This window comes from Drosophila grimshawi, unplaced genomic scaffold, assembly GCF_018153295.1.
Source record: "Drosophila grimshawi isolate 15287-2541.00 unplaced genomic scaffold, ASM1815329v1 contig_1367, whole genome shotgun sequence".
In the NCBI taxonomy this organism is placed as follows: domain Eukaryota; kingdom Metazoa; phylum Arthropoda; class Insecta; order Diptera; family Drosophilidae; genus Drosophila; species Drosophila grimshawi.
This window is the reverse complement of record NW_025062889.1, coordinates 11255419-11327507: the sequence shown is the minus strand read 5'-3', so window position 1 is coordinate 11327507 and position 72089 is coordinate 11255419. Positions and strand designations below refer to the sequence as shown.

The 72089-nt window shown below is 39.0% G+C and overlaps 1 protein-coding gene across 1 annotated transcript; it reads right to left on the bottom strand.

Annotated features, from left to right (window-relative positions):
• Positions 1 to 16994: 16994 nt before the first annotated feature.
• LOC6559546 (homeobox protein invected) lies at positions 16995 to 62249 on the bottom strand. The gene is made up of 5 exons (XM_032735366.2): positions 61088 to 62249; positions 60369 to 60949; positions 19335 to 19340; positions 17613 to 17785; positions 16995 to 17273 (listed from the first exon to the last, which is right to left on the bottom strand). The coding sequence occupies exons 1-5, from the start codon at positions 61951 to 61953 to the stop codon at positions 16995 to 16997; spliced, it is 1905 nt and encodes a 634-aa protein (XP_032591257.2). The 5' UTR covers positions 61954 to 62249.
• Between the last annotated feature and the right edge of the window lie 9840 nt (positions 62250 to 72089).

The following is a 72089-nucleotide window of genomic DNA, read 5'->3' as shown; positions in this document are numbered from 1 at the left end:
CCAGCTGTCCATCTGTCTGTCTGACTGTGTGGCTGTGTGGCTGCCCCCCCAGGAGTAGATGGCAACTCCAATTGCAAGACAAATGATGTCAAACCAATGCCAAGGCAGCAGAAAGAGTCGCAACTTGATAATGACAATATTTTTGTTGTCATTTGAATATGACAAACAATGAGTTTCTTCTACTCCTTGTCGAGTGTCGCCCGGCAAAGTGAAGCGGAAATTTGTCATTTATCATGCGATGAAATTTCGCATAATGCAAAAGTCACCGAAAATAACACACACAAATTGGTTTGTTGCATCGCTAACGATCTATCCCACTTCCTCTGCCCAACTCTCTCTCTCCCTCCCTCTATGTCTGTCTCTCTTCTCTCTTTTTTTCTTTTTACATATATCTCGATCATATATCAAAATCGCACGTTTGCATTGTGTCTTGGTGGGTGGGCAACAGCCAAATTTAGTTTAATTAATGGTATTCCATTCGCAAACGGAGACGGAGAAGCACAAAGCGGGCCAGAAAGTCAGTCAGTCAGCCTGAACAACTGAGCAAACTGCCCAAACTGACCAAAGACCAAAGACAAACATTTCGCGCACTCAAATTAAATGAAAATATTTGCGCAATGAAACAAATTAGTTTTGTATTGTTTCCCATTTGCGGCTCACTGGGCATAACAGCTACAATCTGCAACTCGACAAGAGACGAAAAATAAAGTAAGCCTGTCCCTAAAAAGGATTCGTTAAATTTGAACCTAAACAAGATTCCCATAATGAAGAGCATTGAAAGCTTATTCCAATAAAAAGTGCAAAGTTTCTATTACAAATCCAGGTTAACGAAAGTCAGGGATTTGAATAAGAAGTCTGGGTGCCAATTCAAAAATACAGAAGTGGATTTTGGGTAACAACAATATAAGTAAGGGTATTATTTTATGAATATAATCAATTTTAAATTTTTTTAAAATTCGGTTTACTGCATTTCTTTAAAAGCTTTTACTGCTCTTATTTTCTGCAAGATAAAGAATTATCTTACACAATTTCTAGAAATTAAGAAAATTTTGAGGAATTATATATTAGCGTATTAATTAGAATTTCTTTACTTAAAAGTATATTTAGTATTCGGTGTACTGCAAGTCTTGAAAATGATTTACTGCTCTTTTTTTTCTTATTCCAAAAGTTTTTTGCCAAATATTTAATGAATACTTTTTGTTTTTCTGTGCAGACGTGTGCAAAAAATGCGCGAGTGTCAAAACAAATTGTTTATATGCAAAGCAAGCACACACACACACACACCCCCACACACACCCCCACACACACACACACTCACACACACACTCACACACACACATAAGGGTTAATTGTTAAATGTGCGGGCCACAAACAAATGTGGCGCTGATTCCGAAAGCGTTGCGCACTAACCCTGCAACACCAGCCCAAAGCACATGGCATCGGCATCGCAATTGGAATCTGTTTGCCACCCAGTTGGCAACAGTCGCCGCAAATCTCCCCCCACATCGCCTCCCCCTTTTCCACCCCCTCCAGTTACCCGTTCTGTCGGCTCTTCCTCTGACTTTTGGAAAAATAAACATTGTGCGCGCAAGTTGCAAAATTTCAAATTAAAAACGTGATCTCAGCGCGAATTGGAAAGTAAATTATTTGATTCTGCACTTTTCACTCGACCCCTTACCTGTCCCTTGGCCCAAAGTTCCTTGCTGCCTGCTGCCTGCTCCTTGTTGCCAGCAGACAACAGCAGCGAAAGTGCTGAAAGCTCAATAAAGCAAACAACCAAAAGGAAGGCGAGAGAGAAAAAAAAGGAGAAACAAGAAAAAAAATGCAGCCTGAACATTGGCGCAATAAAAAGGACATGGATGGACATGGGAAGGAGGAGCAGAAGGTGCAGAGCTTGTGCGAACGCGGCGAAAAAAGGATATTGTTCGTATCCTGGCGAAATGTGTTGAAAATTGTGCGCCACTGTTTCGGTTATCTCTCCATTCAGGAGCACAGCACAGCACAAGCCTAAAAAGCGGGAGGCGGCACGCAGCGAGGCAAACAGTTTTTATCTGGGTTCGTGCAGCTGCTCCGAGCACGAACCGGAGCCATAACTCAATGATGGGTGGGCTTTTGGGCTGCTTCTTCTGCGTCTGCTTCTGCTTGTGCTTCTTGCTGTTCGTTTGGCGGAAACGGAAATGCGCCACAAGCAGCATTTTCAGCATGTGGCAGGCAGCTTTTGCGCCACTGTGCCATGGCAGCGGCGACGACGCCTTAATTGAGGTACAAATTGAGCTTTTGCATTGCGTCCTCTTTTATCCCTTTTATTATCGTGCGAGAAAAATTACCCTACTACATAGTGCTAGCAAAAATAGAAGAAGCACCAGCAACATTGAGGCGAGGAGTAGGGGGCGTGGCATACAATTTTCAAGTGAGATTTCGCCAGCGAGATTTAATGCGCTTTTTGCTCTTTCCTTTTTTCTTTTCTTTTTTCTTTTTTGTGTTTTAGGGACTACAGAACTGAAACTACAATAAATTGAAGAGGTCTGCAGGATGGTCGGGGTGAATGTTTTATGTATATGTGTATATATGTGTATATGTATGCGGGTAATTGCAGTTTTATAGCAACTAGTTTCTGAAACGGATGCGATTGATGTGATTTTTATGGCACGCAATTCGTAAAGTGGAACCCTGACTGTAATTAATCCTAGTACGATAAAAATTCCCCTACGAAAATCAAGCTCAATTAAACAAAGGCAGCAAAGAATGCTGAGCATTGATTACAGGTTTTAATAGGTGAAGTTGCCGAAACCTCCTTTAGACCTTGAGCTGACAGCACTTCGTCAAAACTGAACTGATTCTTAAAAGCAATAAGCTTTTGGTGATGGTTTGGCATCCAGAATAATGTTTTTCTTCTTCTTAAAAATCATGTTGAAATTCTATACTATTTTTAATGTTCTTCATAAGCGATTTTCTTCTTATTTTTGAAGTTCGGGAACTTTACAAGCTTTAACTTTCTTATCTTTTCTGCTCAATTTCTCAATTTTTGATTCCAGTAAGAAACCGACGATGTTGTTTTTTGATTAGTTTTCAATCATCTTAACCAGTCTGTCTCTCAATTAAGTGCACTTAATAATTAGTTAGCATTTTAGCAGTAAACCGTAAAATATCCCACTGAGACTTTATCGCACAAGACCACAGCTCGATTCGACTTGCTACCAGCTAAGTTGCATGTGCTGATTCTCTTAGATTCTCTTGATTTCGCTCAGTTTCGCCCAGTTTCTCTTGGCATGGCCTGACCAAAGAACATAATAACAGCTACAAATGCTAAACGCTGTTTTACTTACTTTTCTGCAATTTGGCGCCGCGCCAACGACGACCACAAAGATGAAGATCAATCGAGGACAGGAACCCGCATCGGGACTGGAATGGGGGCTGGAACGTGGACGGTGACTGGGACGGTAACTGTGACTGTGACTGGCACGTAACGAGCCGCAAAACTACTGTGGCTACAGTTCTTGTTGTTGTTGTTGTTGCTGTTGCTGTTGCTGTGGTTGTTGCTGTTGTGGTTGCCTGTGGCGCAGCTCTGAACGGTGAACGATGGAGCATGGAGGATGGAGGATGGAAGATGGCTTCGTGTGTGGTCTTCAATGTGGCAATGTCTTCTTTTAGCACGGCTCTTAGCTAAGAGCGAACCAAAGAGCGAATCTGTGAAATGCACTCTGAAAAATACATGCAATAAAACTTGAAAGGAACCTCAAACGTTTTGTGTCAAAACAAGCCTTCAAAAACTGGGTTATCAACTCCAAAGTACAATTTAGAAGTTTTTTAAAATTTTGGTGTATTTTATGTACTAAGGGAAAATTTCTCTAAGAATCAAATAAAACCCCAAAAATTAAAAGCAAAATTGATATTTGCTTCTAAAAATTTGCAAGATTTTAAAGAAAGATTTTAAAAGATAAAAAAGTGTACATTAAAAGATACTTTTTGTGGGACTGTGGACTGTGTTAAAAGCACACCTTTTCCACTTAACAGAAACTTATTGCACAAAGTTGGTTACTAATTACTAAATTCTAGAGAATATAATACGAATTTCTGTTAATCTTATTTAGAGCATAGTTTGGCCAGTGTGGAAGCTGAGAACAGTGGGCACAGTAGGTGGGATCACGTAGACAGAGCAATGGGTTCGAATTGGATTCGCTGCTTGATGGCCAAAGTGTCAATAATTTTGAGTGCAGCATATTTTTGGCTTTGGGCTGTGAGTTGCTCTTTTGGAGACGACTCCGATCTGTGGCGCTCTTCGCATTCGCATTCGCAATCGCGAATCTTGCAATGCCGCTCTGCGCTTTCGAATCGCATACATATTAATCACTCCTAATGGACTGCAATTGAATTTCAAGTAATCATCGAGTGCCTCAACTTGGGGCAAGCTTAATAGCCGCTACGGCTGCTGTTGCTGCTGCAATCGTTGTTGTTGTTGTTGCTGTTGCTGTTGCTGTTGCCGACTGCCACTCGCCAATGGTTTTAAGCCAAACGCAACTTGGGTGGTCCAGATGCCGTGTCTGTGGACTCTGTGAGCTCTTTGTGCCTCCAACTGTGGCATGTACGAGTTGGAGGCTGCAACTGAGACTCTTTATGATCGCTGATGTTTGTTGGCTGTTTGTTGCTGTTGCTGTAGTTGTTGTAGTTGTTGTCGTTGGCGCTGTTGGGCCAAAGGTTTCGTTCGGGCCGTTTTGCAAGATGCGGAAAAACCTTTTACACGCTACCTTGATGAGCAGCGGCCAATGTCCAGTTGGGAATTGGAAAACTCAATTTGATGGCAGCAACAACTAACTAACAACAGCAACAAAAACAACAACAACAACACCAGCAGCAACATCGAAGAAGAAGAATAACAACATACTATAATGACTGCAATTTTTCATAAAACTCGCAGCTAATTAAGTTTTGGAATGTTTTGCTTACGAAAATTAATTTAATGTTCCACGAAAATTCAAAAGTGATCAGCCACAGATACTGGGCAGCAGATGCAGATACAGATACAGATACGGATACAGATACAGATATACAGTAGCTGTATGCAGTTAGTTGCTGTTGGTCGCTCATTGAGCGCCTGATGAGCATCATTAGTTAAGCGTCGAAATTCCACGTAAATCGAGAATTCCATGCAACAAGGCGGCAGACGCACAAGACGCACACGACTCAGAGAGACACAGAGGACAACACAGAGACACACCGAGCGACTCAGAGAATCGAGAATCGCTTCACCTGCGCATCGAACTTCTCTGGGGACACCTTCGACAATCGATCGCTGACCGGACAACATGTGCAATGGCTTCAACTGGACACGGGACACACATCGCTGTGGTGTTGCTCAAATTGAAAAATTTGAATCGACTGCAAAACGGTAGGCAGCTCAATTTTCGCTCAAGCCGTGTTTTCGCATCGATCACTTGGCTTATGTGTTATTCACATCAGAACAAACAAAACGAGTAAGCCAGAAAAAACATAGAGTGCCTTAGTGAAGTGTGCTCGACTAGAAAATACTCTGTACTTGATTCTAGCATTCATTAGTTATAAGTTATTACTTACAATGGCTTTTCTGGGAATCTTTTCAAAGTTGGCATCAAAATATTTGAATAGTTCAAGGCCATATCTCAATTAATAAAGGTCCTTAGAACCTTTAAGATGTGGCTAAAAGACTCCAATCGATATTTATTTAATTGACAAAACAAATTAAACTATTTTTGCTTATGGTATATGAGTTATTTCTACAATTTCTGCTCTATATTTGTCTCTAAGGTTTTGATGATTGATGCTGATTGGGACTATATCTATACCTTGAAGGAGATCAATAAATCTGCTGCTGTACATTGCAACTGCCTGATGCCCCATTTAGCCCAACTCATTGCTTAAGAAGTATTTAAAATTGAAATGGGATCGATAAACATGTTGTGTTATCCAGTTCCCCAGTGCACTAACTGGTGGCTGCTTGTTACCATCGGACTAATTGGCAAGATGATTTCTAATTAGACCACCGAGCCAGAGCCAGAGCCAACAACAGAGCCAACGACAGAGCCAAAACCAGCAAGACGAGACCAGCAATCGTGGGCTGCCTGTAAAATAGTCAATAGGCAAAATTTGCTTGGCTCTGCGCATTACTTTATATATATATATATATATATATATATAGGGCTCAAAGTGTCGCGCGTAGAGCAACAGAGAGAAGGCAGGCCAAGGCAACTTGGCTAATTTACACGCGCAGGTGTCAGTCTGTCGACAGGGCCAGGAAACTAAATTGATGCCGCTAGCCCGAACGGGGCCAAGACCAAGAACGGACCAGGCCCAGACCTATGTCCACACCGGACCAGAACGCGTCGAGTGTGGCCCTTTTATTATATATGTTTTTTTTTTTTGCTGGGCTGCGTGTCCGCGTGCTGATGGCGATAAATTATGGCTTAATTAAACTAAAAATAAAAGAATTATGTGCTTTATACATAATACAACACATAATTATATATATATATATATATATATATATATATATATATATATATATACTACTTATATGCTCTCTTTTTGTCTCCGTCTCCCTCTGCGCATAATTAAAAGTCGAGTTTGAGTCTAACACAATTATGAAAACAAGTCACCATATTAAACTAGTTACAATGCTGTAGTCGAGAGGGCTCGACTAGCAGATACCCTGAATAAAGCTGTAAGCTTGCTGATAGTAGTTATGTTCAATATGAAGATACATTTTAGCTAAAAAAGATCTGACTTTCTTCTCCGATCTAACGACAACTCGCACAATCGGTTAATGTCTAGGTATATTGTATCGATTTATATCGATAATCGTTAGACGTGAAAGAGAAATAAATTTGATCTGTCTGGCGAATACGAAATTTGATGTGCCAATGCTCATATAGTCTTTGAGATCGACAGATTTGGCTGTCTAAGCAGATCAATCACATATACATATATGCCTCCATGGGGTCGGTCAACTTATTTATACCCTTTCTCGCATTGTTAATGGGTTCGGGTCGTACAGAAAAGGTTCCACACGATTTATGCATTCACGCAACATATTAATCAGCGCTCTCTGATCGGCAATTAAATTCCGTGTAGCCCCTCGACGACAAACGAATGCACTTAGACAATTGACACAGCACCAGAAAACAGAAAGCAGAAAACATTTCGATTCAACTGTCAGCGATGCCAATCGTCAAACGTCGATCGTAGATTGAGTCAATGAGTCAATGAGTCAATGAGTGAATGCAGTGGACAGCAATGCATCAATGCGATACCCGTTCGTAATTAATCGAAGTGTGCAGGCAAAAGTGTTGATGGACTCAACTTTGACTTTGATGGAGTTGCAGTTGTGGCTGATCTTGAAGTTGCAGTTGCAGTTGCAGTTGAAGTTGAAGTTGAAGTGAGTCACAATTTTGTTTTGGATACTTATCAATAGACGATCTGTGTGCTGCTGGCCCTGCCCAAAAATCAAATTTGATGAGTGTTTTGTACAGTGACAAATGTGTGACAACAAATCACTTTCATTGATTAAGATCACTTGAGTTATGCTGCATCAGTTTTGGAGAAGCAACAAACATATAATTAAAACGCATTCTTGAAAGGTAAAGATATAAATTTTAATGTGTATAAGTATCTAAATAGATGTATAAGGATTCAACTAGTATGTACTGTTGTATATTATATATATTAAATTATATGGATTAGTTGAAGTAGAAAGAATTCTAATAAATAATGTCTTGTAAATAAAAAGACTTGACAAAAGTGAGAGAATCAAATCACCTTTATCCATCAACAAATAAAAAATGCATGCCACATGCTGCAGCATCACGTTCTGATGCGAAATTTGTGAAAGTGTATCAGGTGCCTGTATCAAGGTTCAAGGTGGTCCAGCGAACTGTGATCTGTGATCTGTGTCATCTGCAAACCCTTAAGCCCTAAAAAAAAACTGAGACAGGCTGAGCCACCGAGCAGTGGTTTGCCCCACATTTCATCTTTTTTTTTCGGGGCAACTTGTGGTGTGGTCCACACAATTGAGCCATCACAGCATCAATGACCAAAGCGAAATCAACACTAAAAACGAGCCGAGACGAGACGAGATGAGACGAGAGAAAGAGGGAGAAAAGTGCCAGCTTTGATTAACCCAAGCACAAAAGGAGTGGCCCACGCTATGTGGCACTCAAGTGCCAAAACATGACAAGGCACAAGGTGGACCCGATCCACAGATCCTGCAATGCACTCCCTATGCATATGTGAATCTGTGAGTGTGTGTGTGTGGCCCTCGATGAAGCGCCTCCAAAGTACCAGGAATCAAGCACTCAACGGCTTAAGTGTGCGCCACAAAATAAGAAAAGGGAAAGACACACGTAAAAAGTATATAAAAGTATAAAATATAAAATATGCCAGGTTGTTGGTGTCTCCAAAATACAGAAAGAAAGAAAAGTCGCACGATCATCGACACCGACTCGACGGCGGCTGGAGGATCGAAGATCGAGCGACGAGAATCTGCGCCATCTGCAGCCTCTTAATTTGACACAAAACAAGATCAAATGTCACTCATCATAACTGGCAGGCTGAGACAGACTGAGGGAAATTGCTCTACACTGCGCAAAACAACTGACTCGAAATAGGGAAAATTACAAAAGACAGCTGCTTCATTTTTCAAATAGTAGATTTTTTTCGATTTTTGCTTAAAATTAGAGCAATCATTCTTAGTTAACATTTCAGATTATCTAACAATTTGAAATACATTCTTTGAACTTTAGTTTATTTTCTTGCCCAAAGGTGAAAATTCCATTATAAAAACCAAGAAATTGTATGTCTTTTATCAATTTTGTCTGAAAATATATCAATACAATTTATTTCTTTGATGACTTGTTCCTTAATTAATTCATATATATTTGAAATAAACTCCACAGCTGATTTCACGGACTATGTGAAGATCTCTCTGAAGACGAATCCCGACGGCATTCCAAATGAATTGGAGTAAAAAATATAAAAATAAACTTGACCTGGAAACCAGTAAAAAACATATTTTAAATTTATCTTTTATCATTTTGAATTTTTGAAAGAAAATGACTAAAAACTTAAAAAAAAGAAGAGTTTTCATATATTTAAATATGTTCAAATCTGTTACTGATCTTTGTTTCTTTTAAAAGGAAAGTTATTCGAAAACAAGGATTTGACAATCCACTTATCAGAGTTTAAAAAATGCATGAAGCAGATTTTAAGATTTAGATTTTAAGCAAAAGTTCTGAAAGATGATAACTTTTGTTATGTATAAAGAATATGTCAATAAAATCCAAGTTATATTTTCTTCTCTATATAACTTAGTAACAAATATTCTCCTTACTTAATATATATTCTTTTTTTTTTTGAGTGTATTACGCTGTTTACAGGACACGCATGCGTATAAGCATGATGTTGAGCTCTGGCCTCAATGATCGCCTCTTAATATGCAGGCGCGCATGCGCCGACCGACTTAAGATTGCCCACAACAACAACAATAACAGTAACAGCAGCAACAACAGCAGCAGCAGCAGCAGCAACAACAGCAGCAGCAACAGCAACAGCAGCAACAATGAACCTTTGTCCGAGCTGCAACTGCAACTGTCACTCGTTGGTGGGTCTTTGCACTTGCACCCGAGATGCGAACGAACCCTGAGGATCGTGCCTTGTCCGTTTCCCCTTCTTCCGCCTCTTCCCCTTCTACTACTGCTTCTCACTCTTTGTCTTTGTCTTTTCCCGTAGCTCTAATGCGCACGCCCTTAGCATAATTAATGTGGATTCGGTTGCTGCTGCTGCTGCTGCTGCTGCTGCAAATGCAAACTGAAACTGAACCTTCATAATTTTTGGTGACATTTCCTCCTTTCAACAGCAACAACAACAAGAACAACAACCACACTATTCACATGGCCGATTTATGAGTCTCAATTTGTATGTCCGACTGGCAACGCGACTCGGCCTCGATTAATTGGACCTCCACGAAAGCGGTCGGCTTCTGTGCATATTCATTTGAGCGGGGGTTAAGGATGCGGTTAGGGTTAAGGTTTCGGGGCAACCCTCTCTGGGCTCATTTAGAGCTCATTTTCATTATTTAATTATATTCAAAGCGATCGATTCAACGGAATAACTAAGCACCTAACTGGCTGTCTGACTGAGTGACTGACTGACTGAGTGACTGACTGAGTGATTGAGTGATTGTCTGCTTGTTGGTGCATTTCTGGGAATCGTCTACGTGCGACTGCCTGTGGCGACCTTGCCACTGCTTGTGGCACTTGCATTGTGCGACTTTTTGCGACACTCTTGCATTTCGCATTGTTTATAATTTATGCAAGTAATGTTTTGATTGGTGTGTGCACACACCCACCCACACACACACACACACCCACACACGCACACCCTTTGTCGAGTCCAATTCCCATTCCCATTCCCAGACGCAATCAATTTCTGTTTTGACAGTGCCACAGTTGTCACCAGGGACGACTGAAGTGTGTGTCCAATTGATGTTTTGAACTGGCTGCCACTTGGGCTTGTCTTGCCACAGATGTTTGCAGTTTGATCAAAAAGCCAATATCAAACAGTCGCATAGGCCATCTGGTCCTGGTCGTCCTGGTCGTCCTGGTTGTCCTGGTGACACTTTTATAACACTTTAAATGTTGTTTGGGTTTTGCGTTACGTGTTTATTGCCACCGAGTCCAGGCAGTCCTGCAACCAGCACTTGGACATGCGTGTCCAATCGCGTTAAGCGAAGAGGCACGCATAACAAAAGGGTTGCTCAGCATTTGATGCAAGGAGGCGGGGAGGCGGGGAAGGGGGTGGCGGTGTTGGTTGGGCGCATTGATACAATTAAAATTGCTGCAAATGTGCCATGAAAATGCAATTCAAGGGTTGGGCCCACATCGTTAGATTTTACGATGCGGCTTTGGCTGCCATTACTTGCTCACCCCCACCTACCCCAGAGACTAACCCTTCCCTTGCCTTCCACCTCTTAAAAGCTATGTACACGCAGCATTCCTTTTTGGTCTAATTGAATTGAAAAACCAATAGACAGTGAAACATTCAAAGAGTCGTTAACCAAGTTTCCACATAATCATAACTATTTTCGTAACGAACTTGGCCAAGTTAGTATTCCCGTTTTGGCAAGTACATAAACACAGTGTCACCCAGCTACTCCAGCGCCCCCCCTCCCCTCCCCCTTCCCCTTGCCCCACTCTGTGTCGCTGAGTGTAGTCCACAACGGCAGGTAAATGGCTTGTTTTGCATGTTAACAAGATACTTCCGGGCCAATGGCAAACGGCAGTGTTAACCACGTCGTGTAGTCATTTACTCGTTGACTCCGTAGCTCGTTAGTTGTGGTATTTTATTTTTATTTTTATTTATTTTTGTGTGGAGTACCCATTATAATGTTAATGAAATTCTAATTTCACATTTTTATATGTCACTAATAACAATAAAGTATTTTTATTGCATAATTAGCCCCACCCAAAGTGCAGCAGCAGCAGCAGCAGCAGAAGAAGAAATCGTTAACTGAATTCTTTCTCATAAGCATAAGTATAATTAATGAATGTTGCAGACAGATGGGAAAAGAAGGTTTTTTTTTATATTTATTTTAGTATAGATTTGGATTATAATAATAAAGAAAAATTAAAATAAAAACTGCATTTATTATATACTTTACTTAAACGCTTTCATTTCAAATTTTAATTTAATTATTCATTTCTTATTTGATCTTATTTAATTTGTTACTTTAACTTAAAGTTTGGATATTTTTCTAAAAACTTTTTAAAATTTGTAGACTGTTTTTAGTCCGGCTAAGTCCATTCTAATGCTTCAAAACTGTGGGACACTGTGAGAAAGAGACAGACAGTCAGTGATGACTATATCGACTCGGCTAGTTTCAACTGACCGGACTTTATTTACTTTACAGAGTCGGAGATGTCTACTTGAATACATAATACCCGCTGCCAGAGTGTACCCTTAAACGTATATTTGTATTGATTAGATTTGCACTGTAAAGTTTCTTATTATTATTAGTTTCATTAAACTTAAAGAATTAAGCCCCTTTTAAATATATATACATAAAATATCAGAGCTTAAAATCAGTGGAAATGAACTGCTCTATAAATTGTTGAAAGCTGAAAGCTGAAACTGAAACCAAATGACAAAACTAGCCATGTCAGTCAACTTGTTGCAAGTTGCACAAATTATGGATGTGGATATTTGCAAGACCTTTTCAAAAGTGGATATTCCAGATTCCACAGTGAATGAAACAAAGGAACAACTCAGAGTTGATGACTGCTTGAATATATATATATATATATATATATATGCATGCATGCATATGGCTCAATAATGTGGCTAAAATGAGACTCATTTAGTCTATCAAGTTATCGCTTGAGTCTCATTTGGCTCCCACGCCTGGCTGCTCACACTTTCATGTTGTTGCTGTTGCAGTTGTTGTTTTGGTGTTGTTGTTGTCTGCGCAGGCGTAATGAGGCGCAGGCAATGTCAATGTACGCAGATCCCACAGTGCGATTGGCGCAACGCTATTCAACGTGGGTGGTCGCCAATGAGCGAAGGGGTGGGGTGGGGCAGAGGGGGACGAGGGCATAGGACCACACCCACACCTACACCCACATGCGTATATCGCTATTGAGATCAATTGGGGTAAGCGGCAGAGACAGTGAGAGAGAGAGAGAGAGAGAAAGAGAAAAATTTGGATTTGCATGGAGGAACCAACAATGTTGAGTAAAGCTCATTAAAAGTGCCCCCCACAAATTAGAATGTGAAAATGGTGTATAAATCTTTTCTCAAAGTGTAAAGACCCAACACACAGATACAGATACGGATACAGATACAAATGCAGATACAGATACGGATATGGGAGAAGCACATCGTTTGTAATGCCGGCACTTGAGCGCATTTCGTTGTAACTTTGTGTTTCATTAATAATCCAGGCAGCGGAAACTGCCACAGAGAGTGAGAGAGAGAGAGAGATGCAGAGAGTGAGAGAGATAGAGAGAGGATACTTTGGTACAGCTACATAAATCTTGTGTCGCATAATTACAGTTAAAATTTATAAGCTTATCTCTTTAGCCGCAAATTTATTAGCGTGTTACAGCTGGCCAAAAGGGAACGCTGCAGTTCGTCAAAGTCCAACGTTGTTGCAACAACAACCACAACAACCGCAACAACAACAACAACAGCAGCAGCAGCAACAAGGAGTCTGAGATGCCGCGCTCATTATGGCCAAGTATCGAAAATGCGTATTTAAAACGGCGTGAAAAACAATTTGTTGCCAATTTTATGACACCTCGCGCCTTGCCACAACTCATCCAACAGACGAGCATCGTGCGGCAAGTGAAGCTACAGCGTAGTCCAAGTAGAAGAAGAAGAAGATGCTCAGATGCTTTGCGTTGCTAACAAATTCATTTAAAATCCGCGACTGCACTGAGCCAAAAACTGTTGCTTGAAGTTCAACAAGTTTGAAGTTTTTCAATTTTAGTTTGTAAAACATTCTTCAACTTCTTCTATCCAAATCGTTCATTATAGTTATTGAAAAAGGTCGAAAGATATATTGACTCAACTAAGAAATATTCATTATCTTAAAACAAGTGCAGAACTTTTATTTGAAAATGTCTTTATTTGGAATTTCGGGAATTGTTGAAAGAAAGAAATCTTGAAATAGGATTTTTCCGTTGTTGACCATTTGCTGACAAAGTTGGTACTTTTAATCATTTTCTCTAAGTGTACGCTGGCTTTTGTAGCTGAGACTATAGCTGTAGAGCTGTGAGTGTGACTGTGGTCGGGCCGAAAGCGGTACTAAGTGTCAACCCCATAGATTTATGCGTATTGTCTTTTTTCGGGTTACTTGGGCTCACATTCCGGGAAGGCGGCAAACGGATACCCGGGACTGAGACTGAGACTGAGACTGGCACTGAGACTGGAGACTGGAACTGGGAATGGGACTGGGACTGGGACTGGAGCCAAGGCTGATGCTGATGCTGCGGCTGCCAACCGACTGCCGAACATTAATCATTGGGGGCCAGCAGCATTTGCGGCAGCTCTCGAGGCGTTGTAATGTGGCTCAGTCTCAGTCTCAGTGTCAGCATCAGCATCAGCTTCAGCTTTTGACTCGCAGCAACTGGGATGTGGGCACTTCTCGGACTGTGGCCCTTTTTTTGGCGGGATTAATGTACGTGAGCGCAAGGTATTTTGAATGGGCTTTTTATGGTCACATTTATTGAATTTATAACGTAATATACTCGCGCCATGACTCATTCTTAGAGTTGCACATCCACAAAGCCCCTATGCCCCATATGCATGCCCCCCTCCCCTCCCCCTGCCCATCTACAGTTGCAGGTTCCGATTCGAGGTTTTTGTGCTCGAGGCGAGAGCAATAAAAAATTATGCTTTAACAAAATACTCAACTATAAATTCAACAAAATATTACTAAACTTAAATTGACTTTTTATGAAGTCATCTCAGTCAGCCGAACGCGTGCCATAAAAATGCACTTAGCCAAACAACACCCACACACTCCAAAAAAAAACTGTATCCCGATTCTCTCATTCTCATTCTCGTTCCTTACCACCTCCCCTTGCCACCATGCACCTTGCCGTGCAAATAATCCGCACTTTGTTATACGTCGTGAGTCAAGCTTCGAATTTGCCTTCAGGTTTTGTTTTTGGTTTGTCACCCAAAAACAGCAAAAATGTCACCAATAATGAAACCCAATACCAAACTGTAAATCATCCACAAAATTAAGATGTTTTTGTGGCAATCGAAGCTGTTGCTTTTATTGTTATTGTTACTGTTATTGCGGTTCTTCAACTGCCAAATATTTGTAAAATTCACAGCCAGCTAAAAAAAAAATAAAAAATAAATAAATAAATAAAAATGACGCCTCAAGTTCAATATCCAAATATAAGAGAGAATTCGCTGATCTTGATTAAGATTTGACGTACACTAACAAATACTCTATTTATTTACTCTCCCATTCTGTCTAAAATATTTTAAAAAAATAATAATAATTTATAAGAAAACTTTGGCATAACCAGGATAATTTTCTTATCAGAAACTGGAGCGAGGCTGTGATGCACAACGCTGGACACATACTGATTTTGATTGAATTCCTTGTCGACGATGTCTCCAACTCGACTTAGCTGCTGCCAGCAGTTGTCTTGGGGCACCTCAATCTGAGATCTGCCGCAAGCAGAAGCAGCAACCAAATAGCAAAACATTTATTTCAAACTGACAAAACAAATTACTTTGAATTACCGACACAACATGTAACAATAACTTCTCATTCCACCGATCAGCCAGCAATAAATAAAACGCCTACACTAAAAAATCAAACGATGATTGAGCCACGCGTAAAAATCTCTTTCACAATAATTGCTCAATTATGAATTGCACTCGGTAGCCATTACTCTTTGGAACTGACTTAAGCAGAAGCATTCAAAGCAATAGCAACACCTGAATCGAAATCTATATACACATTTATATGTGTACTTGTGTGTATATGTATGTATGTATATACTTATAAAAATGCACCTGAAGATGCTGTATTCTCTATATTCATATTTATTTTTCTATTATTTTCAAAATTAAAAATTAATCTTTTTTGTGGCTTGCCATCTGGATTATTACTGCCTTTAAAACAATATTTTTGATTCAAATGCTGTCTTTAAATGGGTCCATCTTATTAAGTACCTTTCCACAAGACAGTTTTGAACACATTCTGAATTATACAAAGATTATACGAAATTCGCAGGGGCTAAGTAAGTAATCATGTTTGAATTTGTATATTCGTGGGACCCGTCACATCATAATGCTGCAGAGTGGTCGGATTTAAAGGCACTGCCTTCATCATCATCATCTCAATAAATTCGAGTATCGCATATATAAATATATATGTATTTTTTTGGCATTTCTTGCACTGTCTCCGCTCCTCATCGTCATGCTCATCCTCATCCATGACAGACACTTTTAACACCTACGCGTCGCTTTTTCTGTCGCTGCACTTCAAGCAACAAATCGGGAAAAAAAAACAACGTTTTTAAAGCGTCCGCCGTCGCCAAGGTGTCAATTTGTGCCGTTGGCATTGCCAGTACACACACCTGCACACACACACACACACACACACACACACACACACACACACACACACACACTTAAATACAGCCAGAGATTTACCGACTTTGTTTGCCGGTTTGGTTTTGCTGTTTATTTTGTTTTTGTTTTTGTTTTTTTTGTATTATTTTCTTTGACGACGCCGTATGCAAATTTAATGGCTAAATTAGACAGAAAAACGTTAACGTTTTCTGGCCGTTTTCAGGCATGGGCAGCAACTATTAGGCGTGATTATGGGCCAAGATTGCTTTCAAGCCATAATTTGCATAATGAATTTAATGCGATTGTAATACCAGCAATTGTCGATCCCCACCTAAATCGCCCAACGCCAACTCAATCTCAATCTCGATCATCATTAATTGAGTAATTAATGCCAACGCCCACGGCCCATTAAAGCATTAACCGATAACGAGCTATATATATAATGATCATTTGATCATCATCATAACGATAAGTTGCAGATCTGCTCAGGCTGGGGACCACCTAACTCGATAATATGCAAAACTAGAATTAAGCAAATCAAAACAGCGCCATGTGTATAATTTAAATGTTTATTAATTTATTTATTTTACTTGTGAACGTTTCTTTTATTTTTTGTTTATATTTTTTCTCTCTTCTTCTTCTCCTTTTTTTTTGTTAATTTATTGTACAAAAACACGCAGAGCAGCTGATAAAACTTGGCAAATTCGCGTCGCGTGCTCCGAGAGGGGGACTAGAATATTTTACAACTTAATTGTTAGGCAACTTTAAGCACTAAACTTACACGATACGCTATAAATATTAAAATTAATATTATTATTTATATTATTGTTAATAATATTATATATATATATATAGTATATACTATTGCCCTATGTTGGCTCCGCCGACGAAGCCGCCGCCGCCGCCGCTGCGGCCTCCTGCAGCTCCTGCATCTCCTCCTCCTCGCGGGTCAGCGGCACCGTCGAGTGGTTGTAGAGTCCCTGCGCCATCAGCTGGAGGGCGAGCGGATTCTTGGTGCCACTCGACTTTTTCAGCTTGGCCCGCTTGTTCTGGAACCAGATCTTGATCTGTGCCTCATTTAGACCCAACTCGCCGCTCAGCTGCTGGCGGCGCTTCTCCGTCAAATACCGATTCTCATTAAACTCATGCTGTGAAAATAGAGAGAGAGAGAGAAAGAAAGAGAGAGAGAGAGAGAGAGAGAGAGAGAGCAGAATGAGAGTTAGTCTGTGGCTCTTTGAATAAATATGACTTAAAATATAAAGCTTTTCCTGTCACGATTCAAAATTATTTCTATTTCTACATTTTTTTAAAGTTTAAAGTTTATATGCAATTTATAACAATATAAAAACACTTTTCCTTCTCATATAAAAATTGAATATAATTTTAATTTAGAAAACTCAGATATCCGAAAGACTGCCAAGACTGCTCTAAAACTTGAAATTGATTTGTTTTGTTGGCGAGTGTAGTTGTTGCTGTGATGGACTCACCTTCAGTCTGGCCAGCTGTGCGCCGCTGAAGGCGGTGCGTGGTCGCTTGTCCTCGGACACACTGTTGCCACTGCCGCCACAGCCGGAGTTGCCATCCGGATCGGACTTGTCGCCGCTGCCGCCGCCCGCCGCGCTCGTTGCCGCTGACTTCTTGGGTTTGCGCGTTCGCGGACCTGCCGGAGAGTGTGAGAGAGAGAGAAGGAGGGCAACAAAACGGTCATAAAAATTCCACACGGCGCCGTTAATGGCATCAACATGACTGGACCCTGCCTGGACTAACAACTGGAGTCCTGTACTCCATACGAACTGAACTCAACTGGCTGCCAACTCATCGCGCACACATAAATCCTGGTGCTCATATATGCAATGCTTATGGCCAGCAATTAATTCACATTTAAATGCGCCACAGACACAACCCCTGGCTGGCAATGACCCCGCACCCCACACCCCACAACCCTCATTCCAAACCGGCTTGGCCAAAACAATTAAAGTTTTTGGAAAATTTGTGCGCGTCATTTTCGAAAAGTAATCAACGCAATGACTTTTGACTGTGGCTAATTTTCCGTACAGCAGCAAAGCAAACACCCCCAAAAAATAAAAGAAAAGCTGCCTTCACTTTTCTCTCGACTTGAGTTGTCTTCCATTTAATTAACAGCTGCGCAGCAGACAGGCGCAGAGAATCAACGTCTCGGAGTTGGAATCCTCCTCCACCACGCCCACAATTTGCCCCACTCAATGCGGGTGGCACAAAAGTTTTCTTGTGGGTGGATTCTACCATATATTGAATTGCTATGCAAATAGCCACAGTAGTCGTAAAAAGGGGTTAGTTGGCAGAAGTTGAGCTCGTTTTCAAGAAATAGTTGCCACTGAAACGGAAATGAAGCAATTATGAGGTCTACTAATGGGCATATCTTGCAACCCATAACAACGGGCCACCATTGACCGCAAGTTGTTTCGCTTGCGGTTATCTGAATGTCTTTTGGCTCCACAAATATTTTGTAATTTCAACACTCATTCATCATAAGGCCGTTTTAAGATAACTCGCACACATCTACCTCAAATGACATACAATAGCGACCTGAAAGGAATTTATATTTGAATATAGGATGCATATGTATTCCAGATGACCTCACCAGCTGAGCTTACGACTAATGTAAGCAGAATATCCTCTAAGCAAATTCCAATTCTCTAGCTTCTCTAATCATACAGACAAACAGAGAGACATGATTATATCGACTGTCAATGCAGTTCAGGAATATATATATTGACTCAGAGATGATTACTCCTGCCTGTATCTGATGTTTTTAACCTTAAAACAAGTCTGATCTATTACAATATTCTTAAATTAAGTGTGCTCAATCTTTAGCTTAACTACGTAAATCCCAACTGTATTAAAGATTCCAATGGTAAAAGATATGCATTTAGAAAGAAGTCATAATCAGACTCCTTTCACATCAAATACTGGTTCTCTAACAGAATACTTGTCATATTTGCCTCCATAATCTCACCAATCGTATCTCATCCACTCATCTGCCGCTCACATCAAATACATATTCTGTTGCAGTATTGCCATATACCATATATAATCCTAAATAATCTCATCACATATCTCAGTCACTCATCTGCCCCTCACATCGAATACTTAATCTGCAGTGCATGTTTTAAAGTATTTGGTTGATCATTGAAGCCATTTGGCAGTCAATCTGGCCATCTTGTACTCACTTCGTCCTGCAATGGGAAAGAAAAGAGAAGAAGAAAAACATTAAACTTGTTGTTTAAGCTAGACAATTGAAAATTAAATTTGCTTTTAACGCGAATCAATAAAATATATCGAAAATTGATTAAATTCCAAGCACAAGAAAAGTTTTCGTTCGCTGCGAGAAACGTGTAAAAATTCCAAGCAATGAAAACCCAATTTTCAATCCTGCGATACACACAGAGTCTGTCTCTTTCGCACTCTATCTGTCTCACTCGCTCTCTCTCTCGCGCTCTCTCTGTGGATTTTGAACAACCTTCAAAACAAATGTACCGGAACTAATGGCAACCAAGTCATGCCCTAAGTTAAATCGTTGGAAAAATTGAACAAATCAATTTTGTCAACAAAATGCCGAAGCTGCCAACGGGCGCAAAATTAAACCAGCAAGCAAAAAAGCAACAACAACAACAACAACAACAAAAATAAAAAGAAAACATTAACAGTACATTGGCAACGTGCCTGCACGTGCTTGTCCACAAATTGTGGCAGGAGTGGGTGGGTGTTGGGCGTGACGGCTGAGGTGTTATCACGGTTTTAAATTTCACACGCAGCCCAACAACAGCAACAACAACAACAACAGCAACAACAACAATAGTAACACAAACAACAACAGACCTTGAACATGTCAGACAGCCAGGAGACGACGCGACGGCGACTTTTGCCTCGTCATCGGCCACCAGGCACCCCATAGACTCTGACCCACCTCCCAATAGCCCCCCTTCCGCTACTGAGTAACGCATGTTGCCAAGCAGATAAGCCAAGGGGCACAAGTTGCATACCAAGGCATCGCAAGGACATTGCCAAGGGGTTGCCACAAGCGCACTTGGCAACCTGCCAGTTGCTGTTTCCGTTGCCACCCCTTCAACCGAGCTGTAAGCTGCAACAATTGCTGCTTGCCTCAAATCTGTTGCCCGTTTTCCCACTTTTCTTTTTTCCATTTTTTTGAGATTTGTGATTTATAGCGTGTTAAATTTTTCATTGCTTGCTGCGCGAAATTTGACACAACAAAAAGTTTTTAATGTTTTTTTTTCTTTTTGTTGTCCTTGCCACTGGTGCTGCTGAAAAGGATGAGCTCTAAATGGTCTCTTGTCAAATTGGCTTTAATAGAAATTATATGAACTCAATCAACGGCTGAGCCGAGGAGCAGGGCTGCTTGGTATAATGTTGTCATGGCACTGTAATACTGCACTTATAAAATAATCTATCTTCTATCCACATATTTAAATAGGGAGTGGAGGGTGCATATCTCATGTGTGAACTTTGTTGTTTGAATAGTTATCTTAGCCAAGCTCAACAGTTATAGGTTTATATACGGATTGTTGTCAAGGGCGTATCCAGCTACTCTTGAAGCATTGCCGAGTTTTGTCAAGGAGGGTTGAATAATAAGTTGAGATGTAGGATGTGGATCAACCGAGCTGCCTACTTCCTTGATTATGCAACTAACAAAATGCCAATTAGACATAGACATCATATACAGTCATGGCCATACAAATAGCACGAAAGCATATAAAATGTGCTTGTAAATTTTCCAAACATTTTCCATCAATGCTTTTTGCAGCTTTGCTACTTTTGCTAAAGTTAAGTTTTAACTGAACCCATTTTAGATTTTCAGTGGTCAAAGAATTAATCAATATAATTTATGTATAGCATAAATACATGTTTTCTGTTAACATAAACACTTTAAAACTGGTTTTGAATGGATAATAATAAATAAATTCTTTATACTATTTGAGCTCAAACATTAACATTAACGGTTCGGTTTAACATGCACAGGCAAAAAAGGCATGAATTGCTATTCATTTGCCGAGAGGACATCATAAAAACAAGAGATGCAACAAAAAGCTGCACAAAAACTGGAAGATGTCTTCATCATTGGTTGTTAAACGCAATGCGCAACCCAACTTGGTAAGACACGCTGCCAACAGCCAACAGCCAACAGCCAGCAGCCAGCAGCCAACTGGCAAGCAAACTGGCAAAAAAAAAAAACGAAAACGAAAACAAAAACAAGGGAAACCAACTCAGAGTCAGATTCAGATTCAGAGTCCATTTGGACATATGTTTAAAATAAGCGCATTTGTTTTATTTATGCTTAACATGAGTTGCAAATGCCAAAAACAGAATTTGAGGCGAGACGGAGGCAGGAGTGGAAACTTGGCAGATGAGTTACCAAATGAATGAACCTGAATGAGTGCGCAATTAAATGTCAAAAAAGGAATGGAGATCAAGTGAGCAGCAACCCATGAGATACACACTGGGTTTTGCAGCCTGCATATAGGTTAGTGAGATGAGCGACTTGTGCACTCAAAAAAAAACCAGTCCTAATATTTTACAGAATCATTACGAAATGAGGCCACATTTTAACGCATTTTTATGCCCTTGTCGAGAGTGTGACAATTTTTGCAACACATCGAAGGAGACGTCTCCAATTGTGCAATATTTCCACAGAATCAAAATAAAGCTAACCATTTTTAAATTATTTTTAAATACAACAAAGCATTTTATATTCGAACCAATGCTGAGACATATTCCAAATTGAAAGAGGCATAAAATTGATCATTTGTGGAAGAGAAGTAGATAAAAACAGTAGTAAATTGAATATTCATATTTAAAATACAATTCTCTTCTGTAAAGTCTTGGGTAGAGGGTATTCTGAAATAGTTTTCCCTCGAACTAATAAATTATATATTTTTGAAGATGTTAGCTAGTCACTTGAGGTTATTTAATATTAATGAATTTCGGAAATAATCTCTAATCTAAATTCGAAATTCTGAGTATTAAATTCTTTTGCGAAGTGTAGAAATCGGCCGGTAAATGCCTGTTTTGGGCTTAGGTGATGCACGCAAACAACTTGGCCAAGAAGAAAACGGCCACAACTGAAATTGACTTATAAAGATCTCAAAATAACGGGCCACACACAGCTTCAGAGCCGAGGTTGGAGTCAGAGTTGGAGTCGGAGTCGGAGACTCGTCACAGGGGAACCGGCCGGCCAACTGGCCAGCTGGTTAACTTGGCCCAGACGGCGACTGAGCCATGTAAGCGATATGTTTGACAGTGTCGAAGTGTGGGGCTTTGCTTTAATTTTCCTTCTTCAGCTCGTTCTCTTTGGGGGGGTCGGGGGGTATTGGAGGATTGTTGTTATCGGATCTTGTTGCCCAAATCTAATGATCAGTCAGCTCATTAATAAGCCATAAAAACAACACGTTTGCTATTGGAAATTTAAGCGTGGTGAAAGTGAAAGTCAATTAATCATGACAGGCCATGAAGATGATGAACAGATTAACCAAATTATCGAATGGAGTCGAGGGTAATAACTGAGACAGGTTCTATATAACGGTATATGCCTTTCCCTCAAATATTTGCTTAGCTTAAATAAGATTAAGATATTTTTATATTTTTACAAATATATAAGCAATATCTATTAATAACAGAAATGCCTCTAAAATTCTAAACATTTTGTCAAAACATCCCAACCACAATTCTATATTTTAGATATTGGTTCTACACATTGATTGAACCTATCTACTTTGCATTCCCTGTGTCCATATACCCTTTCCTTTCCCTATCAGCGCCCACAATCAAGTCGCCACCGTTCTTACACCCTACCCAGCCCCCTCGCTTGGAGGCATGACAGGCAAATTAACGCTGCGGTTGCGAATGCTTCATAGGCATTTGCCACCGTTCATTATGATGATGATTGACACGACGATTGATTCGATCGCACGTTAATTGAAATGATTGACACGCCGCAATCACAGTCAAAGTCAAAGCTGCAAGTTGCATTCCCTAGGAATATATATATATATATATTTATGACAAACGATGCCGCTGAAGGAGAAAAAAGAGAAACAGCCAGAAACTGTCAGAGGTTTGTCTATCGCTCAATCGTTTCTTGGCTCAAATCAAAAATAGATATTGCACGCTAAATGGCTAAATGGCTAAATGGCTAAGATGGCATGCGGAGAGGCCACAACTTGTCGCCGTCTCGTCATCATCATCGTCATCGATGTTGTTGTTGTCTTTTGACGGCTTTTCCGAGCTTGCAACATTCCAGCGCATAATCTGCGCTGTCAAATGAAAATATTTAAATATGTTTTTAATTGCTTTATCAATATTGTTGTTGTTGCTGCTGTTGTTACTGGTTGCTGTTACTGGCTGCAGTTGGCTATTTGCATGTTTTGGCCATGTTATGCATAGCAATAGGCCAACCTGTTCGATGCGCTGTGTGCGCCTTTCATCCTCCGCACTTTATTTAATATGCCTCGTTATGTGAAAAGCGTCAAAACATGTTGCACAAAAAAAAATTACAATAATAAAAACTGAAGTCGGCTAAAAGAGAAATGTGAGGAGCAGCTGCACAGACTTAAAGGCCTATTAAATTTGCTGGACTGTAGGCGATTTTTATCACGTACTTACATTTATAACAAATGGAAAAATCCACAGAAACCACAGAATTAAAACAACTATTTTAAGCCTTAATTTATTAAAATGTTTAAAGTCATAAAGGAAAAAGATTTAAAAAAAAGGATACGTATCAAGATAGATATTAAGATACGTATTAAGATATCAGCCTAGACAATATTATCAACCGGAATTTATTGACTGACTTTATGTATTAACTGTAGATTGAGCTTGTTAAGAACACATAAAATTTAAGTACAAATAAAAATATTTTTTTGTGTTTAACTTTTAGGTGTACAATTACCAAATATTTATAAATTAGAAATTGATTTTTTAAAACTTTACCAGCTATAAGAAGAGTCTATAAGAACACTACAAAATATTTGCACAATTTCTCAGTAAAGTGTCAGTGTGAATGCCTAGATTCATTAAGACTGTATTCCCCTGTATCTCCCCATCACCCCTTCACCGTCCAACTGAATAAAACAACTTCATTTAACCTTTGGCAATTTTTCCACACTTACGCCTTAACGCTCCAGCTGGTTGGAGCTCGAAACTCATAAGTAAATTGTGGCGATCGGATCAGATCTGTCTTTTTTTTTTCTCTGTTGGTATCGGTTTTCAGTTTCACACACAGACTACTTGCGAATAACATTGACTTGGGTCCCTGAGCGGGCACTGAGCAGGGCGTTGGGGGAACGGGGGGAACGGGGGGAACGGGGGGAACGGTGAGACCGCACATCGACATCGAAACATAATTGTAAACCACATTTTCCGCTGATATTAGCAAACAATTTCATTAAGCAAAATGCAATCAATACTTTGCCCGTAAGACATCATCAGGTGGCTGTGTTAGGCTCGATATCGATACCAAACTGAAAGTATCTGTATCTGCATATGTGTATCTCTATCTGTATCTGTAACTGTAACTGTAGATGTGCTGATGTGCTGCTGGGCTAATAGACTCGTTGCACGGCTTTTGCAGCTCTTGCAACTTTGAGGTGTGAACATTTTACGCTTCTATGAATATTTCGACTAAATTAGCGCCACTTCTATGGCCTCTCAATTAACGCAATAGCAATCGATAGTACCCCATCCCGTTCCCCTAGTTCGGATTACTCAACACAACTCAAATTGAACTTTCACTCTAATGAACTCATCAACTATAGCTCCAGATCTTTATGTTTTGAGACCACCCCAAAGCCTGTCGGTTTTTGATTGTTTTTTTATTCGTTGCGGTAGTCAACAAAACAACAACGAAAAAAAAGGGGCAATCGTCATAAACATAGAAATTAAGGTAAAGAGCGAAGAACTTCCCGAAAACAAAAAGATCGAGAGACTATTTTGCCTAATGAATATTAAGATTACGAACGCGCTCAAACCATTGTCCAAGGCGAGAGAAGAGAGATCAACGATCAGCGATCAACTTTTGACCCATCCGAAAGAAGTTCGACTTTTGACGTTGTTGTTGTTCTTGTTTGGCGTCTTGGCGTCTTGGCGTCAGCCACCAATAATTTGTAGATCAATAAATGTTCGCTTTATGGCTCTATTAGTGGCTCATGCTGATAGCACTGGACCAAAGTCTCGGCTCTTTTTAATTACGATCAACGTGTGTGGCAGCGCCAAAAGGAATTCAGCGAGCATCCGTGCCGAGCCAAAGGCAGCATAAAAAACAAATATGCGAAATAAGTATGTTCACACTATGGCCACCCAAAAACATTAACATCAATCTTCCACGGATCAAAGATGCAAAACACTTGAGGACCACACCGATGACGATGACCATGATCATGATCACGATGATGATGATGACGGCGTTCTGTCAGCTCAGGGGAAAAATAAAGCAACAAAAAAACATAAAACCCAAACAGACGCCGACACATGAGCATAATAATGATGATCAGCATGATGATGATGATGATGATGATCGCACATGCGCATCGATGCAGAAGATGATCAAGAAGACGACGGCTGAGACCAAGTCAAAAACGCAGACAAAGTCTCGACTGGGGCAGCAATATCAGTGTCTGAACTTGGGTTTGCCTCTCTCTCTGGGTCATTCTCAATGGGAAGCTTCAGATCTGCAGCCAAATGAACGCTACACCCCAAACTGTACGGCATATTGGCAATTATTCACATGACTTTTTGTATTTTCAATCTAATCCAATCTAAGACTTTTCACTGCAATTACGAATGGTTGCCTCAACTGATATCTTTGATAGCTTTGCATTCAATTTTCTGTTTGGGTTGCCTAGTCGCTGCAGCTCTGCCATTAAAGTGTAGGGTATGAAGCATGTTAAATCTGAAAATGTCTTAATAAAACAATTAATAGCACAGCTGAGCTCATAAGTTTTTGTGCAGAGCGCATGATCACAAGAGCTCAAGCACAGGAGCGCATTCAGGCGCTTTGGGGGTAAGGCAACATTGATAGGATTCTTAGAAGACCATGTATGCAAATGATATATCCATGATGATTTGAATAAATCCAACATTTGTTGATATCAACTATTGATGAAAGTGGAAGGTTCTTCTGATTTCAACTTCGTATTTATGAGCTTCAGTTAATGTGAAATAAAACCATTATTTGCCGTATAATTACTTTACTTGCCTAAATAATCATATTTATATCGACTACTTAAGAACTCCTTTTCTATTATTATTATTTTAATAAGCATCTGAAGAGATAATATGATACTAATTATTTATTACCGAGGCAGTCATCCATAACTCAAAATTCATATCTCCATAACTGTAGCATGTCTATGGTTCATAGAACACACAACAAAAGTTACTTAAATATATTTGAGAAACAAAACTAATTAATGTATACAATTAATCAAGTTGCACACTTATCTCAAACTTTTCGTCAATTGAATGCTGCGCTCCTGAACTTTTATGTCTGTTTTTCCAGGCAACGGCGAGCGTATATATCGTATATCGTATATCGTGTACGTGTACTATAAAGTAATTGAAAAGCACAACACAGATTGTTTTAAATATATATCCACCGAGAGCCGCCCAAGTTGACCACCTGTGCGGTGGCTCACCGGTGCTGTTGGCTTTGCCCGTGCGGATTTATGACCCGTTGCCAAGCTGCCCTCGCCCCGTACCGCTCCCCACTGGTCCACTACAGATTTAAGCCAGGTTTCGTCGCTGTCTTTGTGTATGTGTCTGTGTGTGTGTGTCTCTGCTGATCCAACAGTTGGCGCTCTTCGCTCAAAAAGAGACGTCTTCGGCTCTTTGCGCGTTGCTGTCTGTCTCTTATGCTAATTTTGAAAGGCCCAGTCGAGGCTGAGCCGTAGCCTCAGTCCGAGATACCCATGTGGACCACACACGTTGACCGATTCGCATGCCTCGCATCGTTGTGGCGCAGCAGGGCAAGGGACAGAGCGATGGGTAGGCGGGGAAGGGGGGAATATGAATGGGCAACCGCTGCTTTTATGGGGACCGAAAGTATTCGCCACTGGGTTTTTGGTTTGATAAATTATCGATAAAATGATGCGATCACTTTTAATTTGGTTTAGTTTACCTACCGCATTCTTGGCCAAATTAAAAGCATAAAATACACACACACACACACACAAAACACACACAACATACAAACAACAACAACAACAACATCGGGTCTTTGAATTTAGATCTGTGACTGAAAAACTGAGCTTGATTGAAGTTGTTGCCGCCGTTTGCCGCTGCGGATCTCTGCAGACCCTCAGAGAGAGAGAGAGAGAGAGAGAGAGTGAGAGAAAGAGAGAGAGATATATCTTTACAGTCTGTTGTTCTTAATTAAGTTATCAAAGTTTTTATGACGTCAGCAGCTTGCAGGCAAACTGTGTGTATGTGGATGTGTGGGAACTGGCATCTGCAACTGGCGCCAGGGCCGCATAGAAGTTGGTATAATGAATGATTCTGTATATATATATATATATATATATATATATATATGTGTGTGTGTGCTGTGCAGTGTTTGGGAATGTGAATCGTTTACTGAGCTACTTCTTGACAATTTCTACTCAATTTCCTGCCTGCCTGCTGCCTGTCCGTCATGTTTACAAAAGGCAGGCAAGGACGAACTTTTGCATACCCTGCACAAGCTTCAATTCACTACTAAATAACATATATATATATATAGTCAACAGCAATAAAAAGAACTAGAAGTTTTTCGTTTAACTTCCAGACTTATTTAAAATTAAGCAGATTTTAATGATTTACAAGATATGTGTTCTATGGATTATTTTATGGAATCTTTTATATATAATTACTTAATTGACTAAAAATATTAAGAAGCTTAATAATAAGCTTGTCCAAGTAGAAAAGTAATACTTAAGTAGTAAATGAATAAATGATAATTTATGAATGCATAACTATAAAACTCTAATTGGAAAAAGTTGATACGGCAATAATCGTTTTTATTCATAGCTCATAAAATGCTCACTGTACTTATGAAAGCAATTCTATAAAGCTGAGATCAGAGCAATGCTTCACTTTGTGCAGTAAATAATAATAATAATCTTAAGAAATTGCACTTAAAACTGATAACATATTCTGAGCACACTTCTCATCTATTTCTTAGACAATTGAAGGGTTTCAAATCCGATGTGCTTTCAGCTGCATAGCAAAAAAAGTATATAAAAAACAAACCCTATATATATTAAATAAACAAGGTGCTGCTGCCTGATTTTGCACAGTCAGTGCAACCCTATCGATTGCATCTGAAGGCTTATCCAATTGTTAAAATTCTCACGCTCCTCGCTGGCGACTTTTAATTACAATCGAACCGCTGAATATCGATCGATTTGTGGTTGTTTGTCTCCCCGATTCTCCAGTTAAGAGTCTCGAATCTCCGTCCCTTAAATGGCCACCGAATGCGCCTTTAATTAAGTAATTAGTGACGAGGCGAGGCGAGCGCACAAAAAATAAATAAAATACCAAAAAACAAACAAGAGGACAAAAAAAACACAAACAACAAAAACAATACAAAAGCAAACTCAGAAAGATAAAAAATGCAATTCAATTTTCGCTGGTAATCTCGGCTTCAATTTCAACTGTCATCGAAGCTGAAGTTTATCTGCCTCCCTTCCATCCTCCACCCACCTCACTCCCTCCCAGCCTCTGTTTTGTGTTATCCTTTCTGTAATTCCGCCCCGTAACAGATAGGGGGGAAAAAAAACGAAAAACTGTCATTTGTCTATTTTTAACAGACACGCCGACATGAAGGATTTAATTAAATTCAACTCGAGCTGACAGCTTCCATGCAGCTTTGATAGCTCACAGAGGCGGGTGGATACAGAATCCGGATCCGTATCTAAACAGTCTATGTGCGTGTGTGTGTTAGTGTGTGTGTGTGTGTGTGTGTGTGTTAGTGTGTGTGTGTGTTGCTGTGAGTGTGGCACAAGTATCTGCGTCTGCTGACGCTCAACTTTCGATTTGTTGATTTTTGATGCATCCACTTTGTTGACTTTTCGCTCTGTTGCAAAACTCGCATTCATTGTGAATTCGAGTTTTGTGAAGTGTATTTGCAAAGTGTTTAATATGCCATTTGATTTTCTAATTGAACACAAGTCGAGTGGGTTCGACTAGGAAATATCTTGAACCCAAGTCTATACCTATCATGAGTCGTATGCGTCTAAGATATTCAAGCCAACCTATATTGTATATTGAATGATTTTCTTCCTGATCTCTCTGCAATTTGTACATAGTATCAACATTATTATCTATGGCTACACAGATTTATATATTATGAATTTATTAATATTTATTTATTATAAAATATACATAAATAAATTAAATTTTGATTTCCAGTAATTAGTTGAAGTATTAGTTGAATTGAATGTTAATTTATAAAGAAGTATCCCAATTTCCTTAGTAACTCTAAGTGCAGAAATTGTCTATTTAAAGTGTACATTTTAAGTGCTGATTAAGTTTAAATAATGTTGAGTAGCACACAGTTCAATTAAACTACTTTCGAGTTACAGAATGTCAACTTGTTATTATTTATAACATGTAATCGTAATCAGATATTATGCAGCTCGACAATTGCAATTATCTGCGTGTGTCTGCTTCAATTTTCACATTATTCATGCACGACATTAAATCAAATTCTAATGACTCACTTTACAGATAATTACATTCGTGGTTGGCAAGTCTAAAACAATCCTGCCTAAGCCAACCCCTTACCCCTTACCCCTTACCCTTTACGCCCACATCATATGCACAGCACAAACTCAATTAGCCAAAATGAAAATGTCACCGTCATAATTTCATGAGCCAAATTGGCCGACTGGCAGCAACAACACAACAATAATAACTATTCCACAACTTACAATCAGCGCCAGTTGTTGCATGCCACCAGCCACAACAACAACAAGAACAACACAGCATTTTGCATATAAAACCAACAAAAAAAAAATAACTCGCGTTGGTAGCATAATTAAGAACACGAGTTGGCCAAGTTAGTAATAGACATATAAATATATACCCACACACACACACACACACGTACTTATTTTTGTGGTTATGCAGCTTGTTGGCCGCGTCAATCAGTCAACATGCTGCTGCAATTTAATGGCTAAAAGCCACCACGCTTTATTTTTGTATTTTGTTAGACAAGTCAACTCGAAATCCAGTTAAGATCGTTCGTATCTGCCGGTTTTGGCCATTTATGAAATGAAGTTATTTTGTTGCAGTTACAATTGCAGCTGCACCTCTGCTAAACAACAAAAACAACAGCAACAACAAGTTTGACAGCCACTTTTAAATGAGTTATTAGCCTCAAGTTGACGATTTTCGCGTTTGGCAACAAGTTTATTTTTCTACTGTTTCATTTTTTTATTGCCTGTCTATGAGATATTTGGCAACGCCCATTTAAGTAGCTTCCTTGCGCAATAATCTAGCCACAAAATGGTTGTAGACTCCCCCAAAGCATTGAGGGGCAGAACAATTGAAATTCGTGTTTATCTTGCACGCTCATCATAAGCCCATAAGCATAAACTCTCAGTTAATATCCACAAGCCACAAACCCACCCTCCACCCTCCCTTTGAGGCCAAAAGCAAATAGACTCTGACACATCAGGCAACTGCCGCCCCCTGGCTGAGTGTGTCGACAAGATAAGCCGGCATTCATGAGACCATTTAAGCACTTGAGCACAGCAGCAGCACGTGGCAGCAACCACAACAAGCAGCACAGCAACCCAAGCCAAACCCCCTGATGAGGGTGCAAATATTGGGAACATGTTGTGAACAAGTGTTAGCCATTTTAATGGGAACACCCTGTTTTCTACAGCAGCTAATACAATCGATCATCAGTTGGCAAAAAGAAATGTGCTTTTCATAAGTCCTTTAATATAACAATATATTTCTAAAATATATCAGTTACAAGATATTGCTCTAAGCCAATAATAACTTAATTTAATCGCATTCTTGCTGCAATCCATTCTATATACAAGTAAGATTTCTGCTACAGATTTAATATATTTACTTCAAGAGTATGAATTATAACTTCACACAGATTAAAGTAAAGGATTCATTCTTAGTGCATCTAAATAAATAGAAATTTAAAATTAAACAAACAAAATTACTAAAAATCATTTAAATATACTGGTAATAAGATAAAATAAGCTAGTTTCTTAGCACAGATAAATATACCTTTAAACATCCTCCCCTTTCCATTTAGCCCCTTCTCATTTGCATTGATTACTGTTGTAGGAAATTAATTAAATTTTTTTGGCAACTTGAGCAACTTGTTGAGCCAAATTGAACGCTTTTAATGGCTGCCCATCAATTTGGCTGCTGTTTGTCTGGCATATCGCATTTCATTTGTAATCCATTTAATACCCTTTAATACCCCCGCTCTCCTTTCACTTATTCGATGTGCTTTGTCACGTTCTTTGAAGCAGGGGGAAACTTTTCAAATTGGCAGCAAAATTAAATTGTTTTTCATTTGTTACTTGGCCAGAATCATGCGCAATCATTGCAGCAACCCTCGTGTGTGTGCCACTAACAATGTTGTGCAATGTTGCGTATGCGCAATATTCTCAATGAATCGAAATCGAAATCGAAGTCGAAGTCAAAACAAATGGAATAATTGTCGCAATTACATTTCAATTACTTTGTACAAAAAGCGACTGTCGCTTGCCACAAAAGACCAAATAAATAATACGGTCAGACAGTTGACATGGCTCAGTTCCGCCACTAACATACATATATATATACATATATATCTATATATATTTATATATGTATATATACAGTATATAGACGTGTTCTCTATTTAGAATCCATTGATTATTCAAAGTTGGCAAAGTTGTGACATGTTTTGGTTTTTGCGGTAGCTTGTTGGACTTGTTAACACGCTAAATGTGTCTGCTACACAAAATGTATCTGTATCTGTTGCTGTTGCTGTTGCTGTAGCTGTAGCTGTAGCTGTATCTATAGACAGCACAGCCACAGAATATTAATTACCCGCAACAAACGGGCAAGGAGACAGTCAGACTGGGAGACAGACAGACTGGGAGAGGGATAGAGCATTTTAATTCATTGCCTGCTGCAGTTTCGATTCGATTGCAAGTTGAGGTTTCTCACACAGTGATTGATACGCCCCGATCGGCCAGTTGTGCAACATTTTTATTGAAATTGAAACAATTTATGCACGCAATTAAATCGAAAAAGAGGCTGCTCCTGCTGTTGCACTCTCAATGAGGACTCTGTGGCATGCAGCTAAATTTGTCTTCTCGCTGCTGCATGTGCTGCATTCACAATGTGGTAACTGCCAATTGCCAACTGCCAACAGCCAACAGCCAGCTAGCAGTCTCATAGAGGAAGTCCAGTGGCTCATTAAGGCCAGCAAGCCAAAGCAAAATCTATTTGAGGCGTTTATTGCTGAAAATGCAGTTCGCAGCAACAATAGCAACAACTTCAATCAATAACAAACATTGTTGTTGCATTTGGCGCCATGAATAAAGAAATTAGCGTCATAAAATATGTCGGGAATTTCGCATAGAAAGTAAGGCTCAGTTGCAATTTATAACGCTTGCCACGTTTGTGCCCCAAATACAAGTTGTGCAATTGGAAAATCCATGCAATATTCAATCACATAAATCAATCCATAAGTCCGCAAGTCCAGTTGCAAGTTATTCGGAACTGCATTCAGCATTTTAACAATGTATCTTTATATCTTTCTCTTGATTTATCAATTTGTCACAACTCAATTACTGCACTACATATGGAGTTACGCTGGATATATATTTTTTAATTAGCTGAAAGTCAGTTATGCCTAAACAGGTATTATTTTACAGTTTAAAACAAAGGTTAAAATAAAATTTTAATAACATTGGATTGCATTTGAATTTCTTACTTAATTAAATTAAATAAAGCAACAGGCAAACAGATATTCTCAAGTTTTACTCACTTTTTCAAGAGTATAAATAATTACATCTAAAAGAATTGATAACATACATATTGAATTCTCATAGCAGTCTGTACTATTAATAAGTTTGACTATTCTATGATTTTTTAATAATATTCTTAAATCTCTAAAATACCCCAAAAATAAATCAATACTTTCCCAATGCATATTGATTAATATTGCAGCATCACATTGCATTCAATGTGTAGTTTTAATCCACAAGTTGCCAAACTTATTTTATATATAAATATATATCGTCCAATATCTGTCCTCTTTTAAGCCATATCCATTGATATGTGGATAGATTAAAGCAATTTTAGATGCGATTCAAACTCGTTTTCTATGGCTGAATGCACTTTGCTTATCGCATTGAGTTCAATTGCATTTGAGTCTTGAAGTCTGTCATCATTTGCTGGCTATTAGCATATCATTAAAGGGGATCACAACTCGATAGATGCCACATGCCGCATGCATACTTTCTCCACGTACCCCACGTCTCTCTTCCTCTCCCTCTCTCTGTCTCTCTCTCTCTGTCTCTATCTCTATCTCTATCTCTCTCATGCCCATTAATTATGTGTGCGCCGTCATAACAATAATTCTTAAAGACGGCAAGGGGAAGGGGTGGCGCTGTGTTTTATTCTCAGGCCGCTGTCGCTGCGATGAACATGTCCGATAAGATATCAAGATACATTTCAGTTGCTCTCTTTCTCCCTCTCTCTCTCTCTCTCTCTCTCTCGCTTGATCTTTGTGAAGCGTGTAAGCCAAAGAGACACACAAAAAGATGTCTCATCTTTGGGCTTAATTACTTGCACGCGTGCTAGAAATTTATATGAGCAGAGAAGACGGTCGTCGCCTTTCTTCCATCCTCCCTTCCCCCCTCCCCCTCCCCTCGTGCTCTGGCGACACTTGTGCTCGGGTCTCGGGTCTCAGTCTGGGTCTGGGTCTGGGTCTCTGCTGCTGCTGTTGCTGCTGCTGCTGCGAAGACGAAGACGAAGACGTCTCACTTAGTCAAGTGGCAACAGCTGCAGCCAAAAGCTTACCCCTTCCACTTTCATTTCGAGCAAATACTACAAGCATATTTGTATGTGTGTATCTGTGTGTGTGTGTGTGTGTGTGTGTGTGTGTAATTCTTGCGCTTGAGTTATTTAAATCTGAGAGCGCAGAAGAACTCTTTTGGCACAACACAAAGTTTGGTTGGGAAATGTCTGATTTGGTTGACCAACATGTAACTGGACTTTTGGCAAACATTTATATATATCATAATTAAATTTATATATAATCTTTATCTACTTTCATTACTGCTCAACATTTGGATTTATGTTAAAATATATCCAAGAAAGTGCCAATTAGCAATTTAAATTTAGTTTTTTGGTTATTTTAAATAAATTTAAATTGAATATAATAAAATTGGAATTGGAATAACTGAAAGCATAATATTTAAAACCCAAATAAAAAATATATATATTTATTAAAATACTTTTCAGACTGTACAGAGTGTGTTAAAGTCGACTTAAGAATTGTATTTAATGCATTTATTAATGTATATGCATATTTTTTGCTCGTGTTGCACAAGTTATTTCTTGGCCATATGTTCAAAGTTGCTGTTGTTGTTGTTGTTGCTTGTAGCTGGCAACGAATGCGGATTTATTTGTATTTTTAAAATGTTGTTATTATTATTGCTGCTGCGGCTGCTGCTGCTACTGTTGTTGTTGAGGACCCACAGCAACGTTTCTTGACATCGTTAATTAACACATTAACATTTGGCAAGAGCGTCAAGTTTGTTGCCGCATGCATAAGCCATCACTTGCACACACAAACACACAAACACACACCAGACACACACACAGACACACACACACTGACACACATTGCTGAGCTCTGATGAGTTCATTACCAAACTAATTTCAACTTAAATTAAACTTAACGCGAAATGATCGTCATCAGCAAAGCAAACAAAGAATCAAGGCGCAAAAACAAACAAAAGCCAACGAACAACAACAACAACGAACAACAACATCAACAACAGGAGAATAACAACTGTAAAAGGGGCAAGGAACAACTACGAGAAAATAAAAATGTTTTAATTTGCAGCTTCTGCCCATTTGAGCGGAAAAAATCAAAGGCGTAAATGCCGCGGCAGCCCCAAAAACCACCAACAACAACAACAGCAGCAACAACAACAACAACAACTACAGAAAACAGCAACAAAGGCAATCGTCCATTTGCGTTGATCGCTGACTTCGCTTAAGCGCGCACTCTCGCTCTCTCTCTCACTCGCTCTCACTCACTCGCTCTCACACACTCTCTCGATCTCCAACATGTTCGAAGCGTAGCGAAGAGTGCTAGAAGAGAGCTGCGTGCAGATTACACGAATCGAGTATTTACTGTTCTTGTTGTTGTTGCTGTTGTTGTTCATGCATTGCCTTCGCTCACATCCGTTTTGTATTGGCGACAGCGCCCTCTCCTCCTCCCCCTCCCCCTTACTCCTGTCGTTCTGCTGTTATTAATAAAGACCACACATTTTGACAACGAGAGGACCACCCAAGTGCAGCTGCTGCTTCTGCTGCCTACAGCTGCTGTTGCTGCTGCTAGCATCGACGCAGACGCAGACGCAGACGTCGCAACCTCTTCGCTCATAGTTGGCTGCCCTTTGCAATTTAAAGGCCTCGCTTAATTATATGCGACCAGCGGGGAAACGAAATGCAGCCGCACTGCGACGAGGCGCCCGTTTTATTGTTGTTGTTGTTGTTGTTGCTTAATTCCCCAATGCTTTGCTGAAATGCAAATTGTTTTGAATGCAACCCCCACGAGCAGCGCAGCGCAACGCAGCAGAGCGGAGAGCGGAGAGTGGAGAGTGGTGAGTGGTGAGAGCGAGATGCCTATCGGTGTTTTGTAATTACAATTGAGGGTAAATATTTATGGTCGCTGCTTGCGTGTGGTCAGGCATGGTTAGTTGACAAGCGCCCGCTCCCCTCTCACACACACTTGCTTGATCAGGGAGAGGGGAGGAGGGTAGGAGGGGCAGGGCCTGACGATAACGTAATCTTGTTTCAATGGCGCCCACCAGTTAATAAAAATGTCAACTGCAAATGGCATTATGCAAATAACCAACAAGAATAGCACGCAAAAAACTAAAAAAACTAAAAAAGAAAACAAAACAAGCCACGGCAGCAGCAACAAGAACAACAACAACAGTAAAAAGAGGCAGGCAGCCGCAGCTAATCCCCAATCAATCGGGAATGACAACAGAACAGATAAAAACAGAAGCAGCAGCAGCAGCTACGACGACAACTATCGGAATCAGGTGAATTACACTGCCCAACAAAATATATTTTCACTGAGTGGCTATTAAAATTATGAGATGGCTTTGAGTCTTTAAATTGATTCTTCAATTAATAAATTATTGAGCTTCAAACAATAGGGGTATACCTTGAAATAAATCCATCTATAAATCTAAATATCTATAAATCTATATATTTATCTATTTATATACATTAGAAGACAATTTAAAAATATGTAGGGAAATTCTTTAAAATAGTAAAAATGTAATAATTATTTATAGACACATACAAATACCAAAAAAAAAACTAAATTTCTTATATATATTTATTATATATTCCATATAATAAGTCTATGTCGAAATCCTATGTTCAAATTTAATTGCCTTCTAATTGACAGGGTATCAATTGATCATAGATTTCTCTTAAGTTTAAGTTTCAGTTTAATTATCAAACTTTAATGTCTAATGCCCTAATTTAAACTGCCTTCCATTTGAAGAGTGTAATTTTCTTGTAATCTGTCGCATCTGTAAATCTGTTTACAATGTACAACATAACAACACAAGAGATAAAAAAAAGTAACACGAGAATTAACAAAGTTTTTCTTGTTGTTGTTGTTGTTTGTGTCGCACAGTGCTGTTAATATTGTTGTTGCTGCTGTTCCACTGTTGCTGCTGCTGCTCTTTATTGTTGTTGTTTTTGTTGTTGTAGTTAGCAGCCTTCATTTACAGCCGCCAGCAGCAGTAGCAAATGGGAAAAGGCAACAACGACAACGGCGACAACAACAGCAACAACAACAACAACAACAGCAACAACAACAACAGCAACAACAACAGCAACAACAACAGCAACAACATCAACAATAAAACAGCGAGGACCACCCCTAAAGTAGCCTCAATTCTCATCCTCATCCTCCGGTCTCCAGCCTCAGCCTTTTGGCTCCATTCTGACTTCCTTGGTGGTCCTTCCTTCCTTTGCTGCCTCTGCCTCTGCCACTGGCACTGCCTCTGCCACTGCCTCTGCCTCTGTCTCTGCTCCCATTGTTGGCGGATTTGCCAAAAGTTTTGACGCCGTCCACTGCCGACTGCCAAGTCGCAAAAGCTGCAAGCTGGTTTCGCTCTCTTGTGACTCACAGAGGGAACTCCTAGGTGGACCTAGCTGTGTGTGGTCCCCGTTGACGTACTGAATCATCGCCGGCCAAAGCAACGCAGCAGCAAGCAAGCATCATCATCATCATCATCATCAGCAACATCATCATCATCAGCAACATCATGATCAGCAACATCAGCATTATGATCATGCTGATTCTTCATTATTGTGTTCTTGTGTGCGCCCCAGTTGCGGGTGCGTCTTTTGGTCACTGATCTCAGCCAGGCCAGACGGAAAACGGAGGAGGACGGACGACGGACGACGGATGGCGGACTCTGTTTCAGCTTGGGCTGTGATCGCGGCACAGATCTCCAATTAGCCTGCCTTCTGGTTGATGACTTAATTAAGTCTGTGTGGCGCCTGGCAGTGCATTGTTGCCGTTGCGGCTGTTCTTGTTCTTGTTGTTGCTGTTGTTGTTGTTGTTGTTCTTACTCTTGTTACTGCGGCATCGAAATCGATTGATTTGTGCGCCAGCGAAAGCAAAACAGTGGCAGCCACAACTGGCATAGCAAAACGGGAAATAGGAAAGAGGGAACAGCGAACGGGAACAGGCATTTCCCTTGCCAATACACTCAGAAAAATAGATCAACTATAATCAGCTAGAAGTAAGAAGGCTTAAGTTGGCTGCAACTAGAAAATCGACCTGAAGAGGCTAACAAATAAATAATAATAATAATCGACCAAAATCTATTTAGTTTTTCCTCTCAGAAGCACTAATTGGATGCATATTTCTGAATATTAAACTTTCTATAAAAATTAAAAAAATATTCTTTTATGTAAAAACATTTTATATATATATATAAATTATAGTTGTTAGATTCATAATAAACGTGTTAAAATATGAAATAGAATTGAAAAAAAATATTTCATTTTTATATTTGTTTCTAGAAATTTCTTTCGACAAAATCAAACATCTTCGGAATAATATATATCTGTGAAAAATAACACGAACTGCCCTCGAATTTTGAAAAGAGTTCTAGGTCAACTATTTTCGCCCATGTAATTTAATTGAAGAGTGGCTGCTGCTGCTGCAGTTCAAGTTGAGAACTTGCTTGAATGGGGCACAATGCAACTGCTTGATTTATATGCGTAGTCTTCCCCACACACACACACACACACAACACACACGGAGACACACACACACACACAGACAGACACAAGTAGAGATCACACATGAAGCATTATCCCCCTTTTAGTCTGGAGAACTGGCGAATCTTTGCCAGAGCAGTTTCATTTCGAGGCTATCGTCTGCATCGTGTTTAAGTGTTTTTCAGCATTTTGTGACATCTTTTGCGTCACATTTGCAATGTTGTGAAATATTTTTGCAAATCTCAGTCGGTTGCTGGCGGCACCACGCTTTGAGAGACGCATTGTGGGTGGGCCCCCAAAGAAGATCGTGGAAATAAGCTTCTACTCTTTAATGGCTTACAATGAAAATTGTATATGGAGACTATTGAAAGTCTTAGAGTGTGTGGAGTGTGTGTCTGTGTGTGGTCTATGAGTATCTGTCTCGTGAGGTTGATTCAATGACTCAGTCAGGCAGTCAGGCAGTCAGTCAGTCAGTCAGGCAATAACAGCATTTTGGGACAGCTTGAAGCACGCTTAGGCCAAGCTGTTGTCTTTTTTTTTTTTGGTTGCACCACAAACTTTGACGACAGTTGCGGGCGTGGTTGGTTTAATGGATTTTTAATGACAAACATTTGGTCAGCCAGTTGGCTCGAAAGTGAAAAATAACTCATTTTGTAGCCCAGTTCCCCTTTTGACCATGTAATCACATAATCACATACTAACAACATCAGCCAGCCACAAATGGCCACGACTCTTAGACTCTTGCTTAATGTCAAAGAAATTCACGACAATTTTTAACCGCCCACAATTTAATAGCAATCACTCGACTCGACTCTGAATGGGAATGCGTGTGAGTGATTGGGGCACTGGGCTTGGGATTTGGGGTATACATCTGGGTTCTGGCCCAACTGGAGCGCAATGATTCATTTGATTTGGTTGCCTGGTTGCATTGTAAGCACCCGTTTCCATTTTAGTGCATATCTATCTTGTTGACTCGGGTGGATCATGTTTACTTTGTGCTGTCATTTGTCAGTTTTCGCTAAATGCCATCTCAGCTGGTCCATCAAGCAGGCAGTCAAGTTGTTTCACATACCCTGTCACACAATTCAATTAACAGAGACTAGTCGCATGGAGGAGGAGTTTATCTTTTAGCTCAAAAATTGCATAGAAAGTATACTTAGTCTAGTCAAAAGATTGGCTAATAAGAATCATAATCTCAGTTTTCTTAGATGAGAAACTGAATGTTTTCGTTGGTTTCAACTTTAAAAGTAAAAGCGAATTATTTGGGACTTGGCTTAAGACGCCTTAAAGGATTACTTCAGTCGAATTTGAAGTCCTGTCATTCCGTAAAATTCTCAAAATTGTGTCTAAAACCGAAATCGAAATAGATTATAGCAAAATGAAAGTCAAAATAAATGTAGCTGGTCCTAGAATTTTCTCAAAATACTTTAATAGTTACATGGGAACTGATTGGGAATCTGATCAATTGTTTAGTAGTAATATAAGTAATATATAATACATATATATATAAAAAAGGTCTCCAATCAATAAGCAAATTCTCTTTTAAATTTTTATAATAAACAAAAGAAATTATTGACAAGGATTTCAATTGTTGGCTCAAATCAAAAATCTGACTTAAATTATGGAGTTTAAGTCGCAAGACACTTATTGAAATTGTAGCAAAAAAGAGCCAGCCAAACAAAAATCTACCATAGGAAAATTCTTAAAGGGTATCTCATTGTTGAGTTTGCCATTTAGTAAGTTTCTCGCTGATTGTTGATGATGAGCGTGCCTCGCTTGCCGCATGCCAGCGATTCTCGTTGCGCTTCGTCTTCCGCTTCTTCTTCTTCGATTTAGCAGCACTTGTTCAGGCCATCAACAACCTCCCCTATAACCCCCCCATACCCCACTCCACATGCAATCCACCTGGTTGGCTATTTAAGCCATTTTATCGCGTCTATTCGCAGCTTAGACATACAAACAAACTGTCAGTTGGCCGTTTAGCAGCTGATGGATTTAGCATTACACAGTAAACAAACACACACTCAACACACATCACACACACACACAAACACACACACACACACAGGCAGATATATAATTGTTTTAGAAGAAGGTCATTCGAACATCAAATTAAATTGCAGTCCAAGTTGGGTGGCAAGCAGCGGTTAATGCAAGAAATGCAATTGATAACAACAATTTATTTATTTCATTATAGGCATAATCGGGGGCAGAGCGGATTCCAATAGTAGCAGAAGCGTATTGTGGCATTGGGAAAACACGCAATGTGGCAACGATTGCGATTGCGAAACAAAATGGGGCACAATGAATCCAACCAAGTCTCAGTGTACAATGCAACCCTATAATAATAATATAATGAGCTATTTAAAACGATAGCAATCTGATTACATAGGATCTAAATAAGAAACAATTACAATTAGTTTTAATAACTCTATGTTCAAGTTAACATTGAACATTTAGCATTTAGTTTAATAACTGTATTTGAAAAACAACAATGAACTTCAACTTCGAGTTGTTAAAACAAAGCATAAATCTTTTTAATTTAGATTACTTCGCCTCGTCACTTAAACAATCATCATCAATGACTAACAACAGCTTAAATGCTAATCAAATAATTGAGTAATTTAGCGGCAACATTGAAACTGCAATGAGTTGATTGTTGTTGTTGTTGTTGTGTAACTGCAACATTTGCCAACTGCAGCCACAAATGATTAACGAATGCAATTATGGCGACAAACTTTAACATTCACTGCAAATTCCACGTCCATTTTTTAAGCACACATTATCTAACTGTGTGTGTGTGTGTAGTTGTGTGTGTGTTGGTGTGTGTGTGTGTGTATTACTTTTATATGTTACCAGTACCAATTACTTGGTTTAGGCCGGGAAAATGTGGCCGCGTTTTGAGTGATGGCACCTTGTAGAGGGAAACAGAAAAAAAATGTGATGGAGACGATTACGAAAATGTTTTAGTAAGGGGCTCAGTTCACAAAAACTCAAACTGGACAATTAACACCTGCTGCTGCTGCTGGCTGTGAAAAGACAGCCGACAACAATAATAAATAATAATTACTCCAATGGAAAAACATGGCCAACCTGCAAACGCGTTTGTCAAAACAGCCCAACAAACAGCAGCGAACAAGTGAAAGAATGAGCCAAACACACACACCACACACACCATACACACATACATATATAGCTACACCTGCAACAGACAAGCCTCGACACCTGAGAACTGCGAACTGCGAACTGGGAATGGAGTTGGAGTTGGAGATGGCGACTCCGACTTTGGCTTTGGCTTTGGCTTTGAGCTTGTGTTTGTTTTTTTGTTTTTTTTTGGGGTACGTGCCTCACGACACACGACTAACAACAACTGCAGCAACATTCAAGCAACAACATCATTAAACTAAAAAACATTGCTTGCACACACACATAAATAAATACACAAAATAAGATACATTTGTGGCTGTGTTTTTGTTTTTTGCTCTCTTGTCACTTTTTAATTCGCAAACGGAACTAAAGCAAACAAGAAATAACAACACACCGACTGCAACATACCCTATATATTTTAAAAACCAATTGATTGTTGCAATTAAAGATATATGATATAGTTTGGAACACAGCTGATGACTTTGGTGAGCATATCTTAATAAACAAATTAGTTTTCACAAAAGAACTCAAATTTGAAACAATTGTGCCTATGGCAGCTATATAATATAGCTTTGATTTTGATGATTTTTCCTAAATAAAGTTTGGTGAGGAAATTTTATTAAATAAAATACAATTCTCAGAACTCATTCTTCATTTTTTATCGACTCAGCGAGTTATATTGATCACAAGATATATATTCTAAGCTGCTTCATCTCCTTCAATGCTTTTAAAACTTCACAGCTTAATTAATTTAGCCTCTAATGGGTATAAAAACGGAGTAACGACCCATTAAAAAGCCATTATAATTATATACAATAAAATAACAACAAAAACTAAGAAACCATTAAATTCAAAAATTCACAGTCACATTTGGAAGTTAAGCCAAGAAAAGAAACTTAATCACAACATCAACTGAACAGTGTGAAACTTTGATAGATATTCAAATATTTAATCGTCTACTTAAACAAATAATAATATTTTCTAATTAGCCAAATAAATAAAGCAGCTTTGCAATTATTTTGAGCTGTGTTTGTTATTTTTCATAAATGTTCAATTATAAATCTATTCAATTTGCATACTCGTTAAACATTTATTGCAATTTGAAGAACACGAAACGCAAATGAATACAAATTGTTGTACATGTTTAGTAATTTATATCTAGAGTTAGGCAAATTAATCAAATAATGTGGCTTGATTAACATTTCGTATTTAGTTCAACTAAAACTCTTAGTTTGCACTGATCTTAGGGATAAAAAGAGATATCCCCGAGCTCTATTTTATCCTCTTCTAAACCTATGATTTAAAATGATGAACCTAATATTCCACTGTTGAGTTAATAACCCATTCCCATTGATGACTTATAAATGGGCCCATTGCAACTAATTGGAAGTACATTTGCAGATTGTGAGCTTACCACAACAATCTGCATTAAACTTAATCTATAATTAGTATGATGGAGACCACAAATGGGAACTGCTGCAAAATCAAAACGATGACTCGAATTAAAATACATTTGATTGAAAACCGCAAATCGAACGCAATAAAAAAGCACAGATTAACCACAAAGGAGGCAAGGGGTTGGAGTGAGGATTGTAGGTAAACCTTGGGCCAGCTGCAGATGGTTGGATAAGGTTGCAGTTGAAAGGCGCCAAGGAACTCAACTCAATTTAGCTCAATTTAAAGTCAAGTCAACTAACTGAGCGGAAAGTCAACTAAAATGCAGATGAACGTCGTCGTCACAGTCGAAATCTGGAGCTGACTGTCTGTCTCTCTGTCTGTCTGTCTGTCTCTCTGTCTGTCTCCATCAGCTCGGAGTACCACACGCATATCCAATTATTTAAATCCCCCCCAAAAAAAAAACAACAAAAGAAGCACAAAATATGCTGCTGCTGACTACCTTGATAATGAAATGTTTCAATCAAAGGCAGTTAAATCATTTAAATTGCACGACTTCAGCTCAAAAGCTCCCCATCGATTCTACAACAACAAAAAAAAAAAAAAAAAAACTAACTGCGAATAATAAAAATATGATTACGATGTATAAATGCAAATATTCGCAGCAGGAAGCTGTTAGTTTCAGTTCGAGTCCCAGTTACCCCAATGTGTGTTTATTTAAAATAGTGGTAGTTGGGAGAACTCATCCTCATCCATCCACATCCTCATCCTCATCCTGGCTTGGGCGGCCTCACAACTCAGGCAGATGTTTTCTGCAGGACACAATAAAAACCGAAACCCAAACCGGCTGACTCTGGGGACAACTTGTTAATGGGCAACATTCTTCTGATTGGACTCGCAACTCGAAACTGGGCTTTTCTCCTCAGTTATGTTGAATGTTTTTTTTTTCTTCCTCTTTTTGTCATTTTGTCGGTTTGTCGGCATCATATTAATTGAACAATCAGTTCCTTGTCAGCAACATGTTCTTGCATAATTCAACTGCACACAACTACAGTGAAGACTAGCAAAAAATCCAACCAAAGCTTGCCAGAAATAACAAAACACATAAATTGGCATTTAAAGCAGAAATTGCAACTGCAAAAAGCATTACTGACAACATTGGTTAAAATAGAAATTAATAAAATGGAATTATAGTATTTTTTATAAAAGTTGCATTTACTTTTAGTAAATAAACTTGTAAAAACATGTATCTAATTACAAAAAATAAACGACTGCAAATCACTTTCCTTGAATATATATAATCAAATATTTATATGATTCATAAGTATTTATATATATGTATCTATAATTGTGAGAAACACATTCTTAACCGATTAAACGATTTTTAGTTACTAATTTCTATCTACAAAATTAGTTGCTCTGATTCATCTTTATAGGCAGCAGTTAAGTTTTTGCTTAGCGGCGCTTTACTGTAACCAACTCAAGCTCAGCACTTAGAACAGATTTTGGACAACTGTCACAGCTACACACAATCCACACACACTCGTCACACACATTTCTAAATGCGTATTCATATATATTATATATATATATATATATATCTAAGATAAGATTTGCGGTTAACCAAATTGATTGTCTCGATTGTTTTATGCAATGACTGCTGTTTTTTTTGACATTTACACGACTTGACCACTTTTTATAGTCATGTGTAAAAAACTAAAACCAAACAAAATAAATACAAAAAATACTCGAAAAACAATGAATTCCAAAACTCAGAGAGTTGGCCAATTAAGGCAGAGAGTCAACTGCAATTAATTAAGACCAAATATAAGCAAATATAAGCTACAAAATAATTTAACCTTTAAAATGGCAATTGAAATGTTGCCGCAACAAACTCAGAGCTCAGATACAGATGCACAGATACAGATACAGATACAGATACAGATACACACAGAAACTTACTTACATAGTGAATAGGAATTGAAATCGGGTTCCGATTGCGGTTTGTGTTTGTTTTTGTTAATGTTTATGTATTGCTGACCAAGTTGGACAGTTAATTGATGTCGAACGCTCAGCGACAATCAACAATTAACCATTAACAATTAAATAAGTAAATTAACGAATCAACGAATTCGTAGAGCAGCCTCGAAATGCGCCAATTACCTGTAACGAGAGAAGAACAGAAGCAAACCAAATACGAATTAATGACCAGCGGCAAAATAAACTAAATAAAATGCACTCATGCGGCAGCATTAGGTTTCTGATTAAGCAATTGAGTATCGGTTGCACAGAGATACACCCGAACACAGAAGATACACCAGCAAAGATACATTACACCAGAAGACAGCGCGATTTTAATCGCCAGCAGCGTTTAACGCGCGTTAATTGAACTCGCTTTGCTTCTGGGAACTAAAGCATCGACACATCTATAAAAATGCACAAGAATGCTCCAGTCGAGTGAGCTCGACTGGCAGATACTCTGAACTTAAGTCTATAACTATTCAAAAGCTAAAACAATCAATGCTTTTGTGTATATTTGTATATATGTGTGTGTATTTTTATATATATATAATTATTATCATTCCAATGTTGCGAAAATATATCTTTAAAATTGAGACATTTGTTTCTATCATTAATCGATTTTTATCAATAAATTTCAGATATAAAATAATAATAAACTTGATCTATATATGGCATACGATAACTAGCTAGCTCTGATAGTCTACGCATATTAGTCTACGCATATTAGTCTCTGAGATCGACGAATTCATACAGACAGACAGAATGATGCTGTTCAACAATATATATATATATATACACCATATGTTTGCAGAGTCTTCCTTTTGCCTATTAAATACTCTTGCACAACTTAATTATACCCTTTTTATCTACTCATCAAGCTAATTTATTAGCACCGCGTGGCTTTTCTCTGAGTGTAGGACAATTGCAGCTATCTGGTTTAATTGGGCCCGTGAGTTGTGCAGCGCTGCGTGGAATTGTTTTACAGCTGCCCAAGAGCAGAGAGCAGAACAGAAACGAGCAGGGCCATATCGACTGGACTGTCAGTCAGTCACTCAGTCACTCAATCAAATCAGCTCAATGTCAATGCACTCGACTCGCACAGCAAGCGTATATGTATAAAAAATAACAAAACAAAACAAAACAAAAAAAGACACACACACACATTTTAATCAACTTATCAAAAAGTGTCAGTCAAGTCGGCAATCAACATTTTGCCCCGTGTGTGGTCCACCATCGTCATCGTCGTCATCTCCAACTCCAACTCCAGCTCCAGCTCCAGCTCCAGTTCCAGCCGCAAGCTGACTGACACCAAAGTTAAGTGACGCACACACACACACACACACCACACACACACACAAACACACTCAGATATTAGAGCAATTTCCATACTGAAATCTTTGTTGATGTTGTGCTCTCTTCACTCTCAGCTCAAGCCAGTTTCAAATGCAACTTGTATCTATGAGCTACTCACAGTGTCGCTCAGCGTCTCAGATTATGTATTTCAGAGTTGTGGACTTCAGACTTCAAGCCATCAATCTTATTGACACCGTTTTCTGGCAAAAACAAGATCAATACAAAAAAAAAACAAAAGCAAAAACTCTGCGCCAGCATTAGGTTTTTGCTTTGGAATTGCTTCAGGCCATTCAGACAGACTTCAGACTCCATGGAGCTCTAAAGTTGTCGAGAGCAGGCGTAACTGCCAATTCAATTTTCCAACTAATTTCATTTGAAACAAAAAAAAAAAACAAAAAATCACGCTTATTTCCAGACAGAGTGCTACAATAGATCTTAGCTAATAGATCAGCAATTTGCATTGCCAGAATTTAACGATAGCATTTATCAACAACAAATTAAGAAGTTTTTGAGGTATGGCTGCAAAATGAGTCAAAAGTGAAGCTATACAAAAATTCCCTTGAAGTTCGAAATTTTCCATTGCCATATTAATTAAAAATATACATTTTTTTCACACAATATTAATGAGTGCCTTGAAGCCTTAGGCACATTATTTATATTTATACAACTCTAATGTCAAGACTTTCACAAATTACATAAGTTATTCAAAAAGACCAATCGATCTGATTGATTTGATGTGGGTGGCCTCAGTCGCAGTCACAGTCGCAGTCACAGTCACAGTATCTTTGGCTCTCATCCATCAAATAGATTTATTCAACATTCATCATAATTTTAATCAATTTATTTTGCATAATTTCAGCTCAACTTTCGTTTGGCTCTCAATTGAACTAGGGTGAACCCCTATATATATATATGAGTAAACTAATACGTTGAGTCGAGGAATGCAATTTAATTACAGTGTGCTCATAACATCATCATCAGCATTATCATTATCATTATCATCATCTTCATCAGCATTGTCAGATGTCAGCAGCAAAGTCGAGTCGCTGTGATTGTCACAATTATTACGCACATAAATCGCAATGAAGCCGCAATGACCATCGACGATCACGAACAATCGGAGGCAGAGTCAGACAGACAGACAGACAGACACACAGGCAGACATATCATATATATCATACATATATATATATATATGTATATATATATCAGCAGCATTCGGAGCAGCTAAGGACAACAGCAAACTGAGTCGCACTGCTCTTTCCCTTTCTCTCATTTGCTCCATCTTCTCTCTCTCTCCCTCTTCCTCTCCCTCTCTCTCTCTCTCTCTCTCTCTCTCTCTCTCTCTCTCTCTATCTGCCATCTGTGACTACTGCAGCAACAATTGCAACAGCACCCGTTCCATCAGCTCTCAGCTGTAACCCATCTATTTGGCTAACTGCAAACAAGAACAACACTGCGAGATCATCATTCGCAGTTATTGGCTGCACTCAGCGAAAAAATAGAGCAATTTGTGCATCAAAAATTTGTTACATCAAAGCTTTTCCATAGACTTTTGAAAATCGAATATAATTTTAGCTTGAAAATCGGGCCGGAATATGGCAGTATTATTCTTGTAGTATTTCTACTTATATTTCTAGAATAAAATACACTGTTTTTTGAAAATCGAGTTACTTTGGACAAAGTTAAAGCTGTGGAAAGTTTTGACTTATCCCACAAGCTCTATTTGAAGGTCTAATTTTAGCTTGAAAATCGAGTCGGAATAACTTTTCCAACTTTGAATGCAGTCTTATTCTGGAGATCAAATCGTGATTAAAAAGACCTGGTTTTTGAAAGTCAGAGCAATATTGATAAAGTTATGGCTGTCGAAAGATTTGTGCTACAAGCAGGATTTAATTTTAATTATAATTCAATATATTGCATAAGTAACTTATTACAAAAATGTTCTACAAGGATTAAGGGCTTATGAAACATTTAAAGTAAACTTTTAAATCAATCACTTTTTTAATATGACCGCATAATTAAATTATTTCATTAAATAAGTATTTAAATATTGGAGATCAAAAAGTATTTATTTTCGCTGAGTGTGCTGCTTCAGTAGACGGGTGGTTCCTCCCCTCCTTTCTCCCCTTTTGGGGAGCCACTGAAAACTGCATTTCATTAATGCTCGTTTCTAACTGCTTAATAAAATTTATTTGTATGCAGTGGAACAGCGTCGAGACGGGGCAGACGACGAGCCGCAAGCATTCGAGCTTTATTAGAGTGGCTCCTCACTGGCTCTGCTTGGCTGCAGCGAGTCTGAGACGGAGACGGAGACGGAGTCGGAGTCAGAGTCTGGGTTCAAGTCCAAGTCCAAGCCGAAGAGTACGTCTCTTGCTGGCGAGGACAGCGCTTAAGCGCTGTTCGTGTTCGCTGTCAACTTGGGTGGTCCCAGTCAGCAGCGGCACCAGCCAAACAACAACAACAACAACAGCAGCAACAGCAACAACAGCAACAGCAACATCAGCGCGAATTTATATTGGAGTGGAGTCCAGAGGCATTGCAGCTTGTGCAGCATGCGGCATGCAGCAGGCAGCCTGCAGCAAAATCGACTTAATTTTATTATGCGCCCAAGAATCTACAGCCAGAGCTTGCCACATGTGGCACAGAGGCACAGAGTGAGAGAGAGAGATAGAGCAGCTCATGCATGTATGACTATGACTATATAGTAGATTCGAGTTAGACAATAGCTGATAGCCTTGTGGGAACACTTCGCCAGCCTGCTTGCTTGAGTCATCAGACTCGGCATTATAGCACCCTGACATTATGAGCACCTTTCCCCCCACTCCCACCCCCACCCCCACCCCTTCTCTCATTTTTCTCTTTTCTGCCTTCCAATTAGTTTTGGGCCTGGCCAAGATAAACGCCGCTTAGAGTTTTGCTGTGTGTGTGTGTGGGAATAAATAACACGAGTCTCTCGATTAAAGCGCCACTTTTTATTTAGCTTTCGCCACTTTTGTCCGCTGCACGCATTTACAAATTGCCTTATTAAGAGAGACTATCTATGGCTACATTATTTTTGTTAGTAATAGATGAGAATGTTGCCATTAAGCTTATGCATAATGGACTCTATTTTAATTTACATTCATTGTTTTGTTGTTGTTGTTTGTGTCTTGATTGAGCTTGAAAATGCAAACTGTGCTCGACTCCCAGCGAAACACCAGCAGCTTGAGATGATTGGCGCCTGCTTTAGCGGCACTTGGGCCTTATTATTATTTCCGAGAAGTGAGGACTTAGAATCTCTCAATTATCATGCGCCACACAATCTGAATATTTACACAGCACTCAACGCATGATGGCAACACTGTTTGTGGATCAGTTTTTGGAGCACAACTTAAGCTCTCCGCTTTGGTTTCTTAACGTTTTTTTTTTTTTTTTTTTTGGCTTCAACTACAAAACAAAAAAAAACAGCGTTTTGAACCCGTTTCTCGTGGGCTGAAGCCCAACGCATCGCATAGCATCGCATCGCATCGAATTGTATCTTTTGTTTCTCACTAATCGGAGAGCAGCTGATTTGAATTTGCTGGCTTGTCTTGGCCTGAAGATCATTTGAATGGGTACTCGAGTGTCAGTCAAGAGATTATGAGTTGGCCAGCTCGAAAAACTCCGAACACTCGCAGCAACACCAATTCGGAATCGGAATCGGAGTCAAAGTCGGAGGAGCACTGAAATCGTTTCACATGATCATAATGAAGCAGTAATTCCAATAAGTGTGACTATCGGTTTTACTGCGGGCCGCCATGCTCAGAGACGAACACAGACACACACAGAGTGCCCCCAGTTCGACTCCATCTGCACCTCCTCCTCCTCCTCCATCTCATCCTCCTCCTTGTGCTTCTTCACCTTCAGCATGCTTGATCATCACGAACATGTAATTAAAGCGAAACAAGTAATAAACAAACAATAAGCAAGCCAAGACGCCGACGCCAACATATGTCGGATAAGTGCAGGGGGGCAAGTGGGCATAGCTGTGCTATGCAAAGCATTCAACAAAAGTGAAACCAAAGCCCAAAAGGCCCCAAAAGAGGAACCGTCACAAAAGCCCAGCTCGCTTCCCAATTAAACTTGACAAATGCGGTTGACCACACACACGCATCGAGAATTGAGAACCGAGAATCGAGAATTGAGAATCGAGCATTGGACATCGCTCAACGCGTCAGTGGCTGCTGTGACTGCGACTGCACTTGGAAAAACAAATGACCTAGAACTTGAAAAATCTACAGATGTATTTAAGAGCTGCTTTATTTTTCAGAGAGGTGAGTTGTGAAAGGGAAAAGGGAGTATTATAAATTTGAAAGAGCGAAAGACTCATCGGAATCGGAATACTATATTATGTAGCCTTCATAGAAACAATCGGTTGATTCTTGAAATTTACACAAAACTTTCTGAAAACTTTCAAAATTAAAGTATGTTTTTTTAGAAGTAAGTTTTCTGTAAAGTCTTTCTGAAAATTATAAATGAATCACATTTACTTTAAAATATATATTTAGAAATGTATTTTAGAGATCATATTTATTCTGAGTGTGAGTATCCAGCATTTTTGCCAATCCAGATATTATATCTGTTTCACACTCTCTCTCTCTCTCTCTCGGAGAAGCATAAGATGTCTGCCCCTGTCACTCACTGTCATAAAATAATCAAAGCTTCCCCATCCAAACAGACATGTCAACTGTATGACAACCACATCAACATCAACAACAACAACAACATCAACAGCAGCATCAGAATCGGAATCGGTCATTCAAAATGTCAACGAAAGCCACAAAAATCCATTCACAGGTTGCACTAGGCTAGATGATGCCCCACAAAAGGGGTGTTAGTTATGTGCCTCAATTAACGCTGATCAGGAAAGATGGCCTAAGCCGATGAGTAATTAAAGACCGATCAATCGGTTGAGATCTGTCAGGAATGACACACAACATAAACACTAAATAGACTATAAAATGAGTTCACTTTTAATTCCATTTAATTACTAAAGTAATTGATTTTAATCTCAACTACTATTGCAGTCGTCGAATCTATGATAGTACAGAAATTGAATGCCATTTATTTTGCTTACTATTTAAGACCACTTAAATGCAATTAACAGCCAAACAAATTAGCCGCTAGTTGAGTAAAATCTAGAAAACAAATTGAAAATACTTGTAGAATGAGGAATGAAGAATGAAGAACTCAAGAACTGGGCACGTTCTGCTGCAAATCAGCTCATCTGAGAGCTGAGCTCATTGTTAGTGGCAAACAGTGGCTGTCACAGATGGGTACAGATACAGATACATTAACGGGCTGCAGATACAGATACAGATACAGATACAGATATAGATACAGATACAGATTCAAATACAGTGACAGCTACAGATACAGAAACTGGCGTAATAAATAAACGATTAAAAGACCACAAACAAATGAATTGTGGCTGCCGTCAAGTTTAATTAGTTTTCAATAAATTCTTTTGTTGCTTATTTGTTATTGTTGTTCTTGTTGTTGTTGCATTCGCTTGCTGTCTGCAGTCATAATGAGGCTTATTTTGATTATTTGTTTATTTGTTTGCCCGTTTGGCTTTTAATGCATGTTTATGCCGTCTGACTGTCCGACTGACTGACTGACTGACTGACTGACTGACTGACTGAGTGAGTGAGTGAATAACTTGGCTGACTGTCAGTCACCTCGTGCCAAAGATTGATCGCATTTGTATCTCAGAGTAAAAAATACGTATGGAAGAACAACAACAATGCTGTGAAATACCTGCCCTGCCCACTTTGGGCAGCTCCACGATTATTATACAAGTAAGTCTCTGTTTGTTGTTATTGTGTTTTGATGAATGAAGTCATTTGGTTGTAGAAAATATTTTGACAGCTGTAAATATCGACGGCTTTCGGCCTCTCGATCTCTTAAAGCCTTCTCTGCCTCGTTTCCAAATTAACACAAATGAAGTTATAAAAATGATTTTTATATATGCCAACAAACCAACAAAACCAAATGCGGAAACTTGTCTTTTGAGTCGAGTTCGCCCAGCTCAGTTTTGCTTGCTGGGTGGTCCCTTTTTGGATTTTTACTGCGTTTTTTTCTTCTTCTTTATTATGTATATCATGATGTTGTTACGCATATTACGTAGCAATACTACGCATAACGTAACGAAATCAACACTGGCATTTTTGGACCCAACAAAAGCGCATTGAGTGTGAAATTTTCCGAATGAATGCCATATTCACCAAAAATATATACAATGAAAGCAACGGCGTTTATTATATTAGACTTGGTATGATGGCAGCTAAGAATACCCTGTAAGTGTATATATAAAAAACATATATACAAAATAAATGTGTGTTTAAATATATATTGGCTTCAAATTGGCGTTTATAATTTATATAGGATTTTAATAACTGGAGAAATTAAAGTATCTTCATCTATTTTAATCCCAATTAATTGAGAGAGATATTTTTTTATCCGATAAGTTGTTACACTAAATTGTTAAGGAAAGATAATGCCTCTTAATACGAAATATTAGTCAGTATATAAAACTTTTAGTTCAAGTATTAAAACAAGTGAGTGGGTTAAAGAGGATGACAGTTTCTTTCAATATTAGTTACTGGGTATACTGCAGGGTAATTAACAAATTGCTCGACCCAGCAATTTGAGGCCATATCAAAAACAGTCGCAATAAACAGCAGCAGCAGCAGCAGCAGCAAACACCATTAACAACAGCAACATTACCACAATAAACAGCAAACATTTACAGATCGCATTAACCAAATGCGGTCAGCAGCACAGTTTAAACGACATTTTTGCTTAGCTGATATGGTCTCGTTTTGGACGGGTAAACTGTTTGTTGGCCAGGCCGAAAGCCGCGACAGTTTTATTGCCAGTACGAGGCACATTGCTGATGCTGCTGCCGATTGTTGTTGTTGCTGTTGCTGTTGCAGTTGTGCCTTAAAAGGCGCCAGCAGTTACAGTTGCTGTTGTTGCAGCCATCGCTGCTGCGATAACTTAACAGTAGAAATTAATTTTTGTCACTTAATAAATCGCCCAGCTGATTGCCGATGGCTGTGAGCCATGTTTAACCCCTAAAAAGGAGCTGAGTTATGTCTATTCTAAGCACGAGCTACACTCCAAAAAAAAGGAGTAACATCAAAACATTGACACTGAATTCCTAACAGGGTGGCAATTATAGTTGGTATTTAAATTACCCTGAATAAAAATAAGTTATTTTTAAATCAATCAAACTGTACTTTAGATAAGTACAAAGAGAATTCAACAAAATATCTAAAATAATCAATTTAATTCGATTTATTAAATAATATATTATATTAATAGCTTCTAATTAAATTAAATTCGCGTCGATTTTGAATTTGACTTTTGCTCTATTCGTAATTTAGTTTTATTTTATGAATTTGAGTGCTTGAAATAAAATTCAAGAAGTTTAGAGAGAACTGACGGACAAAGAGGGAGATAGATAGAGGTACGCAGCTGGAGAGAGCATTTGGTATTCGTTCTACTCGTTTTCCATTCGTTTCGATATACATATTCATATTCACATTCGCAGTCGGACAAATTTCAAAGCAGGTGTTGAGTTTTGAATGCTTTTCGCATTCCCCAGGAAACGCGCAATATTTCCACATAAGAACAACAACAACGACAACAGCAACAACATACAACAGCAACAATAAAAACATTAGTTGCAAGTTACTTCCAGCAATGGCTCAATTTGGCCTGTAGGGCAACGGAGGAGTTCTCAACTATGGCCATATCGTGATTATCATGTGACGTGATAGCTTCGTATTCATATTCATATTCACATTCATATTCATATTCATATTCATATTTATGTATGCATTTGGGTCATAAACATGCTAAAGGCCCAACTATTATTGTTGTGTGTTGTGCGAGTGTTGCTCTCGTTGTCGCTGTTGCTGTTGCTGTTGTTGCTGTTGTTGTTGCTGTTGTTGTTACTGCTGGTTGTTGTAGTTGTCGTTGTAGTTGTGTTTAGTTTTATGTCGTTTCAAACGCAAATTGACTTCTAGTTGGGTGGTCCCCGTTGACTTGTCCTACAAACGGAAAGCGAAATCAATTTTAAAGTGATTCTCTGTGCTTGAATTGACAATCAATGAAGTTAAAGCCGCAGTTGGCATAGTTAAAATAAATCAATTGAATATAATAATATAATTATAGACATTTTAAATGGTGTCAACTTGAATAGACAATCATTTTCTAGAGCCAAACTGAACCAATTTTTGAAATCAATACTGTACAGCTGCAGTTCAATTTTCATTCCTTAGAATTCCAATCATCGGCATACACTCAAAGAAAACATTAAGTAGCTGGCAACAACAACTATTGATTATTTCCCCAGTTTAGCCATTTGTTGGCCTTAATAGAGTCATAGAGGCAGTAGTTGGTCACGTTCCGTGGCCAATTAGTTGTTGTTACGTACTTCGACTCGACTGCCACAATTGCAGGCACATGCTAAATATGTTGCAAGTAGGTTGCAAATTGCTGCTAGGCGCCACTTATTGATGCCGTATGCATTGAAGCATTGAGCATTCATTCCACTTCTATAGCAACAACAAAAATAAAGGCAAAGGAGGAGCATCAAATCCAATCGATTCTTAGATGGCGACCAGCTGACGGGCGACGCCTAAATCGATGCTCAATCATAATCACTATAAGTAGCGAACAGCGAATGCATCTACACTCAGAGAAAAAATTACAATCTTTGCTCCTTCAATTTGTAAACAAAATTGGTTTTAAAATATTGTTCTTGAAGTATGAAAAATTCTTTAAAAATCCATCTGCTGCAGGCAATAAATATATGACAAACCTAGCCGGATCGGAACACTATATCATATAGCTGTCTTAGCAACGATCGGCCGAAATATGATTTTTTGTTAGAAAAACTGATTTGCTAAATATGCTTTCAATATCGGACTACAAGTAAATCATATTTTTAGATTGACAGATAAATCTGCATGGATTGTATAATACTCTGCTTGCCTAGGAGTCTTCTACAAGTATTTCTCTATCTGAACTACGACAAAATTGGTGATAAACGAGGTATTTTTATAGGCTACGGAAAACAGTTCGTTAAATAAAAGAAATGGCAAATGGAAATCGCTGCTTCTTTTGTTTGATGTTCTGCTTTTCTCTCTCTCTCTCTCGCTCTCTCTCTCTCTCTTTATTTTCATGTTTGCATCTGGCAATTCGTTTGAGCTTGGGGGGGAGGGGAGAGCCAATTGTCTAAGCAAATTTTCCATAGAGAAATGCGCAAAGCGAAAAACTTTCAAGTAATTTTCAGCTGCGTTGCGCAGAAAATTCTTGAGGCAGGAAAACTCAGCGAGATGGGGGCTGGCATGGGGCAAGTTAGGGGGAACTGGTGGATTGGCGGGGTAGGTAATTGCAGGCCAAGTCTTCTGATGGGTAATTGAAATTCGTTTGTTTATGTTGTCATTGTTGTTGGCAGCCGTTGCTTTTTGTTTGTTGTTGCTGTTGCTGTTGTTGTGGTTGTTCTTGGTTTGGTCGTTGTGGGCAAATTGAAAATTACTTAATGGTTCAGTGGCGATCCGCTCAGAGACTCCGCGGCTACTGAGGTTGCAGACTGGCTGCTCACTGACTGAGGCTACCGGTTAAATGAGCGCCAAGTGCCGGACTTTAAATGCGAAAATTGACGGAGTTGCTGTTGCCGGAGTTTATCGAATTTGTTAACTGTTTCTCAGTTGCTCAGTTTGCAATTGGCCACAGCAGCTGCCACAGCGAGCAGCGTTTAAAGTGTGTGTTGACAGCACAGAGTAGCTATTTAAATACCCTATACAAGTAGTTCTACTCAAGTTAACAATATAATTCTGGGCGCATTTTATAATCAATTTAGCAACATATTTCTGATCAGCTGCACATCAAAAAGAATAACCACAGCCAATGATTATACTCATAACTTACTTGAGCGATAAATGCTTGTGGTTAGTTTTTATAAATAAGTAAATAAGTTTTCAAGCAACTGTTGTAAGATGATCAAATTATATATTATTCTGAGCTTGAATATACAAGAACAAAACTGATCTAAATTATTATAAAGTAGAGTGTTTGATTGCAGAATGAAAATATTGTTAGAGTAATGAATATTTATTATAAATAGAATTGGAACTGGAAGAACTGCCTAGCTCAAGAATCACTCTGTGGTCGGAGATGTTACATAATTTTACACGACTTAATTATACCCATTTCACACATGTTCATTAATGCAGAGTATAATAATATGACTACAGTCAGTACAACAACTCTTGGCTTATAGTTTATACTATATATTTCTATATTTAATTACTTGTGCAATTTTTCAAAGTGTCGAGTTTATCAAATGCAACTTGTCAAAATGCTAATCCAACTCACAGCGACGAATAGAGAAATACACACACGAATACACACTCCAACACACACACACACACACAGAGAAACACACACAGAGACACAGTCGCTAGCATGTCGCATTAATTTGTCAAATTAACACCTTTTAATAAAATTTAATAATTTTTCTTGTCGTAGTCATGGCAATTTTTCAAAAGCACTAAATTTATGACTTTTATTTGGGTATTTCGTGTGCATTTAAATGTTGATACGAGTGTGTTTATTGTTGTTGTAGTTGTTGTTGTTGCTGTTTCATTTGTTGTTGTAGTTGTTTGTTTTGATTGCTGTGAAGCAAATCTCACGGTAAATCATTTGTTGCAGCTGAACAGAGCTCTACAAACCAGGCCCAAACCAGCTCCAACTGCAAGCTTAAAACTCCAACTCCAACTCCAACTCCGACTCCATTCGACGCCATCGCCTACAACATTCATTCAAATTATGGAGCCATGCAGCAGTGCGATCGAGATCTCGTTTTAGTCACGCTAAATTTATAAAAGTGATCAACAACAACAACAACAACAATAACAAACATGCATAATACATTTTTTTACAATAAACACACCTCAAAAAAACCAAAAAAAAAAAAAACGAAGTCGGAAAAAGACGACTGCCACAAAATGGTAGAGAAAAATAACAAACCAAACGAAAAAGTAAAAAAAAAAAAACCCAAAAAATCGTTTCGTTTTCTGGTTAATTAGCGAGCGCGACAAACCCACCCAAAAAGCGTAGATTTATGCACTCAAATCTTTTTTTTTGGATGCCAGCTTGAAATGAATGAGTAAATGAGTAAAGCAGAGGAATGCAGTGACGTAGGAGGGGGGTAGTGAGAGGGGAGCAGGTAGTAGATGTAGTCCGATTCAGTTGACTGACAACGGAGATCGCTCAATGATTACTCAAATGTTTACCCGAGTTTAATCAGTTCAATAAGCAAATAGCTGACACTAATCATCATAACTATCATAAGTAATATGTAGAGAAAAAAAAGTGAGACTACCCCTTTTGTTAATAACTATAATATACTATAAAAGGGCGTGGTCATCTTTAAGTAAACGAAGTGGTGCAGCCCACATAATATCTTTTTGTTCATGCATAACTAAAAGTCTAATAAGGTCATCCAATCAAATGTAAAGTTTCGATTCACATTTGTAGACTTAGTTTCAAATTGAAATTTGTTAACGAAAGTCTAACAAAATTGCACAATTTTAGAAAATTGCAAAAGAATGTGTAAAGAATTGAATTAAATAACGATTAAGATTGATAAAGAGAAGCTGAAAGATCAAGCTCAATGCTCGTAGAAGAATCTTTTCAAAATATAAACATGAATTGAACATAAATATATTGTTGAACATACTGTTATTCTCTTTAATTACCAATTTTATTAACAAAGAGAAATAAATAATTATTAATAATTTATTATTTAAGTGACTGCAAATGGGGCAGTTAATTTTTTTAAATAATCAAATAAAGTTACTTTCTGATTGCACAAATGTATTGTTTGTCCAACATTTTATTAGGAATTATTAAAATTTTAATATAGAAAAAGGTATTATCAGTTATTATTAGTTGATTATACCAAGAATGTGAACACAGATATTAAACAGCTTATTACCAGATATTATTGCGACGCCCACTTGAAATTTGTATTTATCTTTATTTCTTTTTGGGATAATTCGAATAGTCAACAAAGTTGACAAGCACAAAATTCGAACAACCCTACAAATTCCACAAAGATCCCCAGTTTTTTTTCTGTTTTGTTTTTGGGTTTTCCTCTCGTGGTTGGCCACATCAAATTATTAGGCAAAACGATTACCAAAAATTCCCTGCGGTGGCATTAACTAAATTCATGAGTGCCATGATTGTTCAGCCAAGGGGGGTGGGGTAGATGGCTGCTACACACGCACACACACTGAGTGAGAGAGAGAGAGAAAGGGAGAGTGGGTAAGAGTGAGAGGCACGCGCATAATGAGCTTAAGTTATGTTACATAAGCCATAAGGACATAAAAACCACTCGAGCAGACACTTCATGAGTGCCTGTGAATGTGAATGTGAGTGCGAGTGTGAGTGCGAGTGTGGATATGGCAAGTGGATGTTTTTAGGGTTGAGGGTGCGCTCGTGTGGTGTATGTGTGTGTGTGTGTGTGTGTGGTGTGTGTGTGTGTTGCCCTTTTTTGCTTTTGGTGGTGGTTGCTAAAACTAATGAGCTGCAGATTGACGCCGTTGTCTGAACGAAGAGTGAAGAGTGAAGTGTGGTGCTCTGTGGTTGCCAGCTTGTTTGCTCAACTGTTTACGAGCCACTCAACCACTCAACTAGTCAACCACTCAACACTACCCACTCAACACACTCTGCCCGTCTCCGGCTATCTTTCCGTATTCCTTGCAGAAATTATAAGCGTTTCTCGAACTATAAAACTACCGATTAGAGTTATGTGCTTAAATGTATGTCGTAGTTGAGATTTCCCATTCAAAGTTGTCAAAAATGTGCAAATATTTAAATATTAAATAATATATTATATATTTCTTTTTGTTAAGAACTTTACACAGAAAGCTAGCTTCGATTTAGAGTCTAACTTGGTGTCTTTCGTATTATTGCAATTATTCGTTCAGATTAATGTGAAAAAGCTGTTATATTATTTATAAGATATATAAGAGTTGTATATAAAACTATATATATTATATTTTCTATAACGCATTATTAATTCGTAGCTTTTATTTATATCTATTTATGACTACACATATAAGCTTATACTTTTTGGAAAGATCTTTTAATTACTTTCATTTCATATCAAAAATTTTGGAGTTGTTTAGGTTTTTTTGGAACATTGCCATCGTCGTAAATGAAGAGTAAATAATAATTATAATTTAACATCTCTTCAAAGACTTCCCACTTTTTGTAGGTTGTGTCGATATTGTCGATATTTGGAATGTTCCGTCGGGAAGTCTGTCAAAATCCTCAGAGAGTTTTTGCTCATTTTCAGATAATCTTCAATAGATTGCTTGTCCTAGCTGCTTAGCAGTTTCTTTCTTCTATGACTATTCTAATTCTTTTGTTTAACTTAATAATTATATATTTATACAATAGTTAAATGAATAATTATCATATATATATTCCTAAGTCGGGCTTTCTGTCACTATAAATTGAGTTCCAATTGTTTTTAGATTCTATATTCTATTTTATTGTTCTCTCAATATATTTTTTAAATATTTTTAATATTTTCAAAAATATTTATTAGATATTCCCAAAACTGAAAGAAAGTGAACTTCTGGGAAATCATCAACTAAATCAAGGAAATCACAAGCTAATCTCTTCTAGAGTTATCCGTGTTTTTCTTCGGGGAGACTCACCTGAGCTGGGGCGATCACTGTAGCGGGTGCAGTAGACCCATGCCGGCCACACAATGGGCGTGGAACTGGTCGAAGTGGATGTGGCTGTTGCTCCTTGATCCTCGTTCGATTTACTCCCGTTCGCCGCATCCGCCGGCGATGTGGCATTTGGTGACTTGACCAGATCAACAGCAGCCGGATTGTTGTTGTTGTTGTTGTTGGTGCTGCTGCTGGTGGCGGTGCTATTGGAATCATTGCTATTGCTGCAGATATTGGCCAAGCTGCTGGAGAAACTCAAACTGGGCTGCGTTTGCGTCTGCAGCTGCAACTGCAATTGGACACCAGCTGACGACTGAGTCTGGGCGAGATTGAGAGGCTTTGGCGTCTTACGCGGCGCCTTCAACTGAGCGGAGCTTATTGCTGCCGCCGCCGCTGCTGCAGCTGCAGCTGCACCACTTGCCGCCAAACGTTGCTGCAACCGCGAACCAAAATCCGCCTTCAAAATATTATCAATGCTGAATTTCAAAGCTCGCTCGTGCAGATTCTCATTGTTGTTTAGGTTGTGGTTGTTGTTTAGATTGTTGTTGTTGTTGTTGCTATTGCTGATGCTGTTGTTGTTGTTGTAGTGATTGGTGTGTTGCTGCTGTTGCTGCTGCTGCTGCAGCTGTTGATGGAGCTGATGATGGGGAGAGTGTGGCAGATGCTGCTGCTGCTGCTGTGTCTGGTAGGGATTGTGAGGCTGTTGCATCAACAACTGATGCGGATGATGGGGCGGAGTGGGTGGTGCAATGCCCAACGCCGTCGCCGTTAGCTGAGCAAGTGCATCCTGTCCGGTTGTGGGTCGCATTGCAGCCGCCGCCGCTGCCGCTGCAGCCATTTGCAACTGTTGCGTCATTTTGGGACCGGGACGCAGACCGCCCAGCGGCATCACTGCTGCAGTTAGAGCATTCACTCTCGCCGCCGCCATCAGTTGCATCTGCTGCTTCATTAGCTCCTCGGCGTAGAGTTGGGATTTGCGTAGGAATTCCTCCTGGAAGCTGGCGGGTGCAATTATCACAGGATCACCGGGATCCTCCTCAATGGGCTGGCCAGCAGCGGACACGCTGCTAAATGCCGACGGTCGATAGAGTTGCGACATTAGCAATCGCTGCCTGGCCTGGGCAGCTGCCACCTGCGACTGTTCTTGGCCGACGCTCAACACGCTATTCTCACTGCAACAGCTGGCGGCATCATCGCACTCCTCCTCGCAATCCTCCTCCAGTTCCTCCTCCATCATATCGTCATTGTTATCCCCATGATCGTCATCCAAAATGTTCACCAGATGCTCCTCATCATCGTCATCAGCATCATCACAGGCGGAACTCGCATCCTCGTCGCCAGCGTTGGGTTTCTGGAGCTGCGGACTGCTGCCGTGACTGCCGGGAACACCCGGATCCAGCGGATCCAGCGGCAGTGGCAGGCAATCGGGATGCATTGAACCGGATCCCGGCTGCTGATCCGCCAATTGGGATTCAACTCTCTGATTCTCGATACTTCGCTTTGGTGTCAGACTCCGATTCAGATTCAGATTCAGCGTCGGATGGCGACTGCTGGCCAGCGTGGACATAAGTGTAGCCAGTTTTTAGACAAGCGGCTGCAAAGCCGTCGGCATTTTTAAAACTTCTTTTTTTTTGTGTATTTTTCTTTTTGTGCTGTTTTTTTTTTTTTAGAATTCACAATTGGTTCACACAACGCACCGCAAATAAAACGCTATTTGTTGCGTCTCGCCGCTAGATGGCGCTCACACACACATATACACACGCGTTGCCTGTGGTCTTTTCAATATGTGTACATATAAACCAAAGATAAACTATTAAAAGCAAAAGCAAAAGCAATAAAAATCTCTCGGCCCGGTTTTTTCCGTTACGTGCGCTCTGCCAGTCAGCTGAACCAACTGAAGCTCCCGCGAACTTGCAACTAAACGAGACGGCGCAACTGTGAGCGCAAGAGCGGAGCAGCCGCCCAGTTAACGAACAAAAACCGGAACGGCAATAAGAACAAAATATACACAACACACACACACAAACAGCAGTCGCTGTTCGTGCGCTCTCTTTTTCGCTGCTCTCTCACAATTTCGAATATCCAATGAGCGGCGAGCCTCCACACGCTGTGCGCCAAAGGGTGTGAGGCATTTTACAGTACACTAGCGTTGTCTCGCTCACGCATTGAGTTGGCCTTTGCGTTTGCCTTTGCCAGTGCCTGGGCTGGCTGTCAGTTGAGGTTATGTTAAGTGTTTGTATATTTGTTAATTAAGTGCACGGCTAGCGTCGCTGCCTCAGCCACAGCCACTGCTACAGCTTCAGCTCCATCTGCGCCTTGTCTTTTTGATTATGCGCTGCAGCATTTAAGTCGTAAATCTCCAAATGTACATAAGTTTCTGGGGGCTTGTGGCTGCGCATCTGCAGTCCTTTTACTCGACAGGCAGACGGACGGGCAGACAGACAGACAGACAGCATCCTCCATCCTCCATCCTCTTTTCTACCTAGCTACACACATACATGCGTGTGTGTGTGTGTGCCTGTGTGTGTAACACATGCTTGCTGTTCTTGTGTCTCTCTCCTCTCTCACTCCCTCTCTCTCTGCCTTCCCCTCAATTCGTGTCTTGCGCCTTTTTTTCAATAAAAATGAAACAATTTTATTGTTGTTGTTGTTGCAATTTTTGATGTCATTGTTGTTGTTGCTTGTTGTTTGCTGTTTGCTGTTTTTAGCACAACGCTTTATAAATCACCACCACAAAATTTTGGTGCACAAACATCTGCTGTGATTTCATAATTGTTTTTGATGCCTTTTTTCTTCATTTTTCTACACACACACACATATGATGATAGCTACGCGTGTGTGTGTGAGCTTGTCTAATTGGGCCACAGCACATATGCATGTGTGTGTGTGTGTGTGAATTATTCTCCCTTTGTTGAGGTTATGTTGAGCAATGTGTTTTATAAATTAGCTGAGCTACACTTCAAGTGCAAATGAACCCTTAAATATTGCTTTGATTACTCATAGCCAGTTAATTAATCAGCTACAATTTATCTTATCTACATTCATCTGGCGAAATGGGCCATTAAAAAGCGTTGCTTTTAGCTCTTCGGGCCACATCCGTTGGCCATAAAAATAGAAATTCCAGCAATTTTTATACCACGCATCCATTCAAGTTCGGTGGAAGGGTATCGTGATTTTATATAAAAGGGCAGACTGAAAGCATATATATATAAATATATATATATATATATATATATATATTCTTGCCGAGTCGATTTTATATATTGTTTCATTTATAAAGATATAGAAAGAGGTTTAACAAATAATAAATAATATTAACATTTTATAAATAATATAAAACATGCTTATTCAGTTGAAATAAATTATTTAGCAATTGTATGAAATTCATCGATTAAGAAACTCAAAAGCAGGTAAAAAGAAATTTTAATGATATCTAAACTTAATTTATATATATATTGATAAATTGAGACTTTTCTGGAGGGTATCTCGTCATTCGAGCATTTGAACTAATTTTCACTTATCGAAAGCTGTCCACGCTTTATTATGAGTGTGTGAACGCATGTGTATAAGTGTAATATCTCTGCCACGCCCCAATTGCACACCCAATCCAGTTTAATAACTTGCCTCTTGCCTCACCACCCCCACACACACCGCCACAACCCACAGCATTCCAGGGGCAGTCAGGTCGAGGTCCACAGATGCCGACGCGTCGATAACGCAACCAACAAATTAATCAAGCTTAATTTCAGTTGGAAGCACACACAAACATACACCAACACACACACACACACACACCAACACACACACACACACAAACACAACAATTATAGAGCGATTAAAAGCCACTGAGAAACCCTAGACATGAATTATGAATAAAATTAAAAGCAATTGCTCAAAATGCAAAATTCAACAGCCTTTACCACACCCCCTACCCCACACCCTCACCTCCTCCCCCAACACCTTCATCATTCAGCAATTATGAGGTCCATTACCCACCACCGCCTGCTCCTCGTCAACCATTTCGTCTTTCCAGCGTCGTTCCATGAAAAAAAATGCGAGAGACATGATTAAAACTGCGCACGAAACGCTTTTCACATAAAAGATGCCGCGCTTGGAGCGAGCGAGAAGGGAAAGGGGGAGGGAGGGGAGATCAGCGCGTAAGGCGATCTCGCTAGTTAATCGCGCAGAAAATCTTCATCAGAAATGGACGGCAAGCAGCAGCGGCCGCAGCAACAGCAGCAGCAGCAATAAAAAGTAAAGTTACTCAAACTAAAATAAATACAATCAAAACATGAAGCGTACAACGCAAGCAATAAGTAACGACAACAATAACAACAACAACAACAGCAACAACAACAACAACAAAGCAAAGCGCGCGCCGGCAAAACATTACAAGAGCGTCTCTGCTGCTGGCTGACGTCGACAGCGCAGTCGCAGCATCACAGCAAACAAATAGCATAATCGCAGCAGCAGCACCAAAGACGGGTCGGTGGGTCTCGCTTCCTCTCCCTCTCTCCCACTCTCCCCCGTCACTCACACACACAATTTAGATGCGCCCCAATAGATAAACTTAAAGAGGCTTTTATTTAAACAAAGCGCAGCGCAGCGCAGTCAACGAAGACAGCGAGAGAACGAACGAGCGAGAGAGAGGGAGAGAGAGAGAGAGAGAGCCTGTCGTCGCTGCTGCTGCTGCTGCTGACGCGCAAAAATGTATGTTGCTTACAAACGAGCCAACAACAACAACATAAGAGAGCAAAGCCCGACTTCGAATTCGACTTGGACTAACTGTCTGCCTGGCTGCTTGGCTGCCTGCCTGCCTGTCTGTGCATGCGCTCGTTCGCTCGCACTCGCACTCGCAGCAAGGCTCTCTCTCTCTCTCTGTCATTGTCAATCTCTTATTGGAATTGCGCATTTTGCGCCAACTCCTCGTTTGCTGGCTGATCTTTTAATCGAATCGTAGCATTTATTATTGCAACTGTCGCGATTGTTGTCGTCGTCGTCGTCGTCGTTTGTTGTTGTTGTTGTTCTTGTTTTTGTTTCAAGTTGCTTGTCTAATGTTGTTTAGCAAACAATGGACATTGACTGTGTCATAAGTCAGTTCACAAAATGGCTACAACTGTTGCGCAAATTAATAATTTGTGTTGCGCAATTTTGCTTTTGATTTCTGATTTGATTTTCTTGTCATGGGGCCACCATTTGTCTCAATTTATGTTTGCTTTGCCCATTGGCAGGCAAACAACAAAATAAATGTATTTCTATTTGAATAATAAATACAAATAAAAAAAAGATAACAAACATGGCTGCGTGCTGCTCTAATTGCAATTAACACATGATGAAAGCCGTTGATTGTCGGACACCCAACTCACTACCTCCAATCAGAAAACTCAACACCAAACTGAACTCACCAAGTCACTTCAAGTTGCGCACTTGATGGAAAAATCAATAAACAGCCAATGTGGAAATTGTATTTTTAATTGACAGCTAAACGATTTTCTCCAATTGCCATGCAAATGGATTCCAATTGTATATACACACTCTGATTGGATATGGTAATTGGAAAGAGCACATTTAAATGTAAACATACCATTTGACAGCACTTCAAAGTCAATAATCTTATTGGGAATGGGTAGTCTTAGCGGGTTTGTTAATATTTATTGTGACTCCTATTTTAATACTAAACTACTAAGTATTATTAAGTGTTATTAAGTACTATCAATTATCAAAGTTACTATTAAGTATTATCAACTACTTTTGTAAATATTAAAATTGTGTAATTTCAATAAAAACATCAATTAAATTCTATTTCCGTTTTCACTATTTTCAGATAATGTTTTTTTTAATACATAAATATTTTAATGCACTTTAATTTATTTATTTTATGTTGAACAATTTAACACTTTGATACTCCCAGATATTATATATCATTAATCATATTATCATTATTATTTTTATTTTATTATTTTTAACTTCTTGCAAGTATTGGGGAAACCCAGTTAAAATAAGAAAATCTTTATTTTAGCATTCTGAATATATTAACTAATTATTATACATAAACTAACTATTATTTCAAGCAATTCCGATGTGGAAATGGTTAAGAATATATATTGGTAAAATCGTTGTGCAAGTGATGAGCGGTCCGCAAATTAATAGAAGAATCGTGGAAAGAATGAAGAAATTGTGTTCACAATTTGTCGGTGCAAACGTTGCAAATGTTAGTCATTTATAATCTGCGTAAGTCGGAAATGATGCAAAATGAATATGCACATGCGATGAGTGGTGAGTGGTGAGTGGTGAGTGAATGCATTCATTTGCCCATCTATCTATTCAGATGTGTCGTTCAATCAAGAGCCAGCAATCAACTGTCATTAGTCGCAATTGGCTACGCCTCAACGATCCGACAATCGCCCCATTTGTCCCGACTCCACTGTGCCCAACTGTAACATGTACTTTTGTACAGTGAAGCTTTGTCTGTTAAGTGTTTTTGGTAAACAAAAAAAGGTATTTATTTTTAATTTAATTCTTTAATGCAGATTAAATATACTCGTAAACTCATCAACTTAAAGATTTGCAAAATTTGAAATATTTAAAAGAGAATTAATTACATTCAAATTAATTGCGATGGAAATAAAATGAATACTAAATATCGTTTATTCATTATTATTATTTATTTGAAATAAATACTTTAATTAAATTTGGCATATAAAAAATAAAATAAAATATTAAATATCTCAGAATATGCAAATATTTATGGCAAGGATTTGAGGGATGCAGAAAAATCCAATTAGACTAAAAACGATAAGAGATGACAGACAGTAGAATGGGAAGGGTATCGAAGAGAGAGAGAGAGAGAGAGAGACAGTTAGAGAGAGAGAGAGAGAGAGAGACAGAGACAGAGAGAGAGAGAGAGAGAGAGAGAGAGAGAGAGAGAGAGAGAGAGAGAGAGATATTGATGATCTATAGACCAGATATGAGGAGTATAACGCAGCAGAAACGCAGCCGACTTCAATATTTATACAGTAAAAAAAACTTGACTGCTGATTCGGATCAAGAATATATATATATATATATATATTTATAAATATATAAGTACATAATATGTCCTGCAATGCATTACTAACTTCTCTGCAAACTGAGCATAATTTCCAACAAAGTTAATGAAGTTATTTGCCGTTCCCCAACGAATTCACCATAGCTTGGCTCCACTGTATGTGCACAGGCCTATATTTGCCTTGAAAAAAATAAAAAAAAAAGGCACGCAGTTGCACACGCAAAAAGACACAATAAACAAACAAACAAACAAACAAACGCGACATTTGAACCGAACAGACAATCACCTAATTGCATACGAGAGCGACTGTTGGCCAAGTTGGGCCCCAACAGCCTTGGTTTAGGGCCCAGCTAACTGGTAAGGGTAATTGCAAGGCGATGGCCTGTCATCAGTTGTGTTGCCTTTTGTTGTTGTTGTTGTTGTTGTTGTTGTTGCTGTTGTTGTTGGCAGCTACGCCGTGTGAGCAGCAACATCTAAGCAAATAGCATTAAATAAAAGGTTAATAAATAGCACGGAACAAAAACAGCGACAACAATAACGGTGTCTGCGGTTGAGCGAGAGTGAGAGAGAGAGAATGAGAGAGAGTGAGAGAGAGGGGGAGAGTGTGGCAGACACAATATGGCGGACAAGCCAAAGGCAAAAGCGCTGACAGCGCCGCAAGCAGAGCGATGTGACTTGGACATGTGTGTGATGGCCACACTCGCCTCTCTCTCTCTCTCTCTATGTGTGTGTGTGTGTGTTGTGTTTGAACAGTTTGTAACGCCTGCTTATTTATGTATTAACAGGCAACGTGGCAGTTGCAGTGGCAGTGGCAGTGGCAGTGGCAATGCCATCGTCGAGTCCTTTCAATTTAACCGACATCGCGGCCTGCCTCTATGCAAATGTCAATTGTCAGTTGGCGTTTATAACAAACTCGTCGTTTGTTATTTGTTGTTGTTGTTGTTGTTGTTGCTGCTGCTGCTGCTGCTGCTTGTTTATTTAGTATATGTACAATACAACAATCAACTAATTATGGCTTGTTAAATTGCAGCCATTGAAATGACCATTTAAACCATTCAATTTCAATCGCATGCCATTTACTCCTCGCTCCTCACACTCTACACAACTACACAGTGCGAAAAACATTGGACTGATGTCTGATGGGGGTTAACAATCAGTTGTTATTGGCCATCAATTAAGCAGTCGACGGTTTTATCAAGAAATTGTTTGAAATAATCGACATAAAGTATATACAATTTATAATCAGAAATCACAGTTTTTAATCTCAATTTTCGACATCATAAGGCATATATATATATATATATTCTTAATCAGGATCAACAGCCAAGTCGCTTAAGCCATATTTGTTTATCTGTATGTTTGAAATAAGTCCACAGACTTCAAATTTGGAATATGAGTTCAAGTTTATTTCATTTTATCGATAATTGTCTCCGTTTCGCAATTATCGATATATATCGCTTATCGATATCAATAAAAGCCACAATTTTGAATATATAATATATACTTAGATATAATTTCGATCACTTGAAACAAGGTGATAAAGTTGGGCTTAAAAAATAGAAGAAAATCAACAGCATTTTCTGCAGGATATCTTTTAGTCTGCTTGTTTGTTGTTTGCAGAGAACCAATACTTTAAATATAATCGAAAAATAAATATATATACAGCTAAACTTATTTTAATAAATGAATATAAGTGCTGAAAACAAGATTAATAAAGACGAGTATCATTTTATAAATTTCTCATTAGATAGATTCGATTATAGATAATAATAGAAAAACGATCAATTAACAAAATTTAACTCAAGTCAATCTTTTTGATGATTTCTCGCTGTGTACGCGCATTCATCTGCTTCGTTTGAGGCAGGAACAGCGCTCAGTTAGCCATCTCACTGCTGTTGCTGTCTCCATGTGTCAATTGTTGTTGCAGCATGCAAAAATATTTGATTTATCGTTGATAAGACAACGATTCGTTTTCGTTTTGACTTTGAATATCTGTCTGGCAGTCTGGCTGTCTGGCGGTGTGGCAGTGTGGCTGTCTGGCAGTCTGGCTGTCTGGCGGTGTGGCAGTGTGGCAGTGGAAGTAAGAGCTTTCACCCGAGTCTCTCGGGCAAACAGCAAACAGCAAACGAACGCCCACGAGGATGAGATCGATCTGGGCAGAGATCTGTGTGCCGATCCTAACGCCTTTGCAGTTTGTTGTACACGAATTGCAATTTGCACGAAAATTTATCGCAATTTAATCATCAGCAAATGGAAATATGCAACAGCAACAACAGCAACAACAGCAACAACAGCAACAACAGCAACAAAACTATTAACGCCAAACAATCGCAACTTGCAAAACGGCAAATGGTGATGATCTTTCCACCTGCTCTCCACTTGCAACTAACTCCAACTCGAACTGTGTCGGCCCCCAGGGCTGCCTTAGCAGCAGCCACAGCCGCAACAACAACAACAACAACGACAACTTTGCCACACAAGAAATGTTTTCATTCATTGCATTGCCAAAAAGCAAAGGTCAGACGCGACTTTAGGCTCACAAAACGGGGAGTTGCAGTTGCAAAGAGGAACTTTGGCGAGCAGCAAAGGAATAAATATGAGCTCCACTCTCGGCGGCCATAAGCAGCAAATTTGCATGTTTGCCACATTCAACGGTCTATGGAAACAACAGCAAAACGCAGTTCAAATGCGCTGCAAAATTGATTTGTTCATGACGAACTCATTCCGGAGGTTAACAGATGCAGATGCAGATGCAGATGCAGATGGAGATGCAGATGCAGATGCTGAGAGCAGCCTGCTCAGACACTTGCAAAAAAATACTTGAAATTGATCATTATATTATGGAAGATTCCGATTATATGATTATATAATATATCAGAGTTCTGTGGGAGAAGTTTCTGTGGTCTTCTCGCTACTGTTGGCTATGTAAATATATACAAATGATCAGGCTGTTGGAATGGTCGGAGATTCACCTAGTATATCCTATACTAAGCCTTGCTATTTACTCGAAGTTGGGAGTTCTTAATTTAATCGCTGATTTGAGATTGCTGTGTTGAGATTGCTGTGTTGAGCAGCTTTTGAGATTGTCCTAAGCACAATTTGAGCACATTTTTGTAAGTCAATTTACAATCAAACATCCTCAAGCTCGAACTTCATTGAGTTGACTTTTCTGTAACTAAAATCACATTTAATAATATTTATGTTTTGAAATAAATATCGTTCAGTCAGACTTACTTGAAATACAAACATTTTTGTGGCAATTAATATTAAAAATAATTGAAATTGTTTATCAATAACTTTAAGTGACTTTTACACACTTATTGCTAATCAACGCAGAGAGAGTTTTTTCTGGCTTTTTTTTGTGATTTAAGTTAGGATTGTTGACTCAAGTTTATGGTTCATAAATATGGAGAAAATAAACAAATATAAATAAAATAAATAATATATAAAATGAGTGTTTTTAATGATGAGATGAAAATACACAATATATATATATATATATATCTGTATATCTATCCATGCACTGCAATCATTTCTCACAGTGCACTGCGCTTTTGCCCTTGGCCGCAGCAGAGCAGCTGCATAACGAAATGAGAAATGTGAAAAGAGTTTGGCTCGCGAGAAATGCCAGCGATGAAAGCGACTCCGATTCGCAATTAACTGCAAATGTTGCTCCACACATAATGTTTAATGGTTAACGGTTAACGGTTAATTGTGCACCCGACGGGCCCAGTTGGGTCTCATTAAAAGTTGGCAAAATGGCCGACATGGGAAGAAGTCAAGCAGCAAAGTTTGACACCATTCACAATGGTTGCCGATTAGCGAACAATGTGCGAACTGTTGCCTCACTGCAGCTATTGTGAATGGGGAGACTGTGTTTTGGGATCAGCAGTGGGAATCGATCAAACTTCTGGTGTCGCAAAAGCTCATTAAACTTTGTCCTGGCCAACAAATGTCAACAAATGGCACAAGGAACACAAGAAACACAAGCAACACAAGAAGCAACAGTGAATCCAAACACAATTTTATATCGATATTTGCATAGAACTGATTGCAGCTGACAATTTGCCGACAGCCTGAAATGCATTGAAATTGACAACAGACAGCTTGCAAACGGAATTACAAATTGGTAGTCAATAATAAAGTTGCTCCGCAAATCGATAAATGTTGAGCTAAACAGAAATCTGAAAATAATACAAAATAAAACTGCTTTCAGAATTGAACTTTAACACGAGTTATGCCAAGGATAGGTTGATAAATTACAAATTTCTTAATAGAGGTGGATTAAGAGAAAATAACAATTATGCACTCACTCTTAAAATAGAAAAGATTTGATTGCTCTTTGCCTGCTTTTGGCTATTAAAAGTATTATAAATTATTTTATGTCTTAGTTGTTTTTTTGTTGTAATTTTTATAGCGCATTTGCAGATTGGCACAACAAACCCCAACAAATACGAACAGAAACGGAAGCTTTTCTCTGCTGATTTTTATGCCCATGAAAAGCAACAAAAATTACGCAAAAACACAATAAAAACAATGAAATGTAGATTCTACGATATCAGGCAATTAACACACTCCGATTAATATTATTGCGTGTCTCGATTTGAATTGTACAAATCAGCGACTTGATTAATTCAATGATCGATACTCATTTT

What these genes read in the sequence shown, in the direction of transcription:
- LOC6559546 (XM_032735366.2), bottom strand. Translation starts at nt 61,953, where the DNA reads ATGTCCACGCTGGCCAGCAGTCGCCATCCGACGCTGAATCTGAATCTG. An exon ending in CATCAGTTGTTGATGCAACA is followed by an intron (nt 60,950 to 61,087) that starts GCCTCACAATCC and finishes CAACAGCATCAG; the next exon opens with CAATAGCAACAACAACAACA. An exon ending in CACAGCTGGCCAGACTGAAG is followed by an intron (nt 17,274 to 17,612) that starts GTGAGTCCATCA and finishes CTATTTTCACAG; the next exon opens with CATGAGTTTAATGAGAATCG.